This window comes from Bos javanicus, chromosome 1 (genome assembly GCF_032452875.1).
Source record: "Bos javanicus breed banteng chromosome 1, ARS-OSU_banteng_1.0, whole genome shotgun sequence".
NCBI lineage: Eukaryota > Metazoa > Chordata > Mammalia > Artiodactyla > Bovidae > Bos > Bos javanicus.
The window spans coordinates 1,015,933-1,079,172 of NC_083868.1; the positions used below are offsets into that span (position 1 = coordinate 1,015,933).

General features: G+C 39.7%; 3 protein-coding genes, 1 non-coding gene and 1 pseudogene across 4 annotated transcripts; all 5 read right to left on the reverse strand.

The window, feature by feature from the left end:
* Positions 1-6,633: 6,633 nt before the first annotated feature.
* On the reverse strand, positions 6,634-7,719 carry LOC133230292 (olfactory receptor 5I1-like). Its single transcript, XM_061387946.1, has one exon. It carries the CDS (start codon positions 7,705-7,707, stop codon positions 6,775-6,777), a length of 933 nt encoding a protein of 310 aa, XP_061243930.1. The 5' UTR covers positions 7,708-7,719; the 3' UTR covers positions 6,634-6,774.
* A 9,501-nt stretch (positions 7,720-17,220) lies between these two features.
* Positions 17,221-18,159, reverse strand: LOC133254966 (olfactory receptor-like protein OLF2). Its single transcript, XM_061429451.1, has one exon. The coding sequence runs from the start codon at positions 18,157-18,159 to the stop codon at positions 17,221-17,223; it is 939 nt and encodes a 312-aa protein (XP_061285435.1).
* A 7,517-nt stretch (positions 18,160-25,676) lies between these two features.
* TRNAG-CCC (transfer RNA glycine (anticodon CCC)) lies at positions 25,677-25,749 on the reverse strand. Its single transcript has one exon. It is a non-coding gene; the product is annotated as a tRNA-Gly (tRNA).
* A 16,617-nt stretch (positions 25,750-42,366) lies between these two features.
* Positions 42,367-43,270, reverse strand: LOC133260459 (olfactory receptor 5W2-like). Its single transcript, XM_061439218.1, has one exon. The coding sequence runs from the start codon at positions 43,268-43,270 to the stop codon at positions 42,401-42,403; it is 870 nt and encodes a 289-aa protein (XP_061295202.1). The 3' UTR covers positions 42,367-42,400.
* Positions 43,271-46,332: 3,062 nt separating this feature from the next.
* Positions 46,333-47,705, reverse strand: LOC133261264 (olfactory receptor-like protein OLF2; annotated as a pseudogene).
* Positions 47,706-63,240: the final 15,535 nt, after the last annotated feature.

Here is a 63,240-nt window from a genome sequence, read left to right on the forward strand (position 1 = left end):
TTCAATATCCCTTTGGTGCTGATGATTTTATAATCAAGATATCATTTGAAGGAAACAACATATTAAAAAACTTGGGATTTTCAGCAGATTATTTGAATTAGAATTCTAATATGAATTGGAATTTTAGACAAACATATTTTATTGTTTCTTCAATATTTTCTCTCATGATTTCAAGTTATTTATAGTTCATAGAATATAGCACATTTCAGGAACTCTCAATCACTGTCTAAAGCTCTTCGCAACCCAATGAAATTTATTAAGAACATATGAAAGTATTTATCTCTGCAAACATTAGGCTTCTCAGGTGGTCCTGAAATTTCTAGACAGTGTAAGACTTTGAAACCTCAATTCCTGTTTTGTTTTTTAATTTCAATTTTTTTCTTCTCAATTAAGCATCTCCCTTTTTCCAATTTCCAGGCATTCAGAGGAATGCCTCCCTGGTCTGGTAAGTCATAGAACATTCAGACCCAGGACAATACAATCATGAACTGCTGTTTAGTCTATCAAGGAGAAAAGGTCCAGGTAGACAATTAGCTCCTAAACATATATATCTAGCCCCTAAATAATAGCCTTGGGTCTTAAGAAAGTGTCAAGGAACAGTGTCACAATGTCTGGAAAACCTGAGAAACTTAGGGATCCAAGAAAGCCATAAAAATGACAAACTGGATGTTGTGAAGTTTAAACTAATTGGTCAAAAATGATGCATATTAAAGTTACAAGTCAGCCAAAAATATGCAGATCAATACTAATACATATATAAAGCTGTTGTAATCCCCACCTTTTGGGGGCTCTTCTCTCCTTGTCAGTGTCTATGCTAAGGGCTTTGCATCTCTATCTTCTAAAATAAACTTTGCCTGTGTTGAGTGTTTGCTAGTTTGTGGAGTTCATTCCTCGGCTCCAAGAACAGAATCTGGTTTCCTGTTTCAGCACCAGTGATAAGAAATCAGCCTGCCAGTGCAGGACACGCAAGAGGTGTGAGTTCAATCCTTGGATTGGGAAGGTTCCCTGGAATGTGAAATGGCACCCCACCCCAGTATTCTTGCCTGGAAAATTCCATGGACAGAAGAGCCTATGGCTCATCGGGTTGCAAAGAGTTGGACCTGTCTGATTATTATAATAATGAAGCCCATTCATATCATGTAAAATTAGCTTCACTGACCATTTTTCAAATATATATGTAATGAAAAAAAATCCCTGTTCTATTTTTATCTTTTCAAAGTTTTGACTTAATAATGTTTACAGAGGATCAGGAAAATGGGTTGTTTTTGTTTGTTTGTTTTGGTTTTGATTTATGCTCATTTCGAGAAAATGATGAAGATGGAAGAGAGTTTAAGGTAATAAGATTTGAAGTTGAAGAAGATTTGAAGATTGAAGACCTGAGTTCAAATCTTAAATATACTACCTTTTATTTGTTAGACCTGTGACCTTAGCCAACTAACTCCTCATCAGGGACTAAATTCTGGTATTGAAAGAAAAGATGGTGTAGTTTATCACATGAGGTCACGAGATGGAGTCTGCTGGATTCATCCTTCACTTTATAGCCAGCTCACTGGGCTCGGACGATCCCCTGGAGAAGTGAATGCCAACCCACACCAGTATTCTTGCCTGGAGAATCCCATGGACAGAGGAGCCTGGCGGCTACAGTCCATGGGGTTGCAGAGTCAGATACGACTTAAGTGACTTAGCATGCATGCATGCCAGTCTTAGAGATTCTAGTTGCACATCTCAGCTGCAGCTCATATCTGGAGTTCTCTGCCCAGAACCCTAAGGACTAGCTTCTCCTGACCCTGCCTTCCCTCCTGCTAGAGCTTAGCAGAGATTTCTTCACAGTGACCTATGCTGGCCACACCATTTTCAATCTTGGCCAGATGCCTGAAAACTACCTTAATGGTCTAATTTCCAGATGTCACAAGTCCCACCTCACTACTGATTTCTGTGGACAAAACCCTTCTTGTAAAGTTAGTTTCTTTACTGCCATGAGTGGAATTAGATTTATAACCCAGTACACATTTTTATTGTTAGAAGACTCTGCTCTCTAATTCATCCTCTCACACACTATTCAACTACCTTATGGTTTATCACTGACTTTAGACTCTCCACCCACACTCTTTTTACTGGCCACTGCTCAGCTGTCAGTCAGACTATCATCTCACCATCCATCTGCTTTAGTTCCCATCTCTGGACCTCAGAGGATGCCCTTTATTAGAAATGTTAACTGCTTACCAATCAAAGTGAGAGGGTAACAGGCAGGAAAGCCAGGGGTCTCTAAATGGAGAAAATAGCCCACAAGTGTTAGACATTTTTATCTCTCTTAAGCGGCAGGAGGAAACAAATTAGTGATATTTTGTCCTTCTCTATACAAATTTAAAAGGAGGTTTCTCTTAAAATACTGTCTTGCCATAAGGACACCTGGTTTCACCTGAAGTTAACTATTCTCAAACCTAGAGATAACCAATGCCTTTTTCTTATGGAAATGTTTGTCTTCAGCTATGCTAATGTACTATGCGTTTACCCCAAACTCTGTCATCAAGTCGGTTCGCCTCTTGGCTCAGAACCTACTTGAAAAACCAGTATGTTATACTCAGATATAGTTCCCCTAATCTATGTAAATGAAACTATTTGTACGGTGGTCTGCCCTTCTTCAAGATTCAAGTTAATCATTTTATGGCCCAGGATAAACCATTTGGTGCCAAGATTATCCCAAAATGCATCTTATGGGTGAGGGGCCTGGAGCCATTCTGAATTTTAAGACATTCCTTTCTTTCATTAACAGACTGCTAGTGACTATATAACATTCAGCTGAAGATTAGCAGAGGGGTACTCTTCTGCCCCCTTCTGATGCCTATGTCAGAAGCTTTCTCTATCTCCTTTATACTTTAGTAAAACTTTATTACCCAAAAGCTCTGAGCGATCAAGCCTCGTCTCTGGCCCCGGATTGAATTTTTCTCCTCCGGGGGCCAAGAATCCCCGTGTCTTCGCATGATTCAGCAACAACCTTTCAAAGGGATTTCAGACTGTATATATTTTTGAGAAAATATTTTACAAGCCAGACTTTGATGAAGTTGATATTTCCAGGCTGCCTTATTTTTTTAAAATCCACATATTCACAATATCTTTTTTTTATTTTTTTAAATATAAATTTATTCATTTTAGTTGGAGGCTAATTACAATATTGTAGTGGTTTTGCCATACATTGACATGAATCTGCCACAGGTGTACATGTGTTTCCCATCCTGAACCCCCTCCCACCTCCCTCCCCATCCCATCCCTCTGGGTCATCCCAGTGCACCAGCCCCGAGCACCCTGTATCATGCATTGAACCTGAACTGGTGATTCGTTTCACATATGATAGTATACATGTTTATTTTCCCAAATCATTCCACCCTCTCCCTCTCCCACAGAGTCCAAAAGACTTTTCTATACACCTGTATCTCTTTTGCTGTCTCGCATATAGGGTCATTGTTACCATCTTTCTAAATTCCATATATATGCGTTATTATACTGTATTGGCAGAGAAGGCAATGGCACCCCACTCCAGTACTCTTGCCTGGAAAATTCCATGGATGGAGGAGCCTGGTAGGCTGCAGTCCATGGAGTCGCTAAGAGTCAGACACAACTGGGCGACTTCACTTTCACTGTTCACTTTCATGCATTGGAGAAGGAAATGGCGACCCACACCAGTGTTCTTGCCTGGAGAATCCCAGGGACAGGGGAGCCTGGTGGGCGGCCGTTTCTGGGGTCACACAGAGTCGGACATGACTGAAGCAACTTAGCAGTAGCAGCAGCATACTGTATTGATGTTTTTCTTTCTGGCTTACTTCACTCTGTATAATAGGCTCCAGTTTCATCCACCTCATTAGAACTGATTCCATTGTATTCTTTTTAATGGCTGAGTAATACTCCATTGTGTATATGTACCACAGCTTTCTTATCCATTCATCTGCTGATGGACAACCAGGTTGCTTCCATGTCCTGGCTATTATAAACAGTGCTGAGATGGACATTGGGGTACACGTATCTCTTTCAATTCTGGTTTCCTTGGTGTGTATGCCCACCAGTGGGATTGCTGGTCATATGGCAGTTATCTTTAAATAGGCATGTGCGTAATATGGTACCCTTCTGAAGAATGAGCTAAAAACTGCAAGAGAAAGAAACAGTTGCTGTCTATTATGAGCATATAATCTGAATTAAAAACAGTCAATATAAAAAGAAAATTTTTTTGACTGTGTCTCATGGCTTTTGGGATCTTAGTTTTGCAACCAAGGATTGAACCTGAACCCCCTGCAATGAAAAAGCAGAGTCTTAACCACTGGACAGCCAGGAAATTCTCACTAATAAAATTACTTTTATTTCATAAAATTTTACTCATTATATGCACTGGGGAAGATAATGTGATAAAGATGCAAGGGTTCCAATTAAAAAAAAATAATGAATAAATTCAATAGTAGACCACCTTAACTGCCTCCTGAGAAATCTGTATGCAGGTTAAGAAGCAACAGTTAGAACCAGACATGGAACAACAGACTGGTTCCAACAGGGAAAGGAATACATCAAGGTTGTATATTGACACCCTGCTTATTTAACTTATATGCAGAGTACATCATGAGAAATGCTGAGCTGGATGAAGCACAAGCTGGGATCAAGAGTGCTGGGAGAAATATCAACAACCTCAGATACGCAGATGATACCACCCTTATGGCAGAAAGTGAAGAAGAACTAAAGAGCCTCTTGATGAAAGTGAACGAGGAGAGTGAAAAAGTTGACTTAAAACTCAACATTCAGAAAACTAAGATCATGGCATCAGGTCCCATCACTTCTTGGCAAATAGATGGGGAAGCAGTGGAAACAGTGGCTGACTTTATTTTGGGGGCTCCAAAATCACTGCAGATGATGACTGCAGCCATGAAATTAAAAGATACTTGTTTCTTTGAAGAAAAGCTATGACCAGCCTAGACAGAATATTAAAAAGCAGAGAAATTACTTTGCTAACAAAGCCGTGGTTTTTCCAGTAGTCAGGTATGGATGTGAGAGTTGGACAGTAAAGAAAACTGAGCTCTGAAGATTTGATGCTTTTGAACTGTAGTGTTGGAGAAGACTCTTGAGAGTCCCTTGGACTGCAAGGAGACCCAACGAGTCAATCCTAAAGGAAATCAGCCCTGAATATTCTTTGAAAGGACTGATGCTGAAGCTGAAACTCCAATACTTTGGACACCTGACATGAAGAACTGACTCATTGGAAAAGACCCTCATGCTGGGAAAGATTAAAGGCAGGAAGAGATGGGGATGACAGAGGATGAGATGGTTGGATGGCATCACCTACGCAATGGTCATGAATTTGAGCAAGCTCCGGGAGTTGGTGATGGACAGGGGGGCCTGGCGTGCTGCAGTCCATGGGGTTGCAAAGAGTCAGACAGGACTGAGCGACTGAACTGAAGTGAAATTTAATACAGGGGCATAACTACAGACACAAATGACATTATTATAAAATTTAGTGAGGTTTAGAATATGAGTTATATCATAATTGAAATGGATGGCAGGGAAAAAAAACTAATGTAGCATTTAATATTTGAGGGAGGTTTCTTCTTTATTTTCTTTTCTTTCTGTCTTTTTTTTTTTTTTTTTTTGAGAAAGCCTGTTTAGTGTGAGTACAATTTGGACAGTTAAGCTTCAATCTGCATGTGGTTGCTGTTGTTTAGTCACTAAGTCTTCTCTGACTCTTCTGTGGCCTCATAGGCTGTAGCCATGTTCTTCTCTCCATGCAATTTCACAGTTAAGAATACTGGAATAGGTTGCCATTTCCTCCTCCAAGGGATCTTTCTGACCTGGAGATCAAACCTGTGTCTCCTGCATTTGGCAAGCGGGTTCTTTATCACTGAGCCTCAGAGAAGCCTCTACCATCTACACATACTGCCATGGAAATCAAATTAGTTAACAAAGAATCTCAGTGAATTTCATTTATAAATTTTCACAAAAGAGTGCTGCAATATATATCAAAAGCTTAACCAATATTGAGTAAAATGATAATAACAAAATGAGAGACAAAGAGTAAGAATATGAAATATAGAATATTACATGAAGGGTAAATCTACTCCTGAGAAAAAAATATGAAAGTTCAAATTTATTTCATTTAGCCTATTTCCTATTGGTAGATATTTAGATTATTTTCAATAGTTTGCCCCTGATGCTGGGAAAGATTGTAGGTGGGAGGAGAAGGGGACGACAGAGGATGAGATGGTTGGATGGCGTCACCGACTCGATGGACATGAGTTTGAGTAAGCTCCAGGAGTTGGTGATGGACAGGGAAGCCTGGCATGCTGTGGTCCATGGGATTGCAAAGAGTAGTACACAACTAAACAAATGAACTGAACTGAACTGATTATAAGCTCTGATGCAATGAATACTTTGAAAGTGGTAAACTTTTGCAGGTTCAATTGCTAGAATTACTGGTTTAAATGATACCTGCATATTTAATTTTCAAATTCCAGGTGAGTTATATATTTCATTCAAATAATAGCAAATTATCTTCCATAAAGAAGACTAAACTTCCACCAACAATGAATGAGTGTGAAAAAAAAAAAAAACCTTAAAATGATAAAGAATTAGACATATGTAACAAGGCCTGGCTCTAACATTAGCCTCTGGCCCAATTTTATAGTTGAGGCATCCTTGCCTGTAGAATTAGGGAACACCCATACTAAACTGACTTTTCCATTAGTTAAAACCAAAGGTCAAGAAACAGGGCAGAAAAGTTGTCAGCCTCAGTTTCATCCTTTCTTAAGAAAGAAATTTCCTGCTAATCATTTTCCTAAAAGCGTTTTTCACATCTTTGTTTCTCAGACTGTAAATCAAGCGGTTCAGCATAGGTATAATGAATGCATAGAACACAGAGGTCACTTTATCAATATCCAGTAAATGGCAAGCACTCGGATGCAAATAAATGAAGATCAGGGTACCATCGTTGATAGAGACCACAATCAGATGGGATGCACAAGTAGAGAATCTTTTTCTTCTTCCGTCAGCAGATTGTGCTTTAAGAATGGGTGCTATGATGAGGATATAAGAGAAGAGAACTGTTAGAAGGCAGAGGGCTTCCACTAAACTAGCAAAGACCACCAGTACAATGTCATGGATGTAGGTGTCAGTGCAGGACAGAGAGAAGAGAGGGGAGGTGTCACAAAAGAAATGGTTAATTTCACTGGAGCAGAAAGACAGGTGAAAGGTATTAGTGGTGTGAATCACTGAGCTCATGGTGCCCCCTAAAAATGCTCCAATTGCAAGCTGGCAGCAAATCCTCTTGGACATAATAACAGTGTAAAGCAGGGGGTTGCAGATAGCTATGTACTGGTCATAAGCCATGACAGTCAAGAGAAAAGGCTCTGTGTCCACCAAACAGCAGAAGAAATATAACTGTGCAGCACAGCCATTGTAAGAAATGGTCTTCTTATCAGAAATTAAGTCCACAAGTAACTTGGGGGCAATGACTGAAGAGTAGCAAGCATCTATGAAAGACAAAATGTGGAGAAAAAAGTATATAGGGGTGTGCAAGTGAGGACTGATTGTGATTAATAAAATCATCCTAAGGTTGCCCATCAGGGTAACAGAGTAGATGGAAAGAAACACAGCAAAAAGAACACTCTGCAGTTCTGGGTGGTCACTGAATCCCAAGAGAAAGAACTGTGTCTTCACAGAGCTGTTCTCCACCTGCATTCTCTGCAGGGTTCCTGGAGGTTGGAATTTCAGCAGGGTACCGATGGGGATGTTGATAATAATCTGAAGAGAAGCTACAAAGGAAAATAATTAAAGTAGTTAGAATAGTAATTCTAAATCCACTTGGCACCATCATAACACTTGGGCATAAATAAAGTAAATTTAGTATAAGCATAGCTTTTCAACTGAAATGCTTTTTTTTTAATTAGTTAATTGCTTTTTTTTTTTTTTTTATGTTTGGCAGAGACATGTAGCTTGCAGGACCTTAGTTCCCTATGAGCAATGGAATCCATCTACTTTATATTGAAAGCACAAAGTCCTAACCACTGGATGGCCAGGGAATTCCCTGAGATAGTTTATTTAATTGAATTGATTGTTTATACTTCTATTTCTTAAAGCTATATATATATATATATTTTTTTTTTTCCCCTCATTAAATGAGACACCATCAAACCAGCAGGTGAACTCTGAATTTCTTACTTTTATCAACTCTTTCATTTGTCACCAACTTCAAGTGATTGGGGTTAGTTACATTGATACATAGCAAACTGAGTAACTAGCCTCTCTTTTCCTTTGTGGTATTTTTGTTTACACAACAAATAGATACATTTCTATTTCAGTTGAAGCCTTATATATGTAGAGGAGTAGAAGTTCTTTATTTCTCACCTTGAGATGAGAATTTGCCTCTGAGGACTAAAGAAACTAGTTAAAGTTTCTTGAAATACACTGATGAAATAGAAGGAGGTAAGATTCAGAACTAGTTATATAAGTAACTAAATCCTAACTCTGCCACTTAGCAGTTATAAAGTCTTCAGCAGGCCAAGTAATCACAGAATTTCAGCTTCATCACCTATAAAATGAAGAGGACAGTGCCTTCCTCGTCAAATCGGAGAAGGCAATGGCACCCCACTCCAGTACTTTTGCCTGGAAAATCCCATGGATAGAGGAGCCTGGTAGCCTGTAGTCCATGGGGTGGCTAAGAGTCGGACACGACTGAGCGACTTCACTTTCACTTTTCACTTTCATGCATTGGAGAAGGCAATGGCAACCCACTCCAGTGTTCTTTCCTGGAGAATCCCAGGGACGGGGGAGCTTGGTGGGCTGCCGTCTATGGGGTCGCACAGAGTCGGACACGACTGAAGCGACTTAGCAGCAGCAGCAGCAGCAGCATCAAATCGTATTAAATTTCCTTCTAGGCTCAATATCTTCACCATCTTGTTCATTCACTGTTCTAAAGTTGGCAACACAGTAATTCTGCAGAATTCCATATATCTACTTTATGTTATCTGAAATCCAAGCTATGAAATACAACTAGAGAAATCCAAATGCTTGCATATTTATTAAATTCATCTAGGCTATTCAATAATATTCAGGAATATTGGATGGCCCCTTTGATTAAAATGATAAAAGATGTTATAAATGCTCAACTACCCACCTCTCTATGTTATCTCTGTACTTCCTTGTCATTGCTTTAGTCCACAGCTCTGTAAATTGTAGATAACCCATAGCAATGCAAGTGACACTTGTCTATAGACAGGCACATTTTGCCCAGGATAGAGATAATTGATTTCTCTCCCCACTGATGGTAAAAATCCAGCTTTACATCTATTTGTCAGTCTATTTGTGAATTCCTGATTTACGATATTGTGGTTCTTTGAATTATGTTATGTACATTTCATAACTTATTACGTATTGAACAAAGTAAGTAAAACCTTTGATGCCTGTAATGCTATATGCATTGTTATTGTTGCTCGGTCGTTAAATAAGTGTTTGATTCTTTAGGACTCCAGGGACTGCAGAGTGCCAGGCCTTCCTGTACCTCACTGTCCCTGCCTATAAAAGTTAAAGTTAAATATGTGTGCATATATGTTATATACACATATATATTTTTCTTTAACAATTTACATTATTCATGGCTCTTACAAACTCAGTATTTAAATAACTTCAGATTTGAAAACATTTTCATTGTCATCTCATATTCTCTGTCTCAGAACATAATCTAAGCACATTACTAAAATCTTAACCTCCTGTCCTATCTTTTGTTCCAAGTTCTTAACAAAACTAAATGTCTTATAAAAACTGTGTATACATTTAGAGTTAATAAGCACAACTATCTGTGAAGCTATTTTTGGGGTACAGAAAATGAACTACAAACACAATAATAATTGTAGATTCTGCATTGTTCAACACCTATTTTTCTGCATCTGTTCGTTTCTGCATCTGCATTGTTTCTAGGTAGATTAGGCAAATTCTGGGTAAATGTGTGTATCTGACATTAATACATTTGCATCTCATAATTTTCAAAGTAAACTTTCTCATCTAATTTAATTCTCACAGCTCATTAAACAGTGCTGATCAACTCTCAGTTTTATTAGAAGGAACTGATGATTTCAGCCCAGTGAATAGTCCAGGTCTGCATAGCTTTGCAATCAAAGAACAGGTCCAAAGTTTGGACATTCTGTACACTGGACATTCTTCAAGAAACACTACCTTCCCAGAAATGGAAATGTTAGAAATGGTGGAGCTTAGAAGATTACTGTAAATAATATAGTTATTTCCCCAAAACTCAATGTGCTCACCTGCCAGGGAAGTCCTTGGTCACTTTTTTTTTTCCTTTCATTTTAATTTCTTTAAGCTTTTTTATTTTGTATTGAGGTATATCTGATTAACAAACAATGTTGTGGTAGTTTTAGGTGAACAGAGAAGGACTCAGCCATACACATGCACGTGTCCATTCCCCCTCAAACTTTCACCCATCCAGGCAGCCACGTAACATTGCACAGAGCTCCCTGTGCTATACAGTAGGTCCTTGCTGATTGTCCATTTTTACTACAGCAGTGTGTGCATGCTCAGCCCCAGGTCCCATTCTCCTCCCCCTACTCTTTTCCACTGGTAACCATAAGGTCATTCTCTGAGTCTATAAGTCTCTTTCTGTTTTTATAAGTTCATTGTATCAACTCTTCTTAGGTTCTGCATATAAAGGATGTCATATGATATTTCTCCTTCTCTGTCTGAATTACTTCACTCAGTATGACACTCTCTAGGGCCATCCATACTGCTGCAAATGGCACTGTTCCATTATTTTTAATGGCTGAGTAATATCATTATTTTTTAAAACATTTTTTTCCTTCTCCCTTAAAGTCAGCCCTCTTATCTGCCTGAATCCTTTTACTTGTGTATTGACAGTTGTTGGGATCAATGCATTACCATAAGATAGGACAAATAATATTAAAAAATCAGTTCAGCTGTAATTGATATATAGCTCCATCCATTCTTAAAAATAAATAATATGTAACGAGCACAGTGTTCATTCTGATTCCTAGTCAGAGTCCAGTAATGGTGAGGTTTGTTGTGAGGTTTGTTTTAAGGTTTGCTGCTGTTGTTGTTTAGTTGCAAAGTCTTGTCCTGCTCTTTTGCGACCCTGTGGACTGTAGCCCACCAGGCTTCTCTGTCCTTGCAGTTTCCCAGGCAAGAATCCCGGAGTGGGTTGCTATTTCCTTCTCCAGGTGATATTCCTGATACAGAGATCACACCACGTCTCCTGCGTGGGCAGGCAGATTCTCTAACACTATCATGTGTCAACATTAGGTTTTTGTTTCTGCTGTTGTTTTTGTTAGATACTTTTTCAGAATTTAAAACCTGTATTACCCTAAGTATGTTTATCCTCAAGACATCAGTTTCTATGTGTAAAATAGGATCACACACTCTGATATCCAAATCCCAATGGGAAAACTTACCTGAGCAATTAGAGTTCTACAGAGGAGTCGAGTACACACAAAGGAAATGATGTAATGTGTTTTTCTATATCTTAAGAACATCTCGAGCAAAAATATATTATGACTTTCAAAATGGTAGATTGTTATACATAAAATTGGAGGATGATAGTTGCTATCTGATTGGACTTGTTCAAAGCAATTCATCAATTAATAGAAGTTCTATGTGACAGAACAGTGGTGAACTGAAATGAAGCCAAATATATCCATACACGAATTGAGAATTAGAAGGTCTTTAAGTAAACATTGTTAACTAAAAAATAATATAGTCACAACCTGTAAGGAGACATTTCACTTGATGGGAATGTTAAGGACTTTGAGACCAGGAGGCAGCATCAGTAGCCATGAGAAAACCACTCAAGGAGGCAGGAGGCGGAGTCAGGCTATACACAAGTTTGCAACCAAGGGGACAGAGAATCGGAACATCAGAGATTATTGTGAGGTAGAGAAAATCAGATATCAAGTTAAGGAGTTAATTTTTCTTCTACATATGGAAAGATGCAAGCCTCTGGGCTCACTGAATTCATTCCTTTCATATGTAATTCAGCTCAGTTCACTTCAGTTACTCAGTCCTGTCCACACCCCATGGACTGCAGCATGCCAGGCTTCCCTGTCCATCACCAACTCCCAGAGCTTGCTATCTGGGCCAAATTCTGTCTCCTGATTGTTTGCATCCTTAATTCCTCGCTCACCTTAAGGCGTGGCCGATGTGGCAGATGGCTGCTGCTTGCATTCCCTGAGCTCTCAGCAAACACCTGTGCGGGTGGCAGCAGCTGCTGGCGCGCAGTTTTGGGAGCCCTCATTCACATTTGGAGGCCAGAAATCATGGATAGTTGTGACATTTCTTGTTTACGGATATGACAGCAGACATTTAATTTCACCACATGAGAAAGTCAATGATGAATGAAATTGACTCCAATATGTGTTGTCTGTGCATCACGTTCAAGTGGAATTTTGGCCATCCAAGGTCAGAATTGACCTGATAATCTTAATACAAACATTTGCTCTATGTATGTGTGTCAGCTGGTGTTCTGGATACAAAACAGAGAAAGGGAGGATACATGGAACTCCATATGAAGAATTTGGCAAATGGAATACTGAACGAGAGACAAAACAGGAAAAAAAAATAAGAAATTGATGGGAGATTGAAAATTTCATGGCGTGATCGAAGTATTGAAATGAGATTTACAGCAATGTTGCCTCTGTGTGTGTGTGTGTGTGTGTATGGGCTTCCTTGGTAGCTCAGTGATAAAGAGTCCGCTTGCCAATACAGGAGCCACAGGAGACAGGGGTTCGATCTTTGGGTTGGGAAGATCCTCTGGAGGAGGAAATGGCAACCCACTCCAGGATCCTTGTTTGGATAATCCAATGGACAGAGGAGCCTTGTGGGTTACAGTCCATGGGGTCACGAAGAATAGGACAAATGAAATGACACAACTAAGTGAACACATACACAGTAAAATGAAGTACAAAAAAATTATAAACGAATGAAAAATTCACACGAATTCTTACAATTTGCAGGTAAGAGAGTGGCCAGATTATTTATGTGAAGCCACATAAAGAAATATAGAAGAACCTTTCTGTGTTTGCTTTACAGACAAGTCGGAGGAGCAGTCAGTGCACCCCCATTACTCCAGATGGGGCAGAGGTGAGCCTCGTACAGTGGACGGTGCACTATCTATAAAGTGAGCCCTCAGCTCACCCATGGCAGTGGAAACTACACTACATAGAGGGTTCTGTCTATGCAGATCAGTGGTGACATAGGCCTTGGCAAATGCGGGCTTCCAATGGGGAAGAAGGAAATGACAGCCTGAGGGTGATGAAAACCAAATGCTTTGTCTTAAACAGCAGAAAATGGTGTTGGGAATGCAAGTGTGTGCTAAATTAATTGTTTTTTCCTTCATTGGCAGGCAGATTCTTTACCTACTTGGTCACCAGTATATATAAATATATATATAAATATGGGCTTAGCAGGAGACACTGGTTTAATCACTGGGTCAGAAAGATCCCCTGAAAAAGGAAATGGCAGCCCACTCCAGTATATTTGCCTGGGAAATCCCATGGACAAAGAAGCATGGCTATGGTCCATGGGATAATAAAAGAGTCACATGTGACTTAGTGATTAAATAACAACAAACATATGCAAAAAAAGTGATATGAATCACTTTGCTGTACACCTGTAACTAATACAACTTTGTCAATCAACTATCAGATCAGATCAGATCAGATCAGTCACTCAGTCATGTCCAACTCTTTGTGACCCCATGAATCCCAGCACGCCAGGCCTCCCTGTCCATCACCAACTCCCAGAGTTCACTCAGACTCACGTCCATCGAGTCAGTGATGCCATCCAGCCATCTCATCCTCTATCATCCCCTTCTCCTCCTGCCTCCAATCCCTCCCAGCATCAGAGTCTTTTCCAATGAGTCAACGCTTCGCATGAGGTGGCCAAAGTACTGGAGTTTCAGCTTTAGCATCATTCCTTCCAAAGAAATCCCAGGGCTGATCTCCTTCAGAATGGACTGGTTGGATCTCCTTGCAGTCCAAGGGACTCTCAAGACTCTTCTCCAACACCACAGTTCAAAAGCATCAATTCTTCAGCGCTCAGCCTTCTTCACAGTCCAACTCTCACATCCATACATGACCACAGGAAAAACCATAGCCTTGACTAGATGAACCTTTGTTGGCAAAGTAATGTCTCTGCTTTTGAATATACTATCTAGGTTGGTCATAACTTTCCTTCCAAGGAGTAAGTGTCTTTTAATTTCATGGTTGCAGTCACCGTCTGTAGTGATTTTGGAGCCCAGAAAAACAAAATCTGACACTGTTTCCACTGTTTCCCCATCTATTTCCCATGAAGTGGTGGGACCGGATGCCATGATCTTCGTTTTCTGAATGTTGAGCTTTAAGCCAACTTTTTCACTCTCCACTTTCACTTTCATCAAGAGGCTTTTGAGTTCCTCTTCACTTTCTGCCATAAGGGTGGTGTCATCTGCATATCTGAGGTGATTGATATTTCTCTCGGCAATCTTGATTCCAGCTTGTGTTTCTTCCAGCCCAGCGTTTCTCATGATGTACTTTGCATATAAGTTAAATAAGCAGGGTGACAATACACAGCCTTGACGTACTTCTTTTCCTATTTGGAACCAGTCTGTTGTTCCATGTCCAGTTCTAACTGTTGCTTCCTGACCTGCATACAAATTTCTCAAGAGGCAGATCAGGTGGTCTGGTATTCCCATCTCTTTCAGAATTTTCCACAGTTTATTGTGATCCACCCAGTCAAAGGCTTTGGCATAGTCAATAAAGCAGAAATAGATGTTTTTCTGGAACTCTCTTGCTTTTTCCATGATCCAGCGGATGTTGGCAATTTGATCTCTGGTTCCTCTGCCTCTTCTAAAACCAGCTTGAACATCTGGAAGTTCATGGTTCACATATTGCTGAAGGCTGGCTTGGAGAATTTTGAGCATTACTTTACTAGCGTGTGAGATGAGTGCAACTGTGCGGTAGTTTGAGCATTCTTTGGCATTGCCTTTCTTTGGGACTGGAATGAAAACTGCCCTTTTCCAGTCCTGTGGCCACTGCTGAGTTTTCCAAATTTGCTGGCATATTGAGTGCAGCACTTTAACAGCATTATCTTTCAGGATTAGGAATAGCTCAACTGGAATTCCATCACCTCCACTAGTCAATCAACTATATTTTAATTAAAAAAAAATAGATTTCCAAGAACCTGAAATTGTGTTTCATTTTTACAGCTGGATTAATTGCTAATTGGATACCAGGAGAATAGAACTTTAAAATTTTGTTTAGAATATTATTCCAATTTATTTCATAGTTATGTAGAGAGACGGCATAAATTATTACACATGGCATGCTAACATAACTACTGCTTCTTTCTCCCCAGCCAACCCCCAACCAAGGGAAATATATTTTTATTAATAGCTCTTCTTTTACAACTTAAATTATATCAACAGGGCATTCAGTTTCTTTTTCCTTTTTTTTTTTTTTTCAATTTTAACTAGTGTAATGCTATGAACCCACTGGGGAGATGAAATTGTCCACTGGAAAAAAAAGTGCACAAACTAAAAGCTGAGAGTTATATTTTATTTGGCAGACATTCTGAGGACTTCAAGCCTGGGACACAGCCTCTCAGATAGTTCTAAGAAACTGTTCTGCAGAGGCGAGTTCTGAAGAGGCAAGGGGGAGCCAGGAGAGACAGAAGATTTTGCAACAAAAGATCAGATAATCAGAACACCAAAAGATTATTGTTAATAAAAGAAAACCAGATAAAGTAAAGAATTCAGCACTTTTTCTGTGTATGGGAAGATGCAACAGTCTGGGCTCTCTGACACTGTTCCTTTGATATGCACCTTAGCTACCTTGAGAGTCCCTTGGACAACAAGGAGATCCAACCAGTCCATCCTAAAGGAAATCAAGCCTGAATATCCATTGGAAGGACTGATGCTGAAGCTGAAGCTCCAATACTTTGGCCACCTGTTGGAAAGAACTGACTCATTGGAAAAGACCCTGATGCTGAGAAAGATTCAAGGCAGGAGGAGAAGAGGTCGTCAGAGGATGAGATGGTTGGAATGGCATCACCAACTCAAGGGACATGAGCTTGAGTAATCTCCGGGAGTTGGTGATGGACAGGGAGGCCTGGTGTCCTGCAGTCCATGAGATTGCAAAGAGTTGGACATGACTAAGTGACTGAACTGAACTTAGCTATCTGGGGCCAGCCTACCTTAAGAAAACCTATTCTGTGCTTTCTCATCCTGAGTTCCCTCAGGGCTCACTGACCAGGCAGCTGTATTATGACAGCTTCATGACTACAAACTCCTTTGTTTACTGATGTGGCAGGCAATAGTTTTCATTAACAAAGTTCTCTCCAGTGGTTTCTGGAAAATCAGGGGATGTTTGGTGATAATAACTGAAGCAGAATGAAGAGAAACTGAGCAGATTTTTACATCAAATAATTCTTGTCCCAGATTCTCATTTTTGCTTAAGGTGAAAGATAACAGTGCAGATGGATTTCACCTAAAGTGAACAGATTAGAATGAAATTAAGGAAATGATTTTTTTTTTTGATAAATTTACAAAGGTTCAATTTTTTAATTAGTTTTTCAGGCTAATTCATTCATCTATTCAATAAATATTTTTGAATTGCATCCTGAGGCTAAGCATTGTACATGGTAGACAACAGTGAACTAGACAGGAAGGACCAAACTTTTATGGAATATTTAGTCTAGAGAGATAAATTTCTCATTCAGTCTTACTTAAAAATTATTTGCTTCTAAATGTTATGATGGAGCTTTGTTAGGGTGAAACAAATACATAAAAAGGATATAAACAAACCTAATTTGACCCACTAACACTCCCATCCGACTCAGCAAGTTTATTAAGCCTATTATTAAAAATAAATAAATAAATAGGCGCCTTTAGGAAGGTAAGTCAAATTAACATGGGTCAGGGGTTGCTCTGTGCATGACATCTCACTGAGACTTCTCCAAGAAAAGAAAAAAGAGGTGTAAAAAACCCTCTCTGCAAAACAGAAGAGTGATCCTATTACCACTCTTCCTTAGTTTGCAGAGTTTAATGTAATGACTGTTCCCTAAACTGACTTAGGTGAAAGTGTAAGTAGTGGAAAATATTCAGAAACTGTACTAGTAAGATTACAAGAATCTATGTCAAAGTTCCTGCACTGCTTCTCTTAGAATCTTTAAATACTTTAGGATGAAAGTACTGTATTACCCAGAACATAATTTAGTGCTGGTTGCTTTTTTTAGGGCACCTTTTACATCCTTATTCCTTAAGCTATAGATCAGTGGGTTTAACATGGGGATGACACCTGTGTAAAAGACAGAGGCCGTTTTGTCTGTGTCCATACAGTAACTGGAGCTGGGTCTGAAATACATGAACAGGAGTGTGCCATGAAATATAGCCACAGCGGTTAAGTGGGAAGCACATGTAGAGAAAGCTTTGCATCTCCCCTTGGCTGAGTTCATCCTAAGGATGGTTGTTATGACATAGCTGTAGGAGAGGAGGACAGTAATAATGCTGGTCCCCACAACACAGCCAATAAAAGTGAACATCACAATCTCATTGATGGATGTATCTGAGCAGGACAGGGCTAATAAGGGTGGGATGTCACAGAAAAAGTGATTGATGATATTGGAATTGCAGAATGACAACTGGAATGTACAACAGGTATGGATGGCTGAATCAACCAAGCCTACGATGTAGGCAATAACCACAAGCTGGGTACAGATTCCCCTGGACATGGCAATTGTATAAAGAAGTGGATTGCAAATGGCCACATAACAGTCATAAGCCATGACAGCCAACATGAGACATTCCACATCTCCAAAGGCTCCAAAAAAGTACATCTGGATGGCACATACATCATATGGAATCCTTTTTTGCTCAGATAAGAAATCAGCCAGCATCTTGGGAGAGATAGTAGAAGAATAGCAAATGTCACAGAAGGACAGATTGCTCAGGAAGTAATACATGGATGTGTGCAGTCTGGGGTCCCTCTTGATCAGCAGGACCATCCCGACACTGGCAACCACAGTTATGACGTGAACCAGCAGGAAGAGCAGGAAGAGCCCCTGCTGCACATCTTGTCTACCGGAAAGGCCTAAGAATATGAAGTCCACAAACACAGTGCAGTTCTCAGCAGTCATCCCTCACATGTGAAAATTCCTAGTTATGAAAAAGGAAATGGAAGTTAATATCATCTTATTGTCTTAATTGCCAAACTGCTATTTGTTTCTATATTTCAGTAATTAGAAGAAGAGATAAATAATGCTAAGATGCCTTGAAGTTAAATTGACCCTTTGGGAAATATTTCCAACTTGATATAACTGATAAAATGATTATAATAATGATACACTTGTAAACCACTGTAGTGTTTGCAGCACAAACTCATTTAAGCTAAATCAGGCTATTTCCACATAAATTTGTATAGAATTTATGACCATTTTTGCTACTTCAATCTAATATTAAGGAATTTATGTCCTCAGATTGAAGGCAAGATTCTTACAATTAGTTGGTCCAGATAACCCTAGTCTTCTGACAAGATCTCTGCTTTGTTTTGTTTCAATGATGTACGGATGTTATCATATCCTATAATAGAGAAATATAGTTAATGAGTGACATAGATAGTGAATATATTGCTTTGCAATTTCTTCATCTTCCATGAGTGTGGAGCAGAAAGAGCTATGGCAAGTTTCTGAACATAACAAGAACTCTTTTCCCCCATTAAACTCTCAGGTCTGTTCAACTTTAGTATATGAGAGATAGACAGTTTGTGAAGACTCACTGGAGCAGAAAGGTGATAGCTTTTGGGTAAGAGGGTGGAAGGGTGCCTATGTATGAAATGTTAGAGTGGGAGAGGCAGTCATATTCCAGGGCTGATATTCTCACCTCTGAAAGCTGCTGCTACATAGGGGAGATGATGAAGAGTGTCTGGGACCCAGTTGTAGAGATGCTGATAGCACAAGTGACAGAGAGGCAAGAAAGGCAGTGTGGTTTACTGTGTGGATCCTTCTGACCAAGTCTACTCTTCTTAACATGATATATTTAACACAATTTCAGTTATGTAAAACAGATAATGTAAATACTCATATGTACACAGTCCCAGAATCTCAGAGACAATCATGCATGAACTGTGTCCCCATCCCATTCTCTAAAAATTTTAATAGTTTCATTCTTTAATTTGATCCATATTTCTCTTGAATATCTCTGAGGCCTGTCATCCTTGATTTGGGAGTCACTTGTCTTAGGGGTCTAGTGGTTTTCCCTACTTTCTTCAATTTCAGTCTGAATTTGGCAATAAGGAGTTCATGGTCTGAGCCACAGTCAGCTCCTGGTCTTGTTTTTGCTGACTGTATAGAGCTTCTCCATCTTTGACTGCAAAGAATATAGAGTGCCTGATGAACTATGGAATGAGGTTCATGACATTGTACAGGAGACAGGGATCAAGACCATTCCCATAGAAAAGAAATGCAAAAAAGCAAATGGCTGTCTGGGGAGGCCTGACAAATAGCTGTGAAAAGAAGAGAAGCAAAAAGCAAAGGAGAAAAGGAAAGATATAAACATCTGAGTGCAGAGTTCCAAAGAATAGCAAGAGGAGATAAGAGAGCCTTCTTCAGCAATCAATGCAAAGAAATAGAGGAAAACAACAGAATGGGAAAGACTAGGGATCTCTTCAAGAAAATCAGAGATACCAAAGGAACATTTCATGCAAAGATGAGCTCGATAAAGGACAGAAATGGTATGGACCTAACAGAAGTAGAAGATATTAAGAAGAGATGGCAAGAATACACAGAAGAACTGTACAAAAAAGTTCTTCATGACCCAGATAATCACGATGGTGTGATCACTGACCTAGAGCCAGACATCCTGGAATGTGAAGTCAAGTGGGCCTTAGAAAGCATCACTATGAACAAAGCTAGTGGAGGTGATGGAATTCCAGTTGAGCTATTCCAAATGCTGAAAGATGATGCTATGAAAGTGCTGCACTCAATATGCCAGCAAATTTGGAAAACTCAGCAGTGGCCACAGGACTGGAAAAGGGCAGTTTTCATTCCAGTCCCAAAGAAAGGCAATGCCAAAGAATGCTCAAACTACCGCACAGTTGCACTCATCTCACACGCTAGTAAAGTAATGCTCAAAATTCTCCAAGCCAGGCTTCAGCAATATGTGAACCATGAACTTCCAGATGTTCAAGCTGGTTTTAGAAAAGGCAGAGGAACCAGAGATCAAATTACCAACAACCGCTGGATCATGGAAAAAGCAAGAGAGTTCCAGAAAAACATCTATTTCTGCTTTGTTGACTATGTCAAAGCCTTTGACTGTGTGGATCACAATAAACTGTGGAAACTTCTGAAAGAGATGGGAATACCAGACCACCTGATCTGCCTCTTGAGAAATTTGTATGCAGGTCAGGAAGCAACAGTTAGAACTGGACATGGAACAACAGACTGGTTCCAAATAGGAAAAGAAGTACGTCAAGGCTGTGTATTGTCACCCTGTTTATTTAACTTACATGCAGAGTACATCATGAGAAATGCTGGACTGGAAGAAACACAAGCTGGAATCAAGATTGCCGAGAGAAATATCAATCACCTCAGATATGCAGATGACACCACCCTTATGGCAGAAAGTGAAGAGGAACTCAAAAGCCTCTTGATGAAAGTGAAAGTGGAGAATGAAAAAGTTGGCTTAAAGCTCAACATTCAGAAAACGAAGATCATGGCATCTGGTCCCACCACTTCATGGGAAATAGATGGGGAAACAGTGGAAACAGTGTCAGACTTTATTTTTCTGGGCTCCAAAATCACTACAGATGGTGACTGCAGCCATGAAATTAAAAGACGTTTACTCCTTGGAAGGAAAGTTATGACCAACCTAGATAGCATATTCAAAAGCAGAGACATTACTTTGCCAACAAAAGTTTGTCTAGTCAAGGCTATGGTTTTTCCTGTGGTCATGTATGGATGTGAGAGTTGGACTGTGAAGAAGGCTGAGCGCTGAAGAATTGATGCTTTTGAACTGTGGTGTTGGAGAAGAGTCTTGAGAGTCCCTTGGACTGCAAGGAGATCCAACCAGTCCATTCTGAAGGAGATCAGCCCTGGGATTTCTTTGGAAGGAATGATGCTAAAGCTGAAACTCCAGTACTTTGGCCACCTCATGCGAAGCGTTGACTCATTGGGAAAGACTCTGATGCTGGGAGGGATTGGGGGCAGGAGGAGAAGGGGACGACAGAGGATGAGATGGCTGGATGGCATCACTGACTCGATGGACGTGAGTCTGAGTGAACTCTGGGAGTTGGTGATGAACAGGAAGGCCTGGCGTGCTGCGATTTATGGGGTCGCAGAGTCGGACACGACTGAGTGACTGATCTGATCTGATCTGATCTGTGTTAGGGGGGCCACCTGAATTTTATGTCCCCTTGTTATACTTTGCCCTAACCAACTGTGTGATATACAACGTCATACCCATCCTTGTAAAAAAAAGTGGAGTTGAACATAGAGCTTCCCAGGTGGCTCAGTGATATAGAATTTGCCTGCCAGTGCTGGAGATGCAGAAGACATGAGTTTGCTCCTGGATCAGGCAGATCCCCTGGAGGAGGAAATGGCAACTCGCTCCAGTATTCTTGCCTGGGAAATCCCATGGACAGAGGAGCCTGGCAGGCTACAGTCCATGGGATCACAAAAGAGTTGGACTATGTATATTTATCTGTGTATATCTGAAGAATTGATACTTTCAAATTGTGGTGCTGGAGAAGGCTCTTGAGAGTCCTTTGGACTGCAATGAGGTCACACCAGTTAATCCTAAAGGAAATAAACCTTCAATATTTGCTGGACGGACTGAAGTTGAATATTTTGGCCACCTGATGCAAAGAGCCAACTCATTGGGAAAAAACCCGACTCATTGGAAAAGACCCTGATGCTGGGAAAGATTTAGGGAAAAAGAGAAAGGTGCAGCAGAGGATGAGAGGGTTAAATAGCATCACCAACACAATTTGGTGCAAATGAATTTGAGCAAACTCAAGGAGACAATGAAGGGCTGGGAAGCCTGGTGTGCTACAGTCCATGGGGTTGCAGAGTCAGACATGGGTTAGCAACTGAGCAACAATAACAAATATATTCATTTGAAATAAAGATTGGAAAAGTAAGTAAAATGAAATTTTGTGTATATTTCATATCTTCCTTTGTTTATATAACATGCTTTGTTCCAAAAAAAGGATTAAAAACCTAAGGAAATCTCAAATATATATCAGAGAAACAAGAAAGTATCAGTACCTGTCCCAGAATTCCTGACTTGTTTGTTGCATGCAGTTGTATCTGCCGGAGGATTCAGCATTGTCTCCTGCATGACCTAGATTATATAACCATCTCTGTGTCTGGTCCCTGGGTGGTGAACCCTTGGTCTCTCAGGAATAATTAACAGACATCATGACGTAGTTTATCATCTGGCATTTCATACAAGTAACTTGATTGTGAATGAATATAGATACAGTTAAATGGTACCAATCAACAAGCATTCTTTATATCCAGTTCACAAATCCTTATACATGTACTTTATTTTTGTTTGATAAATTACAAAACAAATGCATAGCCATTCACCCTTAGATAATTACACAGACACACAGGCATCCCATTAAACACATCCACAAAGTAAAGATTTTGTAAAAACAGCAAATATGTGAACATATATATACTACCTACGGATAACTAGATTTTGTTTTCTACACCACTTGGCTCTTAATTTTTAAATAAAAATGATGTTACAATAAATTATGTAATTAATTATACATATACATATATACATATAACACCACTTAGTGTATATTCAATTATTAATACCATAAAACCTGTGACGTGAGAAAATTAAATATATATAATTTATCATCTTTCCGCATTTTCATATTGTGTGGATCACAGCAAACTGTGGACAATTCTTAAAGACACGGGAATACCAGACTGCATTACCTGCCTCCAAGGAAACCTGTATGCATCTCAAGAAGCAACAGCTAGAACCAAACATGTAGCAACAGACTAGCTCAAAATTGGGAAAGGAGTTACCTTAAGGCTATATATTATCACTCTGCTTATTAAACTTATATACAGAGTACATCATGTGAAATGCTGGGCTGGATGAAGCACAAGCTGGAATCAAGATTTCTGGGAGAAATATAAATAACCTCATATATGCAGATGACACCACTGTTATGGCAGAAAGTGAAGAGGAACTAAAGAGCCTTTTGATGAAGGTGAAAGAGCAAAGGGAAAAAGCTGGTTTACAACTCAACATTCAAAACACTAAGATCATGGCATACAGTCCCATAATTTCATGGCAAATACATGGGGAAACAATGGAAACAGTGACAGACTTTATTTTCTTTGGCTCCAAAATCACTGCAGATGGTGACTGCAGCCATGAAATTAAAAGACACTTTCTCCTTGGGAGAAAAGATATGACCAACCTAGGCAGAATACTAAAAAGCAGAGACATCACTTTGCTGACAAAGGTCAGTATAGACAAAGCTATGGTTTTTCCAATAGCTACGTATGGATGTGAGTTGGATCTTAAAGAAAGCTGAGTATCAAAGAATTGATGCTTTTTATTTTTTTTATTATTTTTTTTTTTACTTTACAATATTGTATTGGTTTTGCCATACTTCAGCATTTTGTTGTTGGAGAAGACTCTTGAGAGTCCTTTGGACAGCAAGGAAATCAACCAGTCCATCCTAAAGGAAATCAGTCCTAAATATTCATTGGAAGGACTAATGTTGAGGCTAAAGCTCCAATACTTTGGCCACCTGATGGGAAGAGATGAATCACTGGAAATGACCTTGATGCTGGGAAACATTGAAGGCAGGAGGAGAAGGGGATGACAGAGGGTGAGATAGTTGGATGGTATCACCGATTCGATGGACGTGAGTTTGAGCAAACCCCAGGAGACGGTGAAGGCCAGGGAAGCCTGGCATGCTGCAGTCCACGGGGTCGCAAAGAGTTGGCATGACTTAGCAACTGCACAACAACAACATAGTTTATCAAAGTCAGATATTTCTTAAAATAAATTCTATGTGGGAACTTCCCTGGGGGTCCAGTGGTTAAGACCCTGCACTTCCACCACAGAGGGTGAGGGTTCCACTTGGCACCCTTGGTGTGGGTTAAGCTCCCACATACATGGCAGGCCAATAAATAAATAAATAGAATTAAAATCATAAAAATAAATAAATTCTATAAATGATATTTAGGAGCAAAAAATATTAAAATGACTTAAAACTTGCAATTTTTGCTTTTTCACCTATACTCACTTTATATTATCTAATTTTCACTGCATGTTATTATAGATTTGACATATTATCACATATATCCTGACCTAATAGCCTCATAATACGAAACAGAACTTGAAGCCCAGAGGGAATAATATTCTGCAATTCTGTAGATATTGTTTCTTTGCTTCCATAGAAATACCTCAAAAATAGATTCCTGAATATAGCACAATGAAACAAATTTGTCTTAAAATATAACTCTAAGTAGTCTTTCAGATGTTATGGCTTGTTTATGTTAAAGTGACACTTGAAAACTCACAAAACAATGACATATGGCTCCTAGATTTCTGGGAGGACTGATGGATCATACAAGTCCCATTTCTAAACCAAGGAGGGATCCAGCAGTGACCGAGAGCAGAGGGGCAACTAGGAAGTGCTGTCACACTGGGAGGGCGTCTGTTTTAGTTACATCACATGGACTCGAACATAATCAATGTCGGGGTGAAGAGAAAGTGATGTGGGGGACCACTTCGTTGCAGTTTCAGGAAGGAATAGGAAGTAAAGAAAGTGGTGTTCCTTGACATTGTACACCCTGACAGTTTTGAGGAGGTGATCTCTGCATTATCCATCTATTGTAGTATTTTATCACACATGTGAATCATTGCTGTATACTTCTGAGCACAGGTTGCTACTTGTTCTTTAGACACTTATAGGTGATAAATATTCTTCCCAAATGTACTATAATCATGTATATTACCTCTACAACTTCAGTCTTAATGCAGTTAATTGTCACAGATGTGTAAATGCAAAATGTGAGCAAACAAGAAAAGATGTGCAAGGCATGTACCAGTTTATGCATTCCAGTAATTCAGTAAGTTTCATATTTCTTCTGAGCTCTAACTTGGAATAAATACAAAACAAATGACTTTCAGTTATTTTTCTTTATGCCTTCATATTGTTTACTGTTATAGTATTTCCCCTTGCTGTCTATAAAGCTAAAATATCCTTCAGACAAAATTCAATTAAATTAATAATTTTCATAAAAGAGATTTTTGTTACAATTATTAATGCTTTTCCTTAGTGTATTCTCTTCTTTATGTGATTACCTCAATATGAAAATACCAAATGTACTTCTGTGGCAAATATTGACAAGAAAAATCTCAAAAACCCTATGTAATTGCAAAAAGTATTTCAGCATGTATGTATAAGATGATGATATATTTGTGGTCATTAAGAATTTATTTCCATTCTCTATTTCTCTGGTGTGAAGTCAATCATCATCACCATAACCTGATTTCTTTTTTTTTTTTTTCAATATTTATTTATTTTATTTGGCCGTGCTGGGTCATAGTTGTGATATGCAAACTCTTTCATTTTGGCACGCAAACTCTTAGCTATGCATGTGGGATCTAGTTCCCTGACTAGGGATCGAACCCAGGTCCCCTGCATTGGGAATGCAGCATCTTAACCACTGGACCACCAGGGAAGTCCCCCATAACCTGATTTCTTTCCAGACATATTTTTCTCAGATGCTTCTCTTTCTCTAAGAATACCATGTTTCCTCAGGCTACACTCTGTTTAGACAGAACCCCATCTTATCTTCACAAACCTGACTGCCCATCCAGGCCATGAGGACTAATTCTCCCTAAATCTAGAACATGGATAGCAGTACGCTACTGACAATTGAATAACATAAATTGCCAAGCCTAAAGACTCCACCAGAAAATTACTGGAGCTAATCAATGAATATAGTAAAGTTGCAGGATATAAAATCAACACACAGAAATCCCTTGCATTCCTATACACTAATAATGAGAAAATAGAGAAATTAAGGAAACAATTCCATGCACCATTGCAATGAAAAGAATAAAATACTTAGGAATATATCTACCTAAAGAAACTAAAGACCTATATATATAAAACTATAAAACACTGGTGAAAGAAATCAAAGAGGACACTAATAGATGGAGAAATATACCATGTTCACGGATTGGAAGAATCAATAAAGTGAAAATAAGTATACTACCCAAAGCAATCTATAGATTCAATGCAATCCCTATCAAGCTACCAACGGTATTTTTCACAGAGCTAGAACAAATAATTTCACAATTTGTATGGAAATACAAAAAACCTCGAATAGCCAAAGTAATCTTGAGAAAGAAGAATGGAACCGGAGGAATCAATCTGCCTGACTTTAGGCTCTACTACAAAGCCACAGTCATCAAGACAGTATGGTACTAGCACAAAGACAGAAATATAGATCAAGGGAACAAAATAGAAAGCCCAGAGATATATCCACACACCTATGGACACCTTATCTTTGACAAAGGAGGCAAGGATATACAATGGAGAAAAGACAATCTTTTTAACAAGTAGTGCTGGGAAAACTGGTCAACCACTTGTAAAAGAATGAAACACTTTCTAACACCATACACAAAAGTAAACTCAAAATGGATTAAAGATGTAAATGTAAGACCAGAAACTATAAAACTCTTAGAGGAGAACAGAGGCAAAACGCTCTCCGACATAAATCAGAGCAGGATCCTCTATGACCCATCTCCCAGAATATTGGAAATAAAAGCAAAAATAAACAAATGGGACCTAGTTAAAATTAAAAACTTCTGCACATCAAAGGAAACTATAAGCAAGGTGAAAAGACAGCCTTCAGAATGGGAGAAAATATTAGCAAATGAAGCAACTGACAAACAACTACTCTCAAAAATATACAAGCATCTCCTGCAGCTCAATTCCAGAAAAATAAACGACCCAATCAAAAAATGGGCCAAAGAACTAAACAGACATTTCTCCAAAGAAGACATACAGATGGCTAACAAACACATGTAAAGATGCTCAACATCACTCATTATCAGAGAAATGCAAATCAAAAAACCACAATGAGGTACCATTTCATGCCAGTCAGAATGGCTGTGATCCAAAAGTCTACAAGCAATATATGCTGGAGAGGGTGTGGAGAAAAGGGAACCCTCTTACACTGTTGGTGGGAATGCAAACTAGTACAGCCACTATGGAGAACAGTGTGGAGATTCCTTAAAAAATTGGAAATAGAACTGCCTTTTGACCCAGCAATCCCACTGCTGGGCATACACACCAAGGAAACCAGAAATGAAAGAGACACGTGTACCCCAATGTTCATTGCAGCACTGTTTATAGTAGCCAGGACATGGAAGCAATCTAGATGTCCATCAGCAGATGAATGGATAAGAAAGCTGTGGTACATATACACGATGGAGTATTACTCAGCCATTAAAAAGAATATATTTGAATCAGTTATAATGAGGCAGATGAAACTGGAGCCTATTATACAGAGTGAAGTAAGCCAGAAGGAAAAACACCAATATAGTATACTAATGCATATATATGGAATTTAGAAAGATAGTAATTTAGAAAGATAATCCTGTATGCGAGACAGCAAAAGAGACACAGATGTATAGAACAGTCTTTTGGACTCTGTGGGAGAGGGAAAGGGTGGAATGATTTGGGGGAATGGCATTGAAACATGTATAATATCATATAAGAAACGAATTGCCAGTCCAGGTTCGATACAGGATGCTTGGGGCTGGTGCACTGGGATGACCCAGAGGGATGGTACAGGGAGGGAGGTGGGAGGGGGGTTCAGGATAGGGACCACGTGTACACCCGTGGCGGATTCATGTTGATGTATGGCAGAACCATTACAATATTGTAAAGTAATTAGCCTGCAATTAAAATAAATAAATTTAAATTAAAAAAAAAAAGAATTTTCCACAGTTTGTTGTGATCCACACAGCCAAAGGCTTTAGCATATCAATAAAGCAGAAGTAGATGTTAAAAAAAAAAAAGAATAACATAAATTGCTTCCCCAAAGGTTTGGGCATTAATAGAGAATACCTTTTAGAATCATGAGGGCATGGAGGGAGAGACTGAAGGTTGAATTTAAAATGCAAGACTTTGGAGACAAACAACTGAGATAAAAAATCTGTATCTAAACAAACTTCCTTGATGCCAATGATGTCCCTAAACATAATACTGTGTAGGTAACTATCTATTTAAAATTTAAAAATAAAATTTAGATTTAGTAAATATTCATATAGTTTTCTATAAAGTATGTCAATTCACACCTCCACTATGACATTTCAGTGTGAATCACCTGGGTTTTCCACATCTTGTGTTAGCCGCTCAGACGTGTCCAACTCTTTTTGATTCTATGGATTGTACCCCACCAGGATCCTCTGTTTATAGAATTCTCCAGGCAAGGATACTGGAGTGGGATGCCATTCACTTTTCCAGAGCATCTTTCTGACCCAGGGAATGAACCCAGGTCTGTTGCAGGCAGATTCTTTACCATCTCAGTCACCAGGGAAGCCCTTCCACATCTTAAAGAACACTTATTGTTGTCTGTCTTTTCAATCCTCGTCCATTGTGTAGAATGTCTGAGTCCCTGATGATACAAAAAGCTGGAGATAAACTTACGTGAATATCCCTTTTGACGAAATGTCTCTTAAAGTCAAAATTCTGTATAGGTCAGTTAATTGGGCTTGATTGATGGGACTGGGCCTTCTGTAACCCACTGGACTGGAGATGTAATTTTTCCATCCATTGGTGTATATGTATGCATTCAGTTCAGTTCAGTTCAGTCGCTCAGTCCGATTCTTTGTGACGCCATGAATTGCAGCACACCGGGCCTCCCTGTCCATCACCATCTCCCGGAGTTCACTCAAACTCACATCCATTGAGTTGGTGATGCCATCCAGCCATCTCATCCTCTGTCATCCCCTTCTCCTCCTGCCCCCAATTCCTCCCAGCATCAGAGTCTTTTCCAATGAGTCAACTCTTCGCATGAGGTGGCCTAAGTACTGGAGTTTCAGCTTTAGCATCATTCCTTCCAAAGAAATCCCAGGGCTGAACTCCTTCAGAATGGACTGGTTGGATCTCCTTGCAGTCCAAGGGACTCTCAAGACTCTTCTCCAACACCACAGTTCAAAAGCATCAACTCTTTGGCGCTCAGCCTTCTTCACAGTCCAACCCTCACATCCATACATGACAACAGGAAAAACCATAGCCTTGACTAGATGAACCTTTGTTGGCAAAGTAATGTCTTTGCTTTTGCATATGCTATCTAGGTTGGTCATAACTTTCCTTCCAAGGAGTAAGCATCTTTAAATTTCATGGCTGCAGACACCATCTGTAGTGATTTTGGAGCCCAGAAAAATAAAGTCTGACACTGTTTCCCCATCTATTTCCCATGAAGTGGTGGGACCAGATGCCATGATCTTCGTTTTCTGAATGTTGAGCTTTAAGCCAACTTTTTCATTCTCCACTTTCACTTTCATCAAGAGGCTTTTGAGTTCCTCTTCACTTTCTGCCATAAGGGTGGTGTCATCTGCATATCTGAGGTGATTGATATTTCTTCCGGCAATCTTGATTCCAGCTTGTGTTTCTTCCAGTCCAGCGTTTCTCATGATGTACTCTGCATATAAGTTAAATAAGCAGGGTGACAATATACGGCCTTGACGTACTTCTTTTCCTATTTGGAACCAGTCTGTTGTTCCATGTCCAGTTCTAACTGTTGCTTCCTGACCTGCATACAAATTTCTCAAGAGGCAGATCAGGTGGTCTGGTATTCCCATCTCTTTCAGAAGTTTCCACAGTTTATTGTGATCCACACAGTCAAAGGCTTTGACATAGTCAATAAAGCAGAAATAGACGTTTTTCCGGAGCTCTCTTGCTTTTTCTATGATCCAGCAGATGTTGGCAATTTGATCTCTGGTTCCTCTGCCTTTTCTAAAACCAGCTTGAACATCAGGAAGTTCATGGTTCACATATTGCTGAAGCCTGGCTTGGAGAATTTTGAGCATTACTTTACTAGCGTGTGAGATGAGTGCAACTGTGCGGTAGTTTGAGCATTCTTTGGCATTGCCTTTCTTTGGGATTGGAATGAAAACCGCCCTTTTCCAGTCCTGTGGCCACTGCTGAGTTTCCCAAATTTGCTGGCATATTGAGTGCAGCACTTTCACAGCATCATCTTTCAGCATTTGGAATAGCTCAACTGGAATTCCATCACCTCCACTAGCTTTGTTCGTAGTGATGCTTTCTAAGGCCCACTTGACTTCACATTCCAGGATGTCTGGCTCTAGGTCAGTGATCACACCATCGTAATTATCTGGGTCGGGAAGATCTTTTTTTGTACAGTTCTTCTGTGTATTCTTGCCACCTCTTCTTTATATCTTCTACCTCTGTTAGGTCCATACCATTTCTGTCCTTTATCGAGCTCATCTTTGCATGAAATGTTCCTTTGGTATCTCTGATTTTCTTGAAGAGATCCCTAGTCTTTCCCATTCTGTTGTTTTTCTCTATTTCTTTGCATTGATCACTGAAGAAGGCTTTCTTATATCGTCTTGCTATTCTTTGGAACTCTGCATTCAGATGTTTATATCTTTCCTTTTCTCCTTTGCTTTTCGCTTCTCTTCTTTTCACAGCTATTTGGAAGACCTCCCCAGACAGCCATTTGCTTTTTTGCATTTCTTTTCTATGGGAATGGTCTTGATCCCTGTCTCCTGTACAATGTCACGAACCTCATTCCATAGTTCATCAGGCACTCTATCTATCAGATCTAGGCCCGTAAATCTATTTCTCACTTCCACTGTATAATCATAAGGGATTTGATTTAGGTCATACCTGAATGGTCTAGTGGTTTTCCCTACTTTCTTCAATTTAAGTCTGAATTTGGCAATAAGGAGTTCAGGGTCTGAGCCACAGTCAGCTCCTGGTCTTGTTTTGGCTGACTGTATAGAGCTTCTCCTTTGGCTGCAAAGAATATAATCAATCTGATTTCGGTGTTGACCATCTGGTCATGTCCATGTATAAAGTCTTCTCTTGTGTTGTTGGAAGAGGATGTTTGTTGTGATGAGTGCATTTTCTTGGCAAAACTCTATTAGTCTTTGCCCTGCTTCATTCCGTATTCCAAGGCCAAATTTGCCTGTTACTCCAAGTGTTTCTTGACTTCCTACTTTTGCATTCCAGTCCCCTATAATGAAAAGGACATCTTTTTTGGGTGTTAGTTCTAAATGGTCTTGTAGGTCTTCATAGAACCGTTCAACTTCAGTGTCTTCATAATACATGTATATATAATATAACATATATTATATTTATATATAATATATAACAATATAATAAATATTATAACAATATATGATATATAATAATTATATACACAAAATAATATATAATGTATAATAATATAATATATATTATATATAATTATATCTATATAATTATAAATTATCTGTATAAATATATATATATAATTATAAATATAATATATATAATATAATATATATTATATATAATTATATATTTAATAATATATATCTTAAATATATTATATATTATTTACATATATTTAATATATATGTAATATACATGTTTTATATTACATGTAAATTACATATATATTAAATATATATGTATATTTAATATATAATATATTTAATATATTATATTATTAAATATATAATATATTATATATATTGTATTTACAATTATTTAATTATACATATTATACATTGTATATGTGTGATATATACACATTATACATATTATATATATGTATAATATGTATACAATTATACATATTACACATATGTATACATATAATATATACGTATTATACATATATAATTATATATATCTCGAGTGATCTGATCTGATCTGATATATATTATATATATTATATTATATATTATATATATTATCAGATCAGATCCTTCGCTCAGTCATATCTGACTCTTTGCGACCTCATGAATCACAGTACGCCAGTCTTCCCTGTCCATCACCAACTCCGGGAATTCACTCAGACTCACGTCCATCAAGTCACTGATGCCATCCAGCCATCTCATCCTCTGTTGTCCCTTTCTCCTCTTGCCCCCAATCTCTCCCAGCATCAGAGTCTTTTCCAATGAGTCAACTCTTCGCATGAGGTGGCCTAAGTACTGGAGTTTCAGCTTTAGCATCATTCCTTCCAAAGAAATCCCAGGGTTGATCTCCTTCAGAATGGACTGGTTGGATCTCCTTGCAGTCCAAGGGACTCTCAAGAGTCTTCTCCAACACCACAATTCAAAAGCATCAATTCTTCGGCACTCAGCCTTCTTCACAGTCCAACCCTCACATCCATACATGACCACAGGAACAACCATAGACTTGACTAGACGAACCTCTGTTGGAAGAGTAATGTCTCTGCTTTTGAATATGCTATCTAGGTTGGTCATAACTTTCCTTCCAAGGAGTAAGCACCTTTTAATTTCATGGCTGCAGTCACCATCTGTAGTGATTTTGGAGCCCAGAAAAATAAAGTCGGACACTGTTTCCCCTGTTTCCCCATCTATTTCCCAAGAAGTGATGGGACCAGATGCCATGATCTTCATTTTCTGAATGTTGAGCTTTAAGCCAACTTTTTCACTCTCCATTTTCACTTTCATCAAGAGGCTTCTGAGTTCCTCTTCACTTTCTGCCATAAGGGTGGTGTCATCTGCGTATCTGAGGTTATTGATATTTCTCCCGGCAATCTTGATTCCAGCTTGTGTTTCTTCCAGTCCAGCATTTCTCATGATGTGCTCTGCATATAAGTTAAATAAACGGGGTGACAATATACAGCCTTAATGTACTCCTCATATTATACATATATTAGATATTATATTATATATATTATATATAAATATATATACATATATTATGCATATATTATATATATTATAATATAATATTATAATATAATATATTATACATATATTATATATATTATATTATAATATAATATATTATACATATATATTTATATCATGAGAAACGTTGGGCTGGATATATTATATTGTATATATATATTAAATATATATATATATATTTTGGAGAAGGCAATGGCACCCCATTCCAGTACTTTGCCTGGAAAATCCCATGGGCGGAGGAGCCTGGTAGGCCACAGTCCATGGGGTCACGAAGAGTCAGACACGACTGAGTGACTTTGCTTTCACTTTTCACTTTCATGCACTCGAGTAGGAAATGGCAACCCACTCTAGTGTTCTTGCCTGGAGAATCCCAGGGATGGGGGAGCCTGGTTGGCTGCCATCTATGGGGTCACACAGAGTCGGACACGACTGAAATGACTTAGCAGTAGCAGCATAAATATTTAATAATATATATAAACATATATTTATATATTTATAATATTTATTTATATAATATATTTATATAATATATAATATATTTATATAATGTATATAATATTATATACATGTTATTTTATATATTATATATAAAATATTATATACAATATCATATACATATTATATGTATATAATTTACATATTATAAATGTATATTATATATAGTATATAATATACATTTTATATGTATGTTATATAGATTATATATAATATGTATTATATTATTATATATTATTGTAATATATATTACATATATTATATATATTATAAAATATACATGTTATATTATATTATTGTATATTATATATAATATATATCATTACATATATTATTATATATAATATTATGTATATACACACATATATGGCAAATTTGGCCATATATAAATAATACATATATTATTTAGAAATATTAATGTTATATATATTATATATTATATATTTAATATATTTATAATATATATTAATATTATATACTATATATAATATGTATTATATATGTAGATTATCTGTATTATATATATTATATGTATATTATGTATATTATATATATTATATATATATAGAGAGAGAGAAAGACAGAGAGAGAGAACCCCATCCTTCTGTTATACTTTTTAAATTATCCCAAATAGAAATTATTGATAGATGCATATCGACATAGATACAGCACATGGTAGCTGGAATATTCAGTAGTGATTATTGCATTCATAACTCTCTTTTGACCAGTGGAAAATGAGGCCCATGGAGGAAGTGATTTCTTTAAGGTTACAGTTACTGTAAATTGAGTGTTCATACATACACAATTTTGTTGAAACTGCTTCTCCAGTTCATAGCTTATTTCTAGAGAGGTTTTCAAGCTAAGTTAAATTTGCTGCCTCTGAAGAAAGAACCACATACTTATCAAATCAATGAGAGCTCTTACAATTTTGATTCAACAAACTCTGCTAACTCTTTCTACCAGTATGAGCTCATGGCTTCTATTATTCTGTATATAACCTAACTACCATCCCTGGTTTTGCTTATTTGTGGGGATACCAATTGCAGAGTAGAAAGAAAGAACTGTGAGCAAAAAATTGACCTAAGTTACAATCTCATTACACACGGTTACTGAAGGAGGCCATGCAATGAGAGGCTGACAAATGACTCAGAGAGGAAATTGGACTGGACAATATAAAGAAAGTGTTAAACACAAAGTTGAAGTTGAGTAGTCAGGGAGAGGGTGAACTAGCAAGAGAGAAGAAAGCCTTCAGTATTGAAAATGTATGCTGTGTAATAAATTACATCAGAGTTGCATTTATTGCAGTGGAAACTATCTTTAACAGTAGTTTTTTCAGAGGAAGGGATAAGTTAGAAGGTTGGAATCAACATAAACACACTACTAGATATAAAGTAGATAATCCACAAGATCTTACTCTATAGTATAGGGAAGTCAGTACTCTGCAATAACCTATATGGGACAATAATCTGAAAAAGAATAGATACATGGACTTGTATTACAAATCACTTTTCTGTACAACTGAAACTAAGACAAAATGTTAATCAACTCTAACCCAATATAAAATAGAAATTAAAAGTAAAATTTTGCCAATACAGATCACTGTGAAGGTAAGGTGTGGGTAATGCTGGCTTTCCGTGGGGAAGAATGGAATGGTAGCCTTATGATGAGAATCAAGTGTCTTGTCCTAAATATGGAACCAGAAATGTCCTAAGTGTGTGAGTTCGTCACAAAAGATAGACATTGTTTCCTAAATGTGCCATTTCAACCATGGCCCTTGGGGCAGGACCAGAGAATTATGGATTTATTAGCCAAATTACTTCTTGTTGAGGTGCAACCAGGGAATTGCATCATTAGTGTTGTTTCAGGCATTTGGGGGAGAAGGCAGTGGCACCCCACTCCAGTACTCTTGCCTGGGAAATCCCATGGACAGAGGAGCCTGGTGGGTTACAGTCCATGGGGTCGCTAAGAGTCGGATGCGACTGAGCAACTTCACTTCCATTTTTCACTTTCATACATTGGAGAGGGAAATGGCAACCCACTCCAGTGTCTTGCCTGGAGAATCCCAGGGACGGGGGGCCCTGGTGGGCTTCCGTCTATGGGGTCGCACAGAGTCGGACACGACTGACGCGACTTACCAGCAGCAGCAGCAGCAGGCATTTGGACTGATTTGGGAATGGTGTGCCTAACATAGATCACTGTGAAGAGACCTCTGCTCAACTCGGACAAAGAATGAATGCAGGGTCCTGAAAGACCAGTCCTAAGGGCAAAGAACTCCAAACATGATATGATGATGGGATGTGTAGTGAGATCTGAAACCCTGGATGATCTGCCTCTGAAGTGGATAAAGATGGATCCTGAAGACACCACTCATGACCTGGTGCTGTGAATTTTTGCCATCTCATTTCAGGACTCGTTCCTGAGGGAGTTATGAAGCCTTATATGATTGTGCAACCTTATGTAAAACAGCGAGTTGGAGCCTGCTGTACAGCACAGGGAGTTTGATGTGGTGACCTAGAGGGGTGCCATCCCAGAGCGGAGGGTCGGGGTCGAGGGGGGCGGTGGTGGAGGGGTGGGGGGGGGGTGGTGATATATGCACACACATAGGTGATTTGTTTGATGCACAGCAGAACTAACACAACATTGTAAAGCAACTGTACCCCAACTTTAAAAAATCCAGATTGAATACTCACCTCTCTCACATCTTAATCATTATGTTAAAACAAAAATAAACAGAAACAAATGCAAAAAACCCTGGTTTCCTTATCATATGTAAAGGCATTAATACAGTGTCATTAGATAAAAAGTTAAAGGAACAAAGTAAAGTCTATCTTTTTTTCCTTAAACATACAGTGGGTAGACGGTAAAGAATCCATCTGCAATGAAGGAGACTAGGGTTCAGTCCCTGGTTAGAAAGATCTCCTGAAGAAGGAAATCCAGTATTTTTGCCTGGAGAATTACATGGACAGAAGAACCTCGTGGCCTATAGTCCATGGGCTCAGCAAAAGTCAGATACTACTGAGTGACTAAGCACCTCAGCACCTTATATGTAAATGATGGCCAGAGAATCCAATTTTACATAACACAAATAAGCTTATTTTTAATAGGCATGACTATCTTTAATAGGTTTTTAACAAAGTACATTGAATGTGGAAGGGGTTTGGACAATAATTAAGAGGTACTGATATATAAAATATACTGAGGGGAAAAAATCCATTATTTGAAGTTATAAAAGAAAATAGGTGGGTCATGGAGAAAGCAAGGGAATTTCCAAAAAACATCTGCTTCTGCTTCACTGGCTGTACTACAGTCTTTGACTATGGATCACAAAAATCTGTGGAAAAATCTTAGAAGTGATGGTATTTTGCCAAAAGTTTATTGTTGTTGTTGTTTTTGCCAAAAGTTTTCATTTCCTTCTCAGGTTCAAAGGATTTGTTAACAAAGTAACCCACTCATTATACACAATTATATAATGCAGATATTTAATAGACAATTATCTAGCTTACTTTCAAAATACTAACATTAATAGAGCAGAGGATACATCACCAAACTGGGTTTTGACCAACATCCAGACTTAAACAGCGCTGGGAGGCTCCATGTCACAGACATCTGGAGTCCCAACTGGGAAAGGGTCCCAGGCAGTACCTCCACTCTGCTCTGTGGGTGAGACTTCAAAGACTGTCCTGATTTCGACTTATAATCCCAGGACAGACTCAAACGGATACATTCATCAATCTGGGACCAAATTGCAAGCCTGGTTTCAAGATAATGCTGTTGGCTTTGCCATGGAAAACTTGGAACGTGGCAAAGCCTGGGGCTTGGTTGGCCAGGCCCCCTCCAGGGGCTAAACTATCTCAGGATTCTTCCCCATCTTATCTATGGGGCTGCAAGTCTTGCACTCATAGAGGTCACTCCCAGTCAGGGCAGTGCCCAGGTAGGTTAGAAGCAAGGTCACAGGCCTGCTCTGCTTTGTCTCTGAAGCCTAAACAAGACTATTTATTTACTTTCTTTAACAGATGGGAGTACCAGATCACTTTATCTGTCTCCTGAGAAAATTGTATATGAATCAAGAAGCAACAGTTAGAACTGTACATAGAACAAATGACTGGTTCAAAATTGGGAAAGGGGTATGACAAGGCTGTATATTGTCATCCTGTTTATTTAACTTATATGCAGAATACACCATAAGAAATGCTGGGCTGGATGAATCACAAGCTGGAATCAAATTTGCCAGGAGAAGTATCAACAACCTTAGATGTGCAGATGATACCACTCTGATGGCAGAAAGTGAAGAGGAACTAAAGAGCTTCTTGATGAAGGTGAAAGAGGAGAGTGAAAAAGCTGGCTTACAACTCAACATTCAAAACACTAAGATCATGGCATCTGGTCCCAACGTCTCATGGCAAATTTTGTTGTTCACTCACTAAGTCGTGTCTAACTCTTTGCAGCCCCATAGGCTGCAGCACGCCAGGCTTCCCTGTCTTTCATCATGTCCCAGAGTTTTCTCAAACTCATGTCTATTGAGTCGGCAATGCCATCCAGCCATCTCATTCTCTGTTGTACCCTTTTCCTCCTGCCTTCAGTCGTTCCCAAATTCAAGGTCTTTCCCAAACATTTGGCTCTTTGGATCAGGTAACCAACATATTGGAGCTTCAGCTTTAGCATCAATCTTTCCAATGAATATTCAGGGTTGATTTCTTTTAGGATTGACTGATTTGATCTCCTTGCTGTTCAAGGAACTCTCAAAAGTCTTCTCCAACACCACAGTTCAAAAACACCGATTCTTTGGACCCAGCCTTCTTTATGGTACAATTCTTACCTCTGTACATGACAACTGGAAAAGCCATATTTTGATGACTACTACTAAAATTCTGTTTAGAATAAAGTTCCAGTACACATCGCAGATACACAGGGAGCCAAATCAATCATTGCAAATATAATCAATTCTAAACATTACCTTGCGTTTGTTTCTTATCTTCCTGTATACCAATACTTAAAATGGTAACTTTCTCTTTCATTTAAAAGATAGCAATTGGGCTTTTTCCTTTTTTTTAAATATTAACTGAGGTAATGGCTCACTGGTAAAGAATCAGCCTAATAATGCAAATGACGTGGGTTTAATCCCTTGGTAGGGAAGATTCCCTGGAGAAGGAAATGGTAACCCACTCCAGTATTCTTGCCGGGGAAATCCCATGGACAGAGGAGCCTGGCGGGCTACAATAGTGTCACACAGAACTTTGTGACTAAAAATGACAACAGCAAAAGGCTCATGCTAGGAACACCTCAAGAGGTGGAGTTGTGTTTTCCAGTGACCTTTAAAGAAGACCCAGGTTCTTCATCCCCAACTTCTAATCATGAGTTTCTGTGCATCTGTGAAGAGCACCGTATCTGTTCTCTGCAATATTGGCAAAATAGAACATCCACAGGATGATAACCAGTCTCTGAAGTGTAATAGCAATCTAGTACACATGATTCTAAGGTTACTTAGTGATATTATTGGGGCAGAATTATAAGGAATAGACTATGCATGAAGTTCTGTCAGTCCCTATGATCCCTGTGTCTGTTACTCATTCAACTAAGTCTGGAGGCACGAAACAGAGACGTATTTCTTTTACACTGAATACACATCTGTGCTAAGTCGCTTCAGTTGTGCCTGACTCTTAACGACCCCATGGACTAAAGCCCACCAGGCTTGACTGTCCATGGGATTCTCCAGGCAAGAATACTAGAGTGGGTTGCCATGCCCTCCTCCAGGGAATCTTCCCCATTAAGGGATCAAGCCCACATCTCATTTCTCCTGCATTGGCAGGTAGGTTCTTTACCATCTGGAAGGCACAGTAAATATACTAGAATAAAGTGAAACAAAGGGAGGGGTTCTTGCTAGTGTATTTGGTAAATTTACAAGGACTCCTTTGCTTAATAATGCAAGGGGTCCTCATTCATTTATTCAATAAGTGTTTTTGAATGGCATTCTGAAGCCCAGCAATATAAATATCAAAATAGATAATAGGTGAACAAGAAAGGAAAGGAACTTGCATCTATCGAGGTTTTAATTACAACACATGGTTTTATGTTTATTCTTATTTATTTATGAATTTATTTTGTATATGAAAGTATTTATTCACTGCCTCTACAATTTTACGTGCTATGATGACACAGTTATAGAGTGATACAAGTACATAAAAAGTGTACAAAAAAAACTATTTGACTCACTAATATTCTCTTATTGCTGAGCAACTTTATTAAATCTATTGTTTAAAAAATGTACTGGAATCATAGGATGGTAAGTTGAATTGACATAAGTGGAGGGATAGCTTGGTGAATGCTATCTCACAGGAGGCTTATCCAAGGAAAGAGGTATAAAAAAGACCCTCTCTGCAAAACAGCATATTGCTCCCCTTTCTCAGTCTGGAGACAAACTAAGATCACCAATGACTACTTTCAACACTCAATTTATGCACAAAGGTAACTAATGGGTAATATCCAGAAGACTGTAATGATGAGACTACAAGAATCTATCAGTACCTGAACTTCAGCTCTCAGAATCTTTATATATGTAGTTTTGGTTGAAAACACTGTATCACTCAGAACACAATTTATTTTTTTATTTTTTTAAATAGATTTTATTATTTAGAGTAGTTGTAGGTTCACAGCAAAGTTTAGCCACAAATACAAAGACAAATACAAAGATTTCTCATACAGACTTTATCCCCTCCAATTTTTCTTTCAAAATAGAAAGATCTGGCAATGTTTCCCACATAGCAAGATTTGCTTTGAGCTTAAGAGCAGCTGTCCTGTTTACTGGGGCTGCTGTTCTCTATTTTACCAGTTTGCAGTCAGTCACTCCCTACAAGCAATTGCCTTCTGTCATGTACATTATCTAACTCTTAAAGATATGTAAGAATAAAACTTCCTTGTGAAAGAAAATCACCTTAACTTGTTGCAATAAAAAATCATACGAGAATCTGCTATAACAGCTTATTGAAGCTACAGAAACCTACAAAATGTCAATATTTTGACTCTATAAATTTGAACTCCTAACAGTGAACTTAAAAATTATGTATATCAAACAGTCCCATAATTAAGGGAATTTTAATTTGGTACATTGTCATATAATCTATAACCAGTGATTAAAAGTTACAATTGTAGAGTATATGACACAATAAAGCATGTTACAATTTAAGAATACTTTTCCTAAATAGATAGTAGCAGTCAAGTGCTCTCTCTAGTTAATTTTCCACATAGTAGTATTGATCCATACCTGCTTTAAAAAAAAAGTTACCACGCAGGTAATCATTTCTCCATTGCTAGTTGAATCTGACTACTCTTCCTCTGCTACTTCTGAATTTCTTCCAAGCTGTCTCTCCTGCCTGCTCACCTAAGCCAGAAACCTGGTTATCCTGTTTTCACTTAGTCATCTGTGTTACCACTGCATCATACTATTCTCTCTGCCTCCATTCTTATTCCCTTTTATCTTCCACACAGGTGCCAGAGTGACCTTTAAAATTTGAATTTGATGATGCTATTCTTTTCAGTGGCTTCCTAACTCTCACCAGCTTCTTTAGCTTAATGCCTGGTTGTCACAGAAAATAGTGATGTGACTTGTGGAAAGGTGTCAGCAGACACAATGGGAAGTTTCTTTAATGGCAAAAGATAGAGACTTTTAGAGACCCAGTGTTATTTCCTACTGAAGCTTTTCTAATTGTCCTCCTCTGTCTGGAATGTACACTTCATTTCCCTGGTTCTGTTTCCTGGGGTTAACTCTTATCTGACTTTTAAATGTAGCTCAGATACTATTTTTCCCCCAAAGACCCCGTTTCCCCCACCCCTGTTTAGGTTAAGTTCTTTCTCCTGTGTTCCTATAGCTCTTTGCACATCTCTGTCATTATTCAATGTCTTCTGAAGAGCAGTGTTTCAAAAATAGCTATGAAATAAGTGGTCTATGTCAAACAGATACAGAATACAAAATTGAGTACTCTGGAATTTCTAAAAGCCTTTATGCTAACATGCCTCAGTATTCTCCAAGAGTAGGGTACAGTATGAAGCATCTTCCAAACAGAGCAATGAACCATCTATTCAACTATTTATTTTAAATTTCAAGTTTCTTAATTATTCACTTTTTTAAATTAATTTAATTTTATTTTTTAACTTTACAATATTGTATTGGTTTTGCCATATATCAACATGCATCTGCCACAGGTATACACGTGTTCCCCATCCTGAACCCTCCTCCCTCCTCCCTCCCCGTACCGTCCCTCTGGGTCGTTCCAGTGCACCAGCCCCAAGCATCTAGTATCGTGCATTGAACCTGGACTGGCGACTCGTTTCATATATGATATTATACATGTTTCAATGTCATTCTCCCAAATCATCCCACCCTCTCCCTCTCCCACAGAGTCCAAAAGACTGTTCTATACATCAGTGTCTCTTTTGCTGTCTCGGATACAGGGTTACTGTTACCATCTTTCTAAATTCCATATATATGCATTAGTATACTGTATTGGTGTTTTTCTTTCTGGCTTACTTCACTCTGTATAATAGGCTCCAGTTTCATCCACCTCATTAGAACTGACTCAAATGTATTCTTTTTAATGACTGAGTAATACTCCATTGTGTATATGTACCACAGCTTTCTTATCCATTCATCTGCTGATGGACATCTAGGTTGCTTCCATGTCCTGGCTATTATAAACAGTGCTGTGATGAACACTGGGGTACACGTGTCTCTTTCAATTCTGGTTTCCTCAGTGTGTATGCCCAGCAGTGGGATTGCTGGGTCATAAGGCAGTTCTATTTCCAGTTTTTTAAGGAATCTCCACACTGTTCTCCATAGTAGCTGTACTAGTTTGCATTCCCACCAACCTCAGAACACAATTTAGTACTGATTACTTTTTTAATGGCAACTTTCACATCCTTATTTCTTAAGCTTTAGATGAATGGGTTTAACATGGGGATGACAACTGTGTAGAAGCCAGAGGTTATTTTGTCTATGTCCATGGAGTAACTTGAGTTGGGTCTGAAATGCATGAACAGGAGCGTGCCATGAAATATAGCCACAGCTGTTAAATGGGAGGCACACGTAGAGAAAGCTTTGCGTCTCCCCTCGGCTGAGTTCATCCTAAGGATGGTTGCTATGATGTAGCTGTAGGAGAGGAGGACAGTGATAATGCTGGTCCCCGCAACACAACTACTGGATATGAACAGCATTATCTCATTGATGGATGCATCTGAGGAGGAGAGGGCTAGCAAGGCCAGGAAGTCACAGAAAAAGTGATTGATGACATTAGAACTGCAAAATGATAATCGAAATGTACAACAGGTGTGGATTGCTGAATCTACCAAACCTTTCACGTAGACAACAGATATTAGCTGGGTATAGAGTCTTTTGGACATGGAAACTGTATAAAGAAGTGGATTGCAAATGGCTACATAATGGTCATAAGCCATGACAGCCAACATGAGACTTTCCACATCTGCAAAGGTCCCCCAGAAATACATCTGCATAGCACACAAGTCAAATGGAATCCTGTTATGCTCAGATAGGAAATCAGCCAGCATCTTGGGAGAGACAGCAGAGGAGTAGCAGACATCACAGGAGGAAAGATTGCTCAGGAAATAATACATGGGTGTGTGCAGTCTTGGGTCCACCTTCATCAGCAGGATCATCCCAACACTGGCGACCACAGTTACCCCATAAACCAGCAGGAAGAGCACGAAGAGCCCCTGCTGCATGTGCCTTCTGTCTGAGATTCCTAGGAATATGAAGTTAGTAGCTACACTGCAGTTCTCAGCACTCATCACTCAAATCTGTTGGGAAATTCCTGGTTGTGAAAGAAGAAATGGAAATGGAGGGTAAATATGTCAATTTACTATCATTATAGTTAAACCCCTGGTCCTTTTGTAGATGTAAGTAATCAAGAAAAGAGACAGACCTTCCTAGGACTGCATGAGGCCAACAGACTCTGAGAAATATTCTCCAATTTTGTTTAAATGAAAAAAAAAATTGACAACAATACATCTGCAAAGCACTGTATAGTTTTGCAGTGCCCTTTCATCCAAACTAAATCAGACTGTTTTCAATCCAACTTGTGTAGTATTTATGACCATGTTTGTGGCTTTCATGATGGCTGAGATGGTAAAGAATTAACCTGCAATGCAGGATACCTGGGTTTGATCCCTGGGTCAGGAAGATACCCTGGAGAAGGGAATGGCTATCCACTCCAGTATTCTTGCCTGGAGAATTCCATGAACAGAAGATCCTGGTGGGCTCTACAGTCCATGGGGTCACAGAGTCAGGCACAACTGAGTGACTAACACTTTACTGCTGCTGCTGCTGCTGCTGCTGCTAAGTCACTTCAGTCATGTCTGACTCTGTGCGACCCCATAGATGGCAGCCCACCAGGCTCCCCGTCCCTGGGATTCTCCAGGCAAGAACACTGGAGTGGATTGCCAGTTCCTTCTCCAAAAGTGAAAGTGAAGTTGCTCAGTTGTGTCCGACTCTTAGTGACCCCATGGACTGCAGCGCACCAGGCTCCTCCATCCATGGGATTTTCCAGGCAAGAGTACCGGAGTGGGGTGCCATTGCCTTCTCTGAACACTTTGCTACTTCTGTCTAATACTAACAAAATGATATGCTCTGAGTGAAGCAAGGGTCTGATAATTGGGGGGTTCACATAACTTGTCTTTTGACAAGATTGCTGGTTTTTTTGGTTTGTTTTGTTTTTCAGTGATGTAGAAATGTTGTTATATCCTGTGTTAGAGAAGAGTATTAAGTAAGAAGCACAGGTGATGAATATATTGCTTTCTTATTCCCCCTGTGGAGAGGGCAGAACTATAGCCAGTTCTGAATATAAGAAGTCCTCACTTCCCCATTAACCTCTCAAGTCCCTCCAACCTCATCATAGGAGGGATAGATGGTTCATGTCTCAGGACCCGCTGGGACAGAGAGGGTGGTGATTTTTGGATAAGAGGGTGGAAGGGTCTCTATGAACTAAATGCTGAGGTGCACACAGAGTAACATGCCAGCGCTGACCATTCTTCTGCTTGGAAGTTGCAGTTATACTGGGGAGATGATGAAGAGCATTTGAGATCCAGTTGCAGAGATGCTCGTAGCAAGGGTCATAGAGGCAAGGAAGAAGGCTTGGTTTGCTGCGTGAGTCCTTTCTGCCCTAACCTACTCTCTTCCACACTTTGTATTCTGCCATAACGGTTTTGTAAGACACATAACATAAATGCTCTCATAGTCACACTTCTGTAACCTCAGAGACATTCACGTCTGGGCTGTGGCCCCACTCCAATTCTCTAAACATTTTAATATTGTTTGATTGTTTTATTTGAGCCAGATTTCTCTTCAGTATCTCTGAGTTCTGCCTTTCTTTGGTTTAAGAATTACTTGTCTTTGGAAGGACAATGGAATTCTATGTCCAACTGTTATATTTTACCGAAACCAATTATGTGACATATAATGTCATCAGTTAGTCAGTTGAGTCACTCAATTGGGTCTGACTCTTTGTGACCTCATGGACTGCAGCACGCCAGGCTTCCCCGTCCATCACCAACTCCCAGACCTTGCTCAAACTCATGTCCATTGAGTCAGAGATGACATCCAACCATCTCATCCTCTGTCATTCCCTTCTCCTCCACTTGTCCTCTTATGTTCTAGGAGAATTTAAAAAACAGGAATTGAATGTAGATGAGAGATAGAGAAGAGCACTGGAACAGTGGTCTAGTGATCACTGTGCAGGTTTTCAACCCTAGGACTTAACTCGTATATCTGCTTAGAAAGACATAATTAAGCAAAAATACTTTCCTTTAAAACTTAAAGCATTTATAGAAATATAATATGTATGTTACACATAATGCATAGTATAACAGATAAATTTTTAAAATAGTAAAACATCTGACCATTTCCATAATGCATGTTTGCTCCTTTTATATTCCCTATTTATATGTATTTAAAATAAACAACTTGTACAACTAACTAAAATAAAAATGTGTGTACTATTTCATACGTTCCTTTGTTTATATAAAATACCTTCTTTTAAAAAAGCATTAAAAAATAAGGAAATCTCAAATATAAATGAAAGAAACAGCAAAGATATCAGTGCCTGTCCCAGAACTCCTGACTTGTTCGTTGCACGCAGTTCTGTCTGCAGGAGGGTTCAGCATTGCCTACTGCCTGACCCAGATTGTATAATCATATCTGTGTCTGGTCCCTGGGTGGTGAACCCTTAGTCTCTCAGGAATAAGTAACAGATATGATGTAATTTATCATCTGATATTTCATACAAGTAAGCTGATTGCACATAGAATATAGACCTTTAGAATAGTTTGCCTTTGGCCCCCTTAATGCCCAATATTATACTTATTCAGAAACAGTGAATGCCTCTGATCTGCAAGCATTCCTAATTCCCAGTTCACCAATCCTTATGTAGCCACTTTGTTTTCATTCAACACATTAGCAAACAAATGCATACCCATTCCCCCTCACACACTTACACAGACACACAAACACTCTCCATTAAACACATTCATGAAACAAAGATTTTGTAAAATCAGCAAAAATCTCAACATATTTACATTCCAAAGGGATAACTGGATGTTTTCTACACTATTTGGCTTTTAGTTTTTAAATAAAAATGATGTTAGGATTATGTGTATGTACAGGGAAGCCTGACTTGTATGGACACAGTGACTGACCAACAGTGACTGACCAACAGCAAGGCTTTTTATATTATGTCATAATTACAGTCTGTTAGAAATAATTTTAATAATTATTTAATTGACAGTGGTCACTTCCATTATATGGCAAGATTCATTAGTAGAAAAGCAGATGGAGTCACGATGAAATAAAGCCCACATAGAGTGCAACAGCAACTTAGAAAACACTAACTTTCGGAAAATTTTAAAAATTAACACATATAAAGACTGAAGAAACACAAATTTGACAAATAAAGAGTCTGAAAATTTTCCACAAATAAGGAGTATTAAACAGAAGTTTAAGATATAAAATGAAACCTGTGGCATTTAGGAAATCATACATATTGCTAGGAAGATAGTACAAATACAAACAGAATCATACAACATTAGTCAAACCAATTTTGATTTTCATATATTATTGTGTAACATTGGGAGGAAAATGTATACGAGCAAATTTTCAATGGAACCATTTTATATTTTTACATTTCATCAGAGCCTCTTTCACATCTTTGTTCCGTAGGCTGTAAATCAGAGAATTTAACATGGGAATCACAAGGGTATAGAACAAGGAGGTCATTTTGTCTTCGTCTAGAGTAGGAAGTACTTGGCCTGAAATACATGAAGAGCAGAGTTCCCCGGAAAATTGCCAAAGCAGTTAGGTGGGAGGTGCAGGTGGAGAAAGCCTTGAACCTCCCCTCAGCAGAGTGGCTCTTTACCACTGGTAGGCTGATATAACAGTAAAACACAAAAAGACCTGAGAGGGTGATCAGTTCAATGAAGCCAAAAATGATAAATATCACTAATTCATTGACCTGTGTATCTGAGCAAGATAGCAAGAGGCGAGGAGGAACATCACAGAAAAAATGGCTAATTTCGTTTGACCCACAGAAACATAAGCGGAAAGTTAATATTGTATTTATCGAAGCATCCATAATTCCCACCATATACACCCCAGCCATCAGCAGGGAGCACACCTTGCCAGACATCTTGACTGTATAAAGCAAGGGGTTGCTAATAGCCATGTACCAGTTGTAGGCCATGACCGCCAACAGTAGACACTCAGAATCTGCAAAGGTACAGAAGATCAGGAATTGTAGAGCACAGCCATAGAAGGGGATTGATTTGTTCTTAATGAGGAAGCCTGCCAGCATCCTGGGTCATGGCTGTGGAATAGCAGAGGTCACTGAAGGAGAAGTGGCTGAGGAAAAGTACATGGATGTGTGCAGCTGGGGGTCTGTTCTAACTAAAATGATCATCCCGAGATTTGCAACAAGAATAATGAGATAAACAACTAGAACATGGTAAATAGAGTCACTTTGATTATAGGGCTACTACTAATTCCCAAGAGAAGGAATTCTTTCAAGGAAGTGCAATTTTCCCCATCCATTCTTCTTTATTCTTCTTGTAAAAATGCTCCAGAAATGACTGAAACAATGACAGATCAATGTTTTTACTCTTTTTGAGACAAAATATTATCTGTAAATCAGATAAAATTAATTCCAGTACATTTTATTCTGAGAAAATAGCCCATACAAATTTCCCCACGATTTGATTTTAAAAGGTTAAGTGTGGGATAGGAGTTTTGAGAAAGTCTGACTCTAAATTTGGATGTCACCTATGATGTATGTGACTAGTTGGAACCTTCACTTGCTTTATTTCAGCAATCAGTTCTTTACTGAAACCTCATTGCATGTCAAACATAATATGAAAGTAACACTTTAATTAAAGACGAGGTTGGAGTATTCAACCTTATATTTTAAAGATACCTATCCAACTAGGAATACAAGTGATTACACTTCTTGAGTACTTAAGAATCATAATGTGTTTATTTGTTCTTTTGCTTGTTCAATTGCTAAGACGTGTCTGGCTCTTTCAACTCAATGTTGAAGCCTACCAGGCTCCTCTGTCCATGGGATTTACCAGGCAAGGACACAGGAGTGGGTTGCCATTTCCTTCTCCAGGGCGTCTTCCCGAATCAGGGCGTCTTCCCCATCCGCTGAACTGCAGGCGAATTCCTTACCACTGAGCCACCTGGGGAGCCCAGTTTGCTCATTATTGTGTATTAAATAATGACAGAATGAACTTATCTCTGATTTTGAAAGAATGAACAACATGGTATTATTGTCTCTGCTCTACTTTTTAGTGTAGATATTGAGCATTCAATATATTTTAGTAAAATTATCTCTAGAAATATTTTACTGCTTTGACACATTATTATTACTCACGTGCAGGAGCAGTCTGCTATCAAAGGACATATCTCTTGACCAGATAAAGAAAAATTCTAGAAACAAGAAACTTTAGCTAATGCATTTTCATCCCTTTTGATCTTAACCCTGCTTGTTCATTAAAAATAGATGGGACAAAAATGGCAAACATATATTTGATATAAGCTTCTATTTGTGTGTATGTTTATATGCATGTGCACGTGAGTGCTTGTGTGTGCATGCACTCTGTTGATATGACATTTGGAGTATGAATGATGAACTGATTTTGCTTTAGATTTGAGTAAATATAATATGTGGTTCTTATGGATTGAATTTGCACAAATTATTAATAGTATTAGTATTGTAATAAGTCATTATGCACAGCAGCAAAGAATTTGGCTGCAATGCAGGAGACACAGGTTCAATCTGGAGCTCAGGAAGATCCCCCGGAGAAGGAAATAGCAACCCACTCTAGTATTCTTTTTTTTTTTTGAATTATTTCTTTTTTTTTTTATTTGACAAGATATATTTAATATTCTTACTTGCAATACTGCTGCTCTCAATTGTATTTCTTTTTTTTTTTTCAATTTTAATTTAAAACAATTATACATGTGTTCCCCATCCTGAACCCTCCTCCCTCCTCCCTCCCCATACCATCCCTCTGGGTCGTCCCAGTGCACCAGCCCCAAGCATCCAGCATCGTGCATTGAACCTGGACTGGCATCTCGTTTCATACATGACATTTCACATGTTTCAATGCCATTCTCCCAAATCTTCCCACCCTCTCCCTCTCCCACAGAGTCCATAAGCCTGTTCTATACATCAGTGTAGATACGGATGTATAGATACTATACATCTAGTATTCTTGTCGAGAAAATCCTATGGACAGAGGAGACTGTTGGGCTACAGTCTTTGCAGTCACAAAGAGTCAGACATGACTGAGTAATTGAGCACACACAACATGAACAATATGACACTTTTTACTGTTAAAATATTCAAAAAAATCTTATATCTTTGTTATACCTTTTCACAGTGCTTAAAAAAAAATCCAACTTTTCCCCTTAATTTTAAGATATACATATGTAAAATTGTTTCCTAATCAAAATAAATCTGATTTGTCCTGCTTTAATAAGAAATACAATGGGGGACAGATGTATACCCATGGCTGATTCATGTCAGTGTATGGCAAAACCACCACAATATTGTAAAGTAATTAGCCTCCAATTAAAGTTAATAAATTAATTTTAAAAATAAATACAATGTTTTTTTCCATTAGATTACAGATAATTAACCAAAGAAAATAAATAAATAAAGTGTTCATTTACAAGTCTCTAAGTATTTGATTCCTTAGTTTTTGAAATCTTATGCTTCATTCTTCAAATGTGGCAACTCAGAAACCTACCTGCGATGAGCAAGTTCTCCTGAGCTTGCCTCTGGCAGGTGAACAATATAGACAGATCACACTTAATTTTTACTTAGTGACAGTTGGGAGTTAAATCTCTAAGGCACTTGCCCTCACTTTTCTGTGTTATGCAAGCATGAGATTAATTAGATTTCTAGTTTTGTATTTTCCCCCATGAATGCTGTAACTTTAGAAAATGCCAAACTTTAATTCTTCACACTTGAAGAAAATTGATCGTATCAGGACGGTTAAATGATTTTTTAGTATGATTTATTGTGACCCCAAGTCTACATCATCTTCCTCCTGTCAAATAAGACATATAATGAAACTCAAATGGACTCTCTACTTATTTTATCTGTTATTATTTCTTTTGCTAAATTTATGAAATTAATAGATTTATTAAATATAGGATTATTTATTAATTTGTTTACCCTTAATTATTTTCAATGTTTCTTTACTGCTGAAACAATTTCCTTCACCTTCCTACTTTGGAATATAACAGTTTTTCAATGGTATGTTACTAACCAATACCTTTTTATCCTCATAAACTGTCTGTGATTTCATTTCTGAAGTCACATGTTATCCAACAAGATTTCAATTATTTGTATAATTTCACACATATAAAATCATTTATTTTTTTTCTCTAAATGGATTCTGCAGGAAGAAAAAAAGTGAATTTCTAGATCCAGTTCTAAACTAATTTGATTCATCAGGACACCATTGAAATCCTCAGTTACTTAGTTTCTTTGATGATCTTACACCAGAGGTTTATATTCAGTTTATAATTATGATGGTATTAAAGAGTTATCATGTTTCATCTTATAGTTTCCACTGTTTAGCAAATCAAAACCAAAATATTTTTATAAATAAAGATATTGATGAAGTGATGTGCATTTAAGTTCCCTTAACAATCATTTTGTTAACCTCTACATCAAAGGGTAATACAAAAATAGCTGTTCAGAGACATATATGGTACTCAAGTGGTAAACTAATAGCTGAAGGTAGGGCAGGTTTCTGTATATGACTTTTATTCTGCAACTCTGTTGAATTTATTGATAGGTCCTAATAGTTTTCTTTTTTGCCGATGTCTTTAGGATTTTCTACACACTGTATCAAGAATCTTCAAGTAATGGTGTGTGTGTGTGTGTTTGTGCTCAGTTGTGTCCGACTCTTTGCAAACCCATGGACTGTAGCCCGCCAGGTTCCTCTGTCCCTGGGATTCTCCAGGCAAGAATACTGGAATGGGCTGCCATTTCCTTCTCCAGGTCAGGTAATGACCAGTTCAGTTCAGTCGTTCAGTCGAGTCCGACTCTTGGTGACCCCATGAATCGCAGCACACCAGGCCTCCCTGTCCATCACCAACTCCCGGAGTTCACCCAAACTCATGTCCATCAAGTTGGTGATAACCATCCAGCCATCTCATCCTCTGTCATCCCCTTCTCCTCCTGACTCCAATCCCTCCCAGCATCAGGGTCTTTTCCAATGAGTCAACTCTTCACATGAGGTAGCCAAAGGATTGGAGTTTCAGCTTTAGCATCATTCCTTCCAAAGAACACCCAGGACTGATCTCCTTTAGAATAGACTGGTTGGATCTCCTTGCAGTCCAAGGGACTCTCAAGAGTCTTCTCCAACACCACAGTTCAAAAGCATCAATTCTTCAGCACTCAGCTTTCTTCACAGTCCAACTCTCACATCCATACATGGCCACTGGAAAAACCATAGCCTTGACTAGACGAACCTTTGTTGGCAAAGTAATGTCTCTGCTTTTGAATATGCTATCTAGGTTGGTCATAACTTGCCTTCCAAAGAGTAAGCGTCTTTTAATTTCATGCCTGCAATCACCATCTGCAGTGATTTTGGAGCCCAAAAAAATAGTCTGACACTGTTTTCACTGTTTCCCCATCTATTTCCCATGAAGTGATGGGACCAGATGCCATGATCTTCATTTTCTGAATGTTGAGCTTTAAGCCAACTTTTTCACTCTCCACTTTTACTTTCATCAAGAAGCTTTTTAGTTCCTCTTCACTTTCTGCCATAAGGGTGGTGTCATCTGCATATCTGAGGTTATCGATATTTCTCCCGGCAATCTTGATTCCAGCTTGTGCTTCTTCCAGCCCAGCATTTCTCATGATGTACTCTGCATATAAGTTAAATAAGCAGGGTACAATATACAACCTTGACGTACTCCTTTTCCTATTTGGAACCAGTCTGTTGTTCCATGTCCAGTTACCCATTTAAAAAAAATGCAGAATGAAATAGTAGTTTAATGAGTCCAGCTTGATGGCATTAGGACTCCTGAAACACATGCTAACTATCTTATGATTGCCACTTTCATCCAAGGTCTAACTGACCTAGAGATATCACATATTCTATTGTTATGAATATGCTTAAAGAGAAAAAAAAAAACACGCACACCAATGTAATTGGCTATTGCCTTGATAGGTTCATACCAATGTAGCTACAGAATGTGGTAGCAGGAATAGACAAGAAAGATTATTCTGTCTAACCCCATCTTTTAGCAGAGTAGACACTATGTCCCAAAGAGAAAAAGTGATTTGTTGGAGGTCACATTGCTAGTGAGCTGAAACACAAATTCAGACCCAATTCCATTATTGTTTATTCAGTTCACAGAATGCTGAAGATGACTTCAAACTAGGTTAAATTTGCTGCCTCTTAAGATCAAGCCACACACATTGATGTAGTGAGTATTAATACACACAGCAGAATTATCACACATACACAGGCACAGATATACACACTATATTTTCATACTTTAAAAACGTCATCCAAATAGTCTTTAGAAAATTACATTATACTTGATCAGACAGAACATTGAGTGCTTACTGCTTGATAATTTTCTTAAAATTAAACACAAACAGAACCAGCAAATCCTATTAAAGCAGTCTTTAAAGAAAAGAGTTTAAAAAAAAAAAAAGGGTAAAGAGGTTAAGGGATGTCTCTTTATCTTAAACATATATGTAAAAGATAGTCATTGAATCTAATTTTATGCAACACAAAAAGGTTTAATTTTATAAACATGAATATATTAAGTATGTTTTTATTAAAGTAAATTGAGTGTGGAAGGAGTTGGACTGTAATTAACTTCCTGATATGTGAAATATTCTATGAACAGCAAATATATTATCTGGAATATAAAATAAAATATTTTAGAGTAATATATACTTTTGTGTTAAAACTCAATTGAATCAGTAATTGAAAGCAAATAACCTGCTGATAATTATGTTTTAATGTGTTGCTTTATTCTTATGATATTTTAAAGTACATAATATTCAGCACTTTTTATGCCTAATGAGATATATAGAATTAGAAAAGAAATTAAATTGAAAACCTTGTATAACTCATTATCCCATCCTCCTGGGATCAGAAAAGAGTGACTCCATGTTCATTTTTGATGATGTAAAATAAAACGAGTGGTCATGACAACCTGATATGTTATGTTTTTCATAAATGGATTAACTGCTAATTTATTACTGTGAGAACAACCTTAGTACTTAATTTAGTGTTACAAAGTAAGGATTACTTAATATCCATCTACTTGGCAATCACCACTATTTAAACTGTTAAGAATACAGTTCCTGTTTATTTCACAAATACACAGAGAGCGAATATAAGTACTTACAAATGGAATACTAATGCAAATACTACTTTTTCCCCCATTGAACACAAATTTTTAATAACCATTCCTTTACAACTGCAACCGTCTTAACCAGGGGTTTTTTTTCCCCTAATTTTAAGAAGAATAATGCTATGAGCACATGAAAATGGGGCAAAAATGGAAACAGTGGCAGAGTTTATTTTCTTGGGCTCCAAAATCAGTGTGGACAGTGAATAAAGTATGAAACTAAAATATGCTTGCTTCTTGGAAGAAAAGCTATGACAAACCTACAAAGTGAAAGTAAAGTGAAGTCACTCAGTCGTGTCTGACTCTGTGTGACCCCATGGACTGTAGCCAACCAGGCTCCTCTATCCATGGGATTTCCCAGGCAAGAGTACTAGAGTGAGTTGCCATTTCCTTCTTCAGGGGATCTTCCCAACCCATGAATCAAACCCAGGTCTCCCTCTAGACAGTGTGTTAAAAAGCAGAGACTTCACTTTGTTGACAAAGGTCTGTACAGTCAAGGCTGTAGTTTTTCCAGGAGCCACGTATGGATGTGACAGGTGGACTATAAAGAAGGTTGAATACCAAACTGATGCTTTAGAAATGTGGTGCTGAAGAAGAGTCTTCTCTTGTGTTGTTGGAAGAGGGTGTTTGTTATGACCAGTGCATTCTCTTGGCAAAACTCTATTAGTCTTTGCCCTGCTTCATTCCGTATTCCAAGGCCAAATTTGCCTGTTACTCCAGGTGTTTCTTGACTTCCTACTTTTGCATTCCAGTCCCCTATAATGAAAAGGACATCTTTTTTGGGTGTTAGTTCTAAAAGGTCTTGTAGGTCTTCATAGAACCGTTCAACTTCAGCTTCTTCAGCATTACTGGTTGGGGCATAGACTTGGATTACTGTGATACTGAATGGTTTGCCTTGGAAATGAACAGAGACCATTCTGTCACTTTTGAGATTGCATCCAAGTTCTGCATTTCAAACTCTTTTGTTGACCATGATGGCTACTCCATTTCTTCTGAGGGATTCCTGCCCGCAGAAGTAAATATAATGGTCATCTGAGTTAAATTCACCCATTCCAGTCCACCTTAGTTCGCTGATTCCTAGAATGTCGACGTTCACTCTTGCCATCTCTTGTTTGACCACTTCCAGTTTGCCTTGATTCAGGGACCTGACATTCCAGGTTCCTATGCAAAATCCACAACTGGGTATTGTTTTTCCTTTGGCTCCATCCCTTCATTCTTTATGGAGTTATTTCTCCACTGATCTCCAGTAGCATACTGGGCACCTACTGACCTGGGGAGTTCCTCTTTCAGTATCCTATCATTTTGCCTTTTCGTACTGTTCATGGGGTTCTCAAGGCAAGAATACTGAAGTGGTTTTCCATTCCATTCTCCAGTGGACCACATTCTGTCAGACCTCTCCACCATGACCCATCTGTCTTGGGTGGCCCCACAGGGCATGGCTTAGTTTCACGAAGTTAGACAAGGCTGTGGTCCGTGTGATTAGACTGACTAGTTTTCTGTGATTATGGTTTCAGTATGTCTGCCCTCTGATGCCCTCTCACAATACCTACCGTCTTACTTGGGTTTCTCTTACCTTGAACGTGGGGTATCTCTTCACGGCTGCTCCAGCAAAGTGCAGCCACTGCTCCTTACCTTGGACGAAGGGTATCTCCTCACTGGCCTCCCCTCCTGACCTTGAACATGGAGTAGTTCCTCTCGGCTGCTCCTGTGCCATCACAGCCTGGCACTCTCAGCCACCGCCCCTGACCTCGGACGTGAGGTAGCTCCTCTTGGCCACGCTTCTGCGCGGTCGGTTGCAGCCGGCGTTTCTCTTTGCGGTCCGTCACAGCCGGCGCGCTTCTCAATGCAATTGCTAGATATTGCTAATTCAGTCAGACCACACAGATATCTTATATTCTGGGAAAGGCTCCACCAGAAGGCAAATGTTCACCAAAAATACCTATAAGGCAAGAAGCTAAATGGATCTGAACTTGAAACCCAGATCTGGGGCAAGGGCTGTAGGGAGCATGACACTGGTCTGAGCTGGGGGGCAGTTCCCAAGCATTATGACTGGTACTTAACCATCTTCCTGGCTCAGGGTTTACAAGTCAATAGTTGGAAAGGACCTGGAAGATGATGTCATCCAATCCCTGCCTTTGACAGATAAGGAAATGGAGGTGCGGGGAGGTTAAATGCCTTTCCCCAAGTCCCGCTTCCAGAATCAGCCGGGGCAGGACCAAACCTCAAGACTTTCAACAATTTCCCACCTTGTCACCTCTGCTCTAGAGAAAAATGACCATGGTGTTGCCTGTTGGTTAAATCGCCATCTCTCTCAAAATAGACCTGTCTATGTCTGCACAAAGGTCCATCTAGTCAAAGCTATGGCTTTTCCAGTAGTCGTGTATGGATGTGAGAGTTGGACCGTAAAGAAAGCTGAATGCCGAAGAATTGATGCTTTTGAACTGTGGTGTTGGACTCTTGAGAGTCCCTTGGACTGCAAGGAGATCAAACCAGTCCATCCTAAAGGAGATCAGTTCTGAATATTCATTGGAAGGAATGATGCTGAAGCTGAAGCTCCAATACTTTGGCCACTGATGCAAAAAGCTGACTCATTGGAAAAGACCCTGGGAAAGGATTGAAGGCAGGAGGAAAAGGGGATGACAGAAGATGAGATGGTTGGGTGGCATCACCGACTCTATGGACATGAGTTTGAGCAAGTTCTGGGAGTTGGTGATGGACAGAGAAGCCTGGCGTGCTGCAGTCCATGGGGTCTCAAAGAGTTGGTCACGACTGAGCGACTGCACCACACTGCACTGTCTGTATCTGGCTCTCTTCCTCAGCTGGGAGAGTGACATCAGCTCTCCCGAGGAGCCCAATTGCCTCTCTGCTTAGCTGTGCCATCAGTTTTAGAGTACCTAAGCCATGACGACATGGCTCAGCCATTCTGAGATCCAAAACTCACCAGGTGGATAGGTTTCCTGTGGCAGAAGTCAGAATACTGCCAAATGGGTGGCTTAGAAGAGCAGATGTAAATGTATTCTCTGGAGGTTGTAAATCTGAAATCAAGGTGTGGGCAGAGCCATGCTCCCTCTGAAGGTTTTATGGAGAGACCCCTCCTTGCCTCTTCTGGCTTCTAGGTGTCTCCAGCCATCTTTGATTTCCCCTGGCTTGTTGCAAACCCTCTACAGCATCTTCCTTCATCTTCACATGGCCTCCCTTTGTAAATGTCTCTGCATCTTCTTCTCCTCTTAAAATAACATTAGCCACTTTGGATTTAGAGCTCTTCCTAATCCAATATGACCTGATCGTAATGTAAGTAATTACATCTACAAAGAATCTATTTCCAAGTAAGTTTGGGTTCCGAGACCCTGAGTGGACCAGTTTGGAGAGGTCACCATTCAACCACTGGGTGAATAGTACACTGGGCTTCCCTTGTGGCTCAGCTGGTAAAGAATCCACCTGCAATGCAGGAGACCTGGGTTCAATCCCTGGGTTGGGAAGATCCCCTGGAGAAGGGAAAGGCTACCCACTCCAGTATCCTGGCCTGGAGAATTCCATGGATTGTATAGTCTATGGGGTCGCAAAGAGTCAGACACCATTGAGACTTTCAGTTTCAATTTTCCTGTGGCTGGCTCAGCCAACTGCCCTGAGTGTAGAGCATATGCTACTGTATTGAGTATGGGCAATCCCCTCCATCCTCCTCCCCCTCCCCCACCCCTACACCAGGACTGTGTAACCCAGGACCCAAACATTGAGCAGTTAATGCTGGAAATAACTTCAGAGACCATCTGACCTGTGGCTGTTAATCTCTGTTGCATAAGAGAATGTTCCCAAGAGAGTTTTGAAAACACCAATGTCCAAGCTCAAACCCAGAGATTCTGATTCAGTTGATCTGAGGCATGCTTTGGGCATTTATAATAATCAAGGCTACTCAGTTGATTCTAATATGCTGTCAAGGTTGAAACCCACCAATCAAGCCCACCACTTAGTTTTCAGATGAGAGACTTGAGGCAGACAAACCTTAGCCACTCCCCTCTGCTTCCCAATCCCATCCATTCATTGCTACTGTCCAGCTTCTGATTCTCTGACTGGAATGTCTCACTCTATCCAGATGGTACAAGGTCCCCAGAGTTGACAGAACAACGTCACCATGGTGGCCAGAATGCCCACTCATTAGAGTGTGTGTGTGCATGCTAAGTCTCTTCAGTCGTGTCAGACTCTGAGACCCCATGGACTATAGTCCACCAGGCTCCTCTGTCCATGGGATTCCCTAGATAAGAATACTGGAGTGGGTTGCCATGCCCTCCTCCAAGGGATCTTCCCAAACCAGGAATCAAACTCAAGTCTCTTATGTCTCCTGCACTGGCAGCCGGGTTCTTTACCACTAGTGCCACCTGGAAGAGAATCCAGTAAAGCCCCTCAAGGACCATGAGGCAAGATGGCAGCCACCTCGCTGTGGTCACCATATCCACCTCAATTTCCAATGCACACCCATGACCTATGGAACCACAAACTGGCCCAGGCTTTGTAAAGTGCTACCCAAATGCACTTGGTCACTCTATTACATCATTCGTGGTAGCATCACCTCAGGAACCTGGTAAAAGTGTGCACTTTGCCCACTCACCCATTTGCTTCCTATTAACATGTTCTTAGGCATCTTTCTGGTGCTGTTCTATTTTGTCATTATCACTGCACAGTTTATAAAAGCAAGACACATTTTTCTTACTTCTTTTTAATTTTTGTATATTCTGGTATCACACCCAATACAACAAATTCTTTTTCCCTTGCTTTAGCCAGAAAAAAAAAGCCAACATACACACCAAAATGGCCAGCTCAACACCTGAACCACCACCAAATAACCCTAAGATTTTCTTTCAAACAGCACTCTTTTGGGACCAGAGCTGCAAACAAAAGTTGAACAATTATGATGGAGGCAAAACAGGTTCTACTGCTCTGTCTCTCCTAGAATTCTAGGCACCTCCCTAATCCATTTCTCCTTCCTCTTGTCTCCAATCTTGAGGGAGCCCAAGATCAGCAGGAAAAGGAACCCCACAAACAGGCCTCTACACCTTTGCCTTGTCAAAGATTTAAAAATCAGGAAGCAAATAACCTTAGTAGAATAACCTGTGTGCTCCTTTTGCTTCTTTTAAGTGTAGTCCACACTGTTGGGAAATTATGTGCAAGTGTTTCAGAGACTCCAATGTACCTTTCAAATACTTTGGCATATGGTATGACCAGAAACAGGGCTTTCCAGGTGGCACTAGTTGTAAAGAACCTGCTTGCCAAGGCAGGAGTCATAAGAGATGCAGGTTTGATCCCAGGGTTGGGAAGATCCCCTGGAGGAAAGCATGGCAACCACTTCAGTATTCTTGCCTGGAGAATTCCACAGACAGAGGAGCCTGGCGAGTTGCAGTCTTAGGGTCGCAGAGCTGGACGCAACTGAAGCAACTTAGCACACACACACATGACCAGAAACAGCCAGATGGGACAACACTGCCCAGGGCTCAGCAGCAGGTCTAGGCTCTGGGCCTCCCCCCAGGTCACAAACCTCAATCCTGGGCATTTTGTGTTTGTGAAAGTCACTCAGTCATGTCTGACTCTTTGTGACCCCATGGATTGTAGCCTGCCTGGCTCCTCTGTCCATTGAATTCTCCGGGCCAGAATATTAAAGTGGGTAGTCATCATTCCCTTCTTCAGGGGATCTTTCCAACCCAGGGATCAAACTCAAGTCTCCCACATTGCAGGCAGATTCTTTACTGTTTGAGTTACCAGGGAAGCCCTAGTTGCAGCTAAACTCAGTTTTTGTGTCAGTTCTGTGGGCTTCCAGAAAGAATTCAGAACTATAACGTGAACAAACATCCTCTAACTGATCCACCTTAAGTAGCCAGGGTTTTGTGAATTACATGTTCTTAGGACGATGCACACCTTGGTTCTCTTAACTGTAAAAGAAAGATTGGTTTTTTTTCCCAAAGCCTAATAGTGAGCCCCTGGAGGTGGGGAAGGAGACCTGGGTGGAATGTTGCCAAGAGTGTGTTTCTGGTCAATTATCTGGTCAGGGAAGGAAGGAACCTGGACCTCACTGTACAGGTTGTGTGTGTGTGTGTGTGCACATATATGGGTACATGAGTCAATGAGTGTGTGTGACTGTATTGCATGAGTAAGTATGCTTGTGTGTGTCTATGGGGACGTGTGTGAATGTTTGTGTGTTTGTGTTGCAGGAAGGGGGATCCCTTTCAGGGCATGAGAGTGGGCTCTCATTTGCATTTCTGAGTCTAACACTCAGAAATGAATTGTCCAAGGAGAACACATGTGCTGACTAAGCAAGAGATTTTATTGGGAAGGGGTGCTACAGTGGAGAGCAGAAGGGTAAGGGAACCCAGAACTGCGCTGCCACATGGCTTGCAGTCTCGGGTTTTATGGTGATGGGATTAGTTTCTGGGTTGTCTTTGGCCAATCATTCTGACTCAGAGTCCTTCCTGGAGGTGCACACATTGCTCAGCCGACATGGACACCAGTGAAAAGGATTCTAGTAGGTGGTCAGACATGTGGCATTTCCTTTTGACCCTGCCTGAATTCTTCCGATGGGTGGTGGCTTATTAGTTCTGTGTTCCTCACCAGGACGTCCTCTCATAAAATATCTCAATCAGATGGTTACTGTGGTACCTGGTCAAGGGGGATGGTTTCAGTCAGTGTGTTTCTCCTAACATTTGAACAGGTGTGAAAGAGTTCTGAGACCATGCTGTGTGCATGAACGTATGTGAGTGTGTATGTACATGTGTGTGTGTGTGTGTATGTGCATTTGTGTCTGTCTGTGGGGGCTTGGGCATATACTCAATTCCTGGGGATAGTCCTGTAGTTCACAGGTAACCTGTTGAGACCTCTGGTCTCAGAAGGTTGGTTCCTGGGCTAAACAGGTTGCATCCTTGTTTGCTGGACAATGCCCAGAAAGTACACCTTTGTGGCACTCATATTATTTTTCAGCCTACACTTGGAGATTCTGTGTTCAGAAGTAAAGCTAATTTTTTCTGAATCGTCCAGCCTCTTGGGCAACTGAAAGCAAGAACAGAATCTCCTTAGCCCAAGAACCTCCCCAGGATCAGCCTCAAAGGAGAGCTGCTCTCACTACTTTTATTTGCATCCCTGGTGACAGGGTAGAGTCTGCCTGCAATGCAGGAGACCTGTGTTTGACCCTGGGTGGGGAAGGTCCCCTGGAGAAGGAATTGCAACCCACTCTAGTATTCTTGCCTGGAGAATTCCATGGAGAGAGGAGCCTGGTGGCCTATAGTCCATGGGGTCACAGAGTTGAACATGACTGAGCAACTAACACACACATATGGTATGTTTGGAAGAACAAATGCATTTAGTTTCAAAAATGCACGCCTGGAGAAGACTTTAAGGCAGGTGAACAGCCCTGGGATACTTCTCACCTGCCAGCACAAGAACAGCTTTTGAGGGGCCTGCGAAGTGGGTGTGGGGTCCCTGAGAGGGGAAGGCTGCCAGGAACCAAGAGATTTCCAACTACACTTAAAAATGGAGCTACCTGCAAGACCTGTATGTCAGCCACCTGGGCAAGGACAGGCGATGTGCATTTTTTCAGACCTCTTTAAGGCTCTGTTAAAATGTCTTTGCATGTCACAATTCTAATACAGATAATTTCTAATTTAACTAATGATAACCAGTCAATCCTAAAGGAAGTCAACCCTGAACATTCATTGGAAGGACTAATGCTGAAGCTGAAGCTCCAATATTTTGGCCACCTGATACAAAGAGCCAACTCATTGGAAAAGACCCTGATGCTGGGAAAGATTGAGGGCAGGAGAAGAGGGAGGCAAAGGATGAGTCAGTTGGATGGTGTCACCGACTCAACAGACATGAGCTTGAGCAAGCTCTGGGAGCTGGTGAAGGACAGGGGAGCCTGGTGTGCTGCAGTCCATGGGGTCACAGATTCAGACATGACTTAGTGACTGAACAACAGCAATACTTTCTAGTTCAAAGTTGCTCTTGCAATTTTCCTATTATTATTTCTTTGACCACACTGCATGTGGGATGCCAGTTCCCCAACCAGGGATGGAATCTGCATGCCCTGCAGTAAAAGCACAGTGTTAACTACTTGACCACCAGGGAAGTCACACTCTCATCATTTTAAAGGAAGCCCACTTCAGTTCACTTTCTCAGTGGAGGGTCCCCTTCTAAAGTTTCTGTAAGCATTAACTCCTATCCCATCTTATCTAACATTATTATTATTACTTTGGCTGCCCTGTGTCATTTTGAGGTGCATGGGCTTCTCCAGTTGTGGCACTCTGGCTCAGTAGTTGTGTTGCATGGGTCTAGTTGCCTGGCAGCTTGTGGGATCTTAGCTCCCCAATCAGGGATCAAACCTGTGTCCCCTGTATTGGAAGGCAGCCTCTTAACCACTGGACCACCAGGGAAATCCGATCCTACCTTTTTATTTTAAAAAATAGTGTAATGTAGGGTTATCCCTAGGATAATGTGGGTCACGGTCATTTTAGTGGTGTCCTGGGGCAAATCACATCTTGTGACTGACTTCCCGTCTTTCTCCATCAGGCAAGGATCGGGTGAAGCAATACATACATACACATACACATACACACACACACACACACACACACACACACACACACACACACACTGTCTCAGTGGAGGATGCAAAGTAAAATAAAGAAAAATTAAAGATATTGGTTCCAAATAAATATTTTCGTAATTTGTTTAATTTCTAAGGCACAAAGGGTTTTCGTAGATCGCTTTAACCTCTAAATATACAAACTTGGCACTAGTAACATCAGGTAGTCAATTCATTTACTAAATTTATTTTTTTTTCATTTACTAAATTTAAATGTAACATGGTAAAACTCATCTTCAGAATCTGATTCCTAAACAGATGTGAAACAGGAATCACCAGGACTCATGCCAGAGACAACTTCCTAAAATAAATGGCTAACAAAGCAAGTGGACGGCTGGGAGTTTGGCTGCCCCTGGTTAAACCACAGCATCCAGTACGAGGGAAGAGAAAGTGGCCATCGTATGAAGGGCTTTGTTTCTCTTACTAGACATCTTTTTCTAAATCCCAGAAACCTCAGAATGCTGTCTCCAACTCCACATGCGAGTTTTCTGGAAGGTGTGTGCCAATGTCAAAAGGACACAGCCTGGCGGATAACGCTGGAACCCTGGGAGTCTAGATGAGCATGGAAGGAGTCTCCCATTCTGTCCTCCAAGCCTTGAGTAGGAACCCAGCCCCCACACACGGCTGCCGCCGTGAGGCTGGCTCAGGGGTAGGGGAGGGGAAGGCATGGATGAACCAGAACACTCTTTTGACTCAGTACTTTCCACTTCCTCCCCATCTTGCCTATTTACCACAACTGCCCAAGATGAGTCACCAAGAATTTAATCTCCCTGGATTTTCCCTGCCCGACCTTGAAATGATGCTAGAGAGCGCAAAGATCCAGCAGGATACAGGCCAGCCCAACACGACATCATGGCCGAAGAGGTGCAGTGTTACGCCATCTGAAGAACCGAGATGTGCTTGGTCAAAGTTGAAACAGGGGGCAAGGAGATTCTGCAACACAGATGATGTTAAGAGTCCTCCCGCAGGCCTGGTGTCTGAGAGGGAGGGAGCAAGAGAAGGCCTCTGAAAGGGAGCCAGAAGGAGAGACAAAGAGAGGCACCCTCCTCCGTGCCTTCCCTGGAATCAGGGACAGAGGCATGATGGAGACAGGAACAAGGTAGGCGGCGGTGGGGCCCTCCCACAGTTTCCGGTCCCCGCCACCCTCCCACTGCTGCCGGTCCCCGCTGGTCTTCGTAGGTCCTCACATCTCTGTGGACC

Excerpts from the sequence above, each read along its gene's own strand:
- LOC133230292 (XM_061387946.1), bottom strand. The coding sequence starts at position 7,707 with ATGCAGGTGGAGAACAGCTCTGTGAAGACACAGTTCTTTCTCTTGGGA.
- LOC133260459 (XM_061439218.1), bottom strand. The coding sequence starts at position 43,270 with ATGAGTGCTGAGAACTGCAGTGTAGCTACTAACTTCATATTCCTAGGA.
- LOC133254966 (XM_061429451.1), bottom strand. The coding sequence starts at position 18,159 with ATGACTGCTGAGAACTGCACTGTGTTTGTGGACTTCATATTCTTAGGC.